This window comes from Ursus maritimus, unplaced genomic scaffold, assembly GCF_017311325.1.
Source record: "Ursus maritimus isolate PB19 unplaced genomic scaffold, ASM1731132v1 scaffold_25, whole genome shotgun sequence".
Lineage (NCBI taxonomy): Eukaryota > Metazoa > Chordata > Mammalia > Carnivora > Ursidae > Ursus > Ursus maritimus.
In genome coordinates, this window is record NW_024425008.1 from 11568077 (window position 1) to 11640165 (window position 72089).

The window sequence follows — 72089 nt, forward strand, 5'->3', positions numbered from 1 at the left end:
ATAGAGCTATTCAAATGATCTATTTCATACTGAGTAAGTTGTGGTAGTTTGTGTTTTTCACGGAATTGGTCTATTTCATCTAAGTTACCAGATTTATGTATATAGAGTTGTTCATAGTACTCCCTTCCTACCCTTCTGATGCCCACAAGGTCTGTAATGATATCCCATTTCATTCCCAATATTGATCATTTGTGTCTCCCCCCCCCGCCTTTGTCAGTCTTTTCAGAGGTTTGTCGACTTTATTGATCTTTTCAAAAAATCAGCTCATTTTTTCATTGATTTTTCTCTATTATTTTTGTTTTCAATTTCATTGATTTCTGCTCTAATCTCTATTCCTTCCTCTTTCCTACATGCTGTGGATTTTATTTTGTTCTTCTTTTACTGGGTCTTGAGGTGAGAGGTTAGATGATTGATCTGAGAATTTTCCGCTTTTCTAACCTATGTGTAACTATAAATTTCCCCTCCACTCTGCCTTAGGTGTGGCCTACGAATTGTAACATGCTATTAAAATTTGCATTTTAATTTTCATTCAGTTCCTTTTTATTGTTGCTAAAACTATGTATTTTTATTGTCCTTCAGTTCAATTTCTTAAATTTCCCTTGAGACTTCCTCTTTAATACATGAGTTATTTATAAATGTGTTGCCTAGTCTCTGTTTGCTGGAGACATACCTGTTCTCTTTTGCTATCAGTTTCTAGCTTGAGTCCATTGTCATTGCAGAACATGTCCTATGATTTATATCCTTTTACATTTACTGAGGTTTGTTTTAGGGCCTAGGATATGGTCTACGTAGGTATATTTTGTGGGCACTTGAAAAGAAAGTTTATTGTGCTTTATGGGGTGAAATTCTATAAATGTCAGTTGGATCCTGGCTGATGGTGTTGTTGAATCCTTCTACAGCCTTGCTGATCTCCTGTCCAGTTGTTCTATCAATTTCAAGAGGGGTGTTGAAGTCTCCAGCCCTAATCCGAGCGTTGTTTCTTTCTCCTTTCAGTTTTAGCCACACATTCAGAAGCGCTGTTGTTTGCATCAGACGCATTTAGGATTCCGACGTCTTGTTGATGGACTGACCCTTTAATTACGATATCAAGTCACTCTCTGCCTCTGGAAATTTTCTTTGATCTGAGTTGTCTCTTTCTGATCTGTAGCTACTGCAGCTTTCTTTTGATTGTTTGCACGATAAATGTTTTTTCTCTCCTTTTACTACTGAGCCGTCTACTTGGTTATACTTAAAGGGAGGTTCTTGGGCACCTGGGTGGCTCAGTTGGTTAAGATTAGTGTGGGAAAGGAGAGACCTGGTCTTCTGCTCAGGTCATGATCCTCAGGTCCTGGGATCAAGTGCCACATCGGGCTCCCTGCTCAGTGGGGAGCCTGCTTCTCCCTCCCCCCCCCCCCCCCCCCCGCTTGTGCTTGCTCTCTCACTCTCACAAAAATAAATAAATAAAATCTTCAAAAAAATAAAGGGAGATTCTTGTAAATACATATGGCGGGGCTGTGGTGGGGCTGTTTTTAGCCCACTCTGCCAATCTCTATCTTTTAATTGGTGTATTTAGACCATTTATATTTTATAATTTTTGATGTGCTGGGGCTTAAGTCTGCTATTTCATTTTTTGTGCTCAGTTCTCTTTTTCTTTTTCCTGCTATTCTGTGGGGTTTCTTGAGTATTTTTTATCAAGGTAAATCAAAATAGATTTCTCTGTAGTGGTTGAAGTGTGTCTCTTTGCATAGCTTTTTAAGTGGCTGACCTGTGTGTGTGTTTGCTGTCATTCAAATGTCATTCTTTTCCTTAAGGCGGTGTTTCTCTCTCCCTGCTTTCAAGACTTTGTGGTTTTTCAGAAACTTGACTATCATGTAAACGGTGTGATTTCTTTAGGTTTACCCTGTTTGGAGTGGACTCAGCCTCCTGAGTCTGTAGATTTACGTATTTTGTAGATTGGGGGCAGTTTTCAGTCACTGTTTCCCTGAGTACTTTTTCAGCCCTCTCTTCTTTTTACCCTCCTTTTGGGTCTCTAATAACATGAATGTTAGATCTTTGTGATAGAGACTGGATTCACACAGGTGTGACCTGATGGCCTCCCCACAGCTGTGCTTCTCCCTTCCCTCCCCAGGGCTTCTCCGGTGCTGGAGTGTGGGGTGCTGGGAGAAACTGCTCCATGTCCAATCATGCAGAACCCAGAAGTGCGGGAGTATAAGGCTGCCTGGGGAAAACTCTCTCTCTCTCTCTCTCTCTCTCTCTCTCTCTCTCTTTTTTTTTTTTTTAAGATTTTATTTATCACAAGCAGAGGGAGCGGCAGGCAGAGGCAGAGGGAGAAGCAGGCTCCCCACTGAGCAGGGAGCCCGAAGGGGGACTCAATCCCAGGACCCTGGGATCATGACCTGAGTCGAAGGCAGACGCTTAACTAACTGAGCCACCCAGGCGTCCCTGGGGCAAACTTTTGGCTGAGGGACACGGGAGCTAGGGATAAATGCTTCCCCCTTCTCCCTGCAGATTAATGGTTCTGTGGAACCAAAGACTCATTGAACCCCGGTGGCGCTGTTTGGGACCATCTCCCAGCATTGGTTCCTCCTTCTCTGCCTCGTACCCCTCTTGCTTGCTTTTCTCCAGGGGCTCACACTCCCCTTCTTAGGTCTTTGTCTCAGGCTCTGCTTTCTGGGATACGCCTCAGCTTCAGCTATGCTTCAGTTCTCTCCTTTCCCACACTAATCTGGCAAGCCCACGTTCTCAGTTTTAATCAGTCCTGCAGAAAGCCTGAGAAAGTAACACTGACCTTTAACTGCCTCTTAGAGAAAACACACTGTTCCTATCGTCACTGATAGAAAGAAGGTCCTGCCCCTACTTTTTATCATCATCTCCCCCCTTCATTTTTTTCTCCTTTGATCCAACTTTAGATAGAAATAAAATAAGTAAAAGTTCAGTTTAATAAAACAAAAATGTCAAGGTCACCTATGTTAAAAAAAAAAGAGAGAGAGAGCGAGAACACAAAAAACAAAAAGCAAAACTACAGAATTTCAGTATTGCAAAACATCCGTACAGTCCCTGTAAGGTTGATTTAACAAGATCTGATCTAGATTTCCCAAATTAAATTTTGGAACCAGAGTCAGCTGTTAGAGATCTAGACCGTGCTCAAAAATCCGTTCATCCGGTCATCGCATCTAGTTCAGAGTTCCATGAAAGGTCAGGAACATATCAGAAGAAAAGTTTTTTGAAATACAAAACTATTTAGATCCCATCTATTCCACCGTTGGAAAATGAATGACAGCATCTCTTTGAGGTTAGAACGAATTACCCACGCAAACATAGGTCCTGGCTACTATTGCTATGTAACAAATGACCTCAACAGTCTGTGGTTTTAAAGTAGCCATGTTATCTTGCGCTCATTTTTATAGGTCAGGAATTGGGGAAGGGTTTGGCTGGGCAGTTCTCATTTGCAGGTTGTCATGCGGTTGCAGTCAGAGAGGGTTGTGCCGCCGTGCTCCAAGAACTCAGCAGGGTCAGGGTTGTTTAAAATGAAGCATTCACCAGGCTGTGGGCCATGGATACTGCCTGTCACCTGGGAGCTCAGCCAAGACTGTCCACCGGAGCAGCCACATGTGGCCTAGCAGGGGAGTTGAACTTCTTACCTGGCGGCACAGAAAGCATCCCGAGAAAACCAAGGAGGGGCGCCTGGGTGGTTTAGTCAATTAAGTGTCCAACTCTTGGTTTTGGCTCAAGTCATGATCTCAGGGTCAGGAGATCGAGCCCAGCGTCAGGCTCTGTGCTCAGCACAGAGTCGGCTGAGATCCTCTCTCCCTCTCCCTCTCCCCCTCCTGCTTGTTGTTCTCTCTCTCTGTCTCTCTCTCAAATAAATAAATCTGAAAAAAAAAAAAGCACACACACACACACACACACAAAACAGGCAGATGTGGCCTAACTTCCAGTGTCGCAATGTCACTTCTGCTTTGTTTTATTGATTACAAACATGTCATCAAGGCCAGCCCAGATTTAAAAGGGAGAGACAGAGACTCCATTTTTAGTGGGGAAAAATGTCAAAGGACTCGAGAGCAAGTTTTTTTTTTTTTAAGATTTTATTTATTTATTCGACAGAGATAGAGACAGCCAGCAAGAGAGGAAACACAAGCAGGGGGAGTGGGAGAGGAAGAAGCAGGCTCATAGCGGAGGAGCCTGATGTGGGGCTCGATCCCACAACGCCGGGATCACGCCCTGAGCCGAAGGCAGACGCTTACCCACTGTGCCACCCAGGCGCCCCGAGAGCAAGTTTTTTAACTACTTTACTAACTATGTTTACTCATGGAACTCTAAGGAAAGAGATTGCATTTATGACCAATAATACAAGATAAGTTTCAGAGGCCAAGGTAGGGAGGGTATAGATGAAAGGACAAGTTCATCTCACTTTAAAATATATATATATATATATATATAATTATTTTTTATTTTCGAGAGAGAGCAAGAGAGCATGGGGGTGGGTCAGAGGGAGAGGGAGAGAGAGAATCTCCAGCAGACTCCCTGCTGAGCACGGAGCCTGACTCACGAGCCTGAGATCACCACCTGAGCTGAAATCAAGAGTCAGAGGCTTAACCGACTGAGCCACTCGGGCAACCCATATTCATCTCACTTCTTAACAACCTCAGAACAACAGACGTGGTCTGGCTTGGGAGATAACTGGACACCCAAAAGCATGTGCTGCTCTCTTCTCTCTGATGCAGACATATTTGCCCACACCGGGGTTGGGGTAGGGAGGCAGGGAACACCTGGGGATAGGCTGTCATGTTCGGGAGGTTAGAACATTTCTCACCCAGTGACAGTCTGAAAAATCCAGGCAACATCTTGATTATTCTGGCTTTTGTCAAGTACTAACCTAACCGCCGCGGTCAAGGGGCAAGGTACAGAATTGTTGCGTCACGTAAATATAACCATATAATTCTCAAATACAAAGTTAGGAAGAATATTTGGAGTGACAAAAACTAAGTCACAAACATTTGATTTCTGCTTAAATAGAGCTAAATAAATAATTTTCATGCTTTCATGTTGATACCACCATCCTTGTCCACCTATACTACCTTTCTGGTTATCAAAAGGTGGAAAAACAAATTAAGAATAAGGAATGTATGGATGCGTTTTTACATTCAGAATATACTTATACTATTTCTTCTGTGACAAATAATCTGAAAAAAATTATCCACCACAAAGCACTCCCTACAAATCAGGAGCCCTTGTGATCTGGTCACCAAAGATAGGACCCTAACATGACTCAGTCCTTTTGGGGATGAGTAAAGTGTCAGACATTTAAAAAAATAATAATCCAGATTTGACATGATCTAAGAGGAATCTGGTCTGCTCAGATGAGAGCAGGGACGATATGCATGATCTTTTCATCCTGAAGTCCTTCTCAAAACTCAAACAGATGTAAATTCAAAAAAAAAAGAGAATCTCTTTTTTGTTTTGCAAACCTTTTATATTAGAAAGAAATCAGAATTCTTAGGAAAAATCTGAGAAAGAACAAAGTGATAGTTGTATTAGAAACATTCTTCTCGTTCTGTAGAAGAACTTTAGCAAACGTTATAAAAATCAAATACGTCAAGAACATACATATTAACTCTCAGTATATAATCCAGCAGGCCTCAACATAAGGGTAGCTGTGAGTTAATTTTAATTTTCTCATTTCCAGTTAAAATCTTATATTGTGGATATAAATCAAGATTTATCTCTTTTTACATTTAAAGACTTACTGTGCCTAAGAGCTGAATTTAGCACTAGTCTGGGTCCTCCAAAAAGCACACACCAAGATGAGATTAACCATGTAAGGATTTTATTAGAGGAAACACTTATGTAAAAGGAAATCGAGAGCCAGAATGGCTGGGAGAGGATTGAGTCCAACCCTGAGTGAAGTAAGAGGGACAGAAGGTTGGGTGGAAGCATTCTAGAATGTAGTGCACCCTAAAGAATGTTCGACAAAGCTGCTGAAGGAGTCCTTGAGCCCAAGCCACCCTACAGATGTTTCCCAGGAATATCTGCCTTAGTATCCCGCTGCATACAGTCACTGGGGGGAGCAGCCGATGGGAGGTATGCTGTTTATAAGCACAGTGAGAACTTTCAGAGTGCAGCAGCTGGGGTCCTGGGTGAATTATGTTCCTTGTAAAAAGAGGTCTGCAAGGAGGGCACCCGAGTGGCTCAGTCAGTTAAGCGTCTGACTTCGGCTCAGGTCATGATCTGAGGGTCCGGGGATCGAGCCCTACATCAGTGGGGAGTCTGCTTGTCCCTCTGCCACTCCCCCTGCTTGTGCTCTCTCTCTCAAATAAATAAATAAAATCTTAAAAAAAATAAAAAGAGATCTGTAGGGCATGTTCTCATGACTGCCACCTTTGGCATCCCCTGAATAACATGCAGAGCTAGAGCTATTTGAACAACTAGCAAGAAGCAGAAAGGGGCTGAGGGAAATGTACAAAACTGAGAAAGCATGTGTACATTGAAATTCCCCATGGATAATTTCAATACCCAATCTCCTCTTTCTCTTTATTACTATAACTACTTCCCTTGGCCAGTCTTCAGGAATGCTTGCTTTTACTTCTGGATGCATGGAATGTCCTGCATGAGGGCTTGGGCGATAGGTGGGAGATGGTCTTGGTAGCAGGCCGACTGAAAGAAGTCTCTGGGTTCTTCATTGCCCAAACTAATATAAATGCTGATGCAAATGCTGCTATATTCTGCTAGTGCCTGGGAGTGTTCCTCACAGGACTCTGAGCCATTCCATTTCAGAGTAACAACAGTTTCTGGTCACCTTTTGTAACTGAGTTGGAGAATTTCAAGTACAACAAATCTTATGGTGATGACCAAAGAAATAAAACAGCAGAATCAAACCCAGGGGATATGAAAGAGAAGAAAGTTAGCAGGCCTTGGTGAGGGACTAAGTACAAAGGTGAGGGGGAAAAAGTGAAAATGACTCAAATTTTTATCTGAAGTATTAGAAAATGGCTTGGGACAAACTTGTTTTGCAGACACCTCATTTCGAATCTTCATGAACTCTGTGCATCTCCACCACATAAAGCACTCTTTGACACCAGTCTCGAAAAAGGGTGAGAGAGGAGACTTGTCAGCTATGGTAGAGAACAAGGAAAGGCTGTATTGGTATCAGTCACCTCTCTGCTCTCCCCGACCTGATTTCCCTCCCCTAGATCGAAAGCAGTCTTAGGAGCTGGGTCTTCTTTTTCAAGACAGATTTGTATGGTGAGTGACGGGACGTCAATGGCCCTTTTTAGACCATGATTTAGTTCATTCTAGACCTCTTTTTTTTTCAAGTGCTTGGCTTGTTCTTACCTGGGAAGTTGGCTTGGCTGTGAAAGAATCCACTCAAGGAGCACATTGTATATCATAGCAGCACCTGCCTCCTGAGTAGACACCAGTTTTATTTTTATTTTATTTTATTTTATTTATTTGAGAGAGAGCAGAGTGAGCGAGAGAGAACACGAGTGGGGGTGTAGAGTGGGAGAGGGAGAAGCAAACTCCCCGCTGAGCAGGAGCCCAACGTGGACCCCCATCCCAGGACCCTGGGATCATGACCTGAGCCCAAGGCAGATGCTTAACTGACGAAGCCACCCAGGCGCCCCTAGACACCAGTTTTATAGTGTTCCACTCCACGGGTGCTCTCCTACCAACACCTGCCACCATGGCAAGGGCTGATTTTCAGGAGAGGGGTTTTCTTTTTTTTTTTTTTTAAGATTTTATTTATTTTGACAGAGAGAAACAGCCAGCGAGAGAGGGAACACAAGCAGGGGTAGTGGGAGAGGAAGAAGCAGGCTCCTATCAAAGAAGCCTGATGTGGGGCTCGATCCCAGAATACCGGGATCACGCCCTGAGCCGAAGGCAGACGCTTAACGACTGTGCCACCCGGGTGCCCCAGGAGAGGGGTTTTCTTTCAGCGGCTCAAGTTCTTTCTTTTACTTAGAGTAGGGAAAAATGCAAATAGGAGAAATAAAAACATTTTGGCTGGCTAGATTGTACTTACTTGGACCACAGCACCACCAGCTATAATGTAGAGAGTTTTAGAAGGAAGGTAAGAGTGATGGCTGTGAATCCAGGTGATGTCTTTCCTCAAATTATTTCACATTTGGTTTGGGGATCAAGTAAGCAATGTAAATAAATTTAATGATGTCTTACTGCATCGAAAGTGGACAAAATTGCTGTCATGTCCTGTTGCTTGAAATTATTGCGTTTTACTTTTTAGAGACAACTTTTATTTTTATAGTTTTCCTTTTGTTTGGAAAAGATGAAAGTCTCTGACTGTTCTTTGTAAGCACCTCTTTGCATTTGGCAGTGAGGGAGGAAGGTCCCAACCTCTGATTTTAAAGAAAATCCCACATCCTGGGAAACCCCTCAGTATCGGTCATGCTGTCAGGTCCTCTTCCTGATAGATGGGTGTAACTCAAACTGCATTAGCAGGTTTGAGATGAGATTCCTGGTGATGTTAAGCACCTGAACTTGCCATAATGGTGGCCACTAGACACATGTGGCTACTGAACACTTGAAATGTAGCTACTGCAAATAAGGAACTGAATACTAAACTGTAATTTTAATTAAAATTTACACTTAAAAATCAATATTTTGGAAAAAAACTTAACTTGTATATGTGAATCTACTTTTTCAATTGTAAATTTAATAAACTCTAAATACAGATTAAGTATTTCTGCTTCCAAGTAGAAATTTACACCAGGGGTAAAGTACACATCGCATTTTGAACTTAGTACGAAAAAATGAATGTAAAAATCATTAATTTTATATTAATATTTTGAAGATACTGCATTCAATAAAATACATTAACACATATCAGTTTCTTTGTACTTTTTCAAAAATTGGCTACTGTGAAATTTTAAACTACATGTGGCTCATTTTATTTCTAGTGGACAGCAATGACTTCGACGGCCTGGCAAATAGAAGCCCCCAAGGCGGCTCTTAACTTTCGTGAGAATGAGAATTTGGAATGAGATTGATTCCTTTGTGAAGATTAGCAGTGCTTAACCTCCCACTTCGAGAATTACTCATCCCGATTATACAATATCGTATCCGTATCTGGTTTCATGAGCCCTTCAAATTCTTTTTTGCAACATGGAGGACTAGAAAAGAACAGCTCTGATAAAGAGTAAGGGAATGGCGGTAGCAGCTGGACTGTAAGGTGAGGTTTTAGACTTGTCACTTCGGGCCTGGTGCCAGCCGTCCCGTTTCTAGACTCGCCACACCACTGCGTGCCCCATGGCGGCTCCCAAGACCTGCGGCTGCCCTCGCCATGCAAACCTGTGGCCTTTCCCGGAAGCTTTTCAATGTCTCCCCAAAGGAAAAACGCCTTAAGTTCGCGAGGCTCCGGCGCCTCCCCAAGTGTGCGCTCCAGGCGCCCAGGAGAGGACACTCGTGGACGCGGAGGCGCCGCGGGAGAGTGCTAGGGCGACGCGGCCCGCCGCTTGTAAGGCAGGAAGGGGCAAGGGCTGCGGGACAGCGAGGAACCGAGAAGACCGCCGCCCCCGAAGCCCGAGACGCCAGGCGCGCGGCGGGTAGGCGCGCCGAGGCGGTAGGCGGGCTCCACGCCCCTTTCGAATCCCCGAACTGGGCTGATGACGAACACAGGGCGCGACGGCGCACACGCCGCCCCGCGCTCGCACGACGGTGCGTGCAGGCAGCGCGAGGGAGCCCCGGGCCGTCACCGGCGCGACCAGCGTTCCGCCTCCTCCGCTCCCTGCGCTCCCGCCACCTCGGCAACTCGGCGCCCGCCTACCGCCTCCGTCCGAGGCCTCCGCCGCAGCGAGGCTCCCGGCCTCGCTCCTGTCTCTTTAAATGGTGGGGCCAACGGGCCGCCCCTGCAGCTGCTGCCTGGGTGGCCCCGCGCGCTGCTATTGAGGGGCGAACCAAGATGGCGGCGGCTTTGGCTGTGTGAGGAAGACGGAAGAGGCGGTGGCAGAGGCGAAGGGAAAGGGACTTCCAGGAGGCAGGAGCGCTCGTGCGCCTGGGGGCTCTCGCAGTCTCCCGCGCAGTGGTAGCAGCTGCAGCAGGAGCAGGCGCCCCTCGGCTTGGGATATTTGAAGCAGGGGAGCGGAGCGGAGCCACTGGCTGCGGTGGCAGGGCCAGGTATAAGGAAGGAAAACATGGCGGCGGCGGCCTGAGGAGGCGGCGGCAGCGCGGGAAGCGGCTTCGCGGAGATCATGGCGGAGGCGGGAGCAGGGCAGTGACCGGCGCCCCGAGTTGCTACCGCTTGGGGCCGGGAGGCTGTAAAGCGCTGCGCGCCCCTCTTGGGGCGGCCGGCCTTGCCGAGCTTGGACAATAGCGCTGAGGAGTCGGAGGCGAGGAAAGACTGGGGCCCAGAGCTCGGGCCCGGGAGCGGGCCATGCGGGCGGCACCGCGGCCCCGCGGCGGCCAGCGGCGGCAGTGAGGCCCGGGAATCCTCCGCTTGCGGGTGTCCTCCCGCCTTGGCTCCCGCGTGTCCCGGCCCCCCTTCCTGGGCGACGCCAGCGGGGCCTCTGCCCCGGCCCCCGGGCGGCACGATGACCGACACCCGACGGCGGGTGAAGGTTTACACGCTCAACGAGGACCGGCAATGGGACGACCGGGGTACCGGGCATGTGTCGTCTGGCTACGTGGAGCGGCTGAAGGGCATGTCCCTGCTTGTCAGGGCTGAAAGCGATGGTAAGTGAAGCTCCTTGCGGCGGGACCCTTGCCTTCCCCCCGGCTCCGGGCCACATCCCTGGTTGTTGGGGGGGCGGGCAGTGGCCCTCTAAGAGAACGGAGGGGGCGACCGGGGCTGGGGGCGGCTGCCGCCCTGGAAGAGGGCGGGCCACCAGCACCCCAGTCCTCTCGGAATTAGCTGCACGGAGAGCGCTCGAAATGTCTTTTGCTTTCCAGCGCCTGGTAGCACTTGCGGGGACGAGGGGAGCCCAGCACGTTTGAGCTGTGCTGCCTGGGCGTGTGGAGAGGTCGGGGGCCTAGGATCGGGAGCCCGGACTGTGCTGTTCTTTTGCACTAGAGTGACCTTGAGAAAGGCACTGATTAATCCGATCTTCTGCCTTAGTTCACTCATCTGTAAAGCAGGCGTGAAACTTTCTCGGAGCGAAGAAAGTTCTTAGGTGTTTCACTCTTTGGAGAACGTTTTGCTGTGCTTCCCCCCCCCCCGCCCCTTTTAAACTATTTTTCTGCCACATCTTTTTGATCCTGTTGCAGGTTGGCTACACCGGTTCATGGATGCGGCAACTCTGCATTCGGCAGAGAAAACTCTTCTTTGCCTTGAGAAGATAGATTTGTGTTTCCCAGTATTGTCTTTTTCACTAATAATGCAGAATTTTGTGTACAGTTTGTGTAAACGTCTTACAAGTGTGAAACTTTTATGCGAGCTTTTTTGAGTCACAATTTGGTTCAGTTAACAGGTGGGGAGAAGTTGGCAGATTACTTTGGGAAGACCTTTCCTATCTGCCCTAGTGCCTATGCTTTGCGTATTTTGAAATAGCCCTCAAGGTTCAAAGACCTAGGTTGAAAATAACTGTTTAACATTTTTCAAAACTTTCTTTAGGGTTTGCCACTTCCCTCTGTGACATACCTTCAGTTTCACTTAACATGTTCACATCAGGTATTTCCAAATTGTTTTTTCTGAATTGGAAAATCTGGTTACATTAGTCTATAATTTCACTGTAGCTGTTTCAGTTTATTACGATTGTAGTTGTTCTGTAGCTGAATTATTACAAACTCGTGTCAAGGAATTTTAATTGGACTTTCAATCCAATACTCCCAATTCTATGAAAAACAAACAAGACTCACCCTTCTGTAATTAAAGACTGTAGGGACATTGATTTTCAATTGGAATTGAAAAATTGTAATTTAGAGTTCCATTGCCCACAGGTGATCTTTATAAGGCTACCCCAAATAACCTAATTGGAGAGAAGTTATTTCCCTTCAGAGGCATTTAAAGGATTTTGAATACATGAGTGTATTTTTCTGAGGTCTATTTATTTGCCTCTTAAAAATACAAGTTTGTGTCAGTGTACTTTTGTATGTTTCTATCACATAGTCATTGAGTACCCTCAAATGTCCTTCTTTGCATGTTTGGAAAGCTTTTTACATAATGAGTTGAAAAGTATGGGCTGTGTAGGTTCAGTTAACTGCCAGATGAAGGTGTGTGTAGATTTGAGATCAGTTCTTTGAAGTCTCGTAACTTACCAGGAATAATTGTCACATCACATATTTAATTGGACTCTGTTAATACAGAGCCCGTTGTTTAAAATATTTTTAAGCATTAAGTTTTAATGTCATACTATGCTAGGGAATCCTTCTCTACTAACCTACTAATGTAGGGGTCTGGTTTTTTTCCCATTTTTGTTTTTACCACTTTGGAAATAGCCCCTAAACTCTCATCCTTGGGAAAGTTTGGGACTCTGCAATGAAACAGGTTGAATGGCAAAAACAAAAAGGCCTTAATTTTTTATCCATTTTATTTATTTTTTTCTTATTGTTAGAGAAAGCTGAAATAAATGTAACTGGTGTGCTCTTATTAATTTAAGATGTAAGGAAAACTAAATCCAAAGAGTGGGCTTAGAAGATAGCAGCATACTTATGAAATACTGTCATAAATAATCTCTAGTTTGATGATTAATGTTTTTTTTTTTAAACAGGAAGACTCCAAATAGGAATGATAATCAAAATTTATCGAGTGCCTACTGTGTGCTAGAAACTCTTTACTTGTATCTGCTGATAGAAGTGCTATTATTAGCCATATTTTGCAGATGGGGAAACTGAGGCTCTGACAGCCTATGGCTTGAGACTGTTACTAATTATTCTCATTAACTGTTTATAGTGTGTTTTAAACTCCCCTACTGCTCGACTAGCCTCATATGTCCTCCTTTGCATGTTTGGAAAACTTTTTACATAATTAGTTGAAAAGTATGGGCTGTGTAGGTTCAGTTAACTGCCAGATGAAAGTGTGCGCAGATTTGAGATCAGTTCTTTGAAGTCGTGTAACTTACCAAGAATAATCGTCACATCACATATTTAATTGGACTCTGTTAATACAGAGGCCGTTGTTTAAAGTATTTTTAAGCACTAAGTCTTAATGTCATACTATGCTAGGGAATCCTACTCTACTAACCTAATGTAGGGGTCTGGTTTTTAGCAAACTTGCATTTGCTGCTAAATACTTAAAGGCTCAAAGTTTATTTCAAAGAACATGAAAAGAATTTTTAGCCTAAAGATACTTAAAATTGTTTATCTTCAAGGCACGGGGTGGGGGGTTATGTACAGACTGCTGTTTTCGGTCATCCATTATTGTATGCTTCTTCCGTTCTCCATTATAGGATAATTGAGAAGTTTCTTTTTATTGTGGTGAGCAAAGTGGAAAGTATTTCAGATTTTCCATAAAATGAGACATTTATCTTGTTAGAGGTGCTTATACACTAAACTGAAAATCAGGAAGGCAGTTCTGAATGGAAGTACTTGCGGCCTCCCTATTAACAGGGCGCATCTTTTCTAAGTGTGCCTTTCCCCTCTGAACTGGATGGTTTGGCAGATCTGTAGCCCACCTTGCCTTGGAGGAGAGAGATATCCTGCCAAGCTACTGAGCCCATTCCCTAGGTTGCATCCTTATTCGGTAGGTTCCTTTTGGCAAAGTGTATTGTAGGAACATGGCCCTTTCTTTAATGAAGATAAATTACCTCATTTCTCGGGTTTTTGTCATAGCCAGCTATCTGCAAAGTTCCATCTTCCAAAAAAAATTACTTGGTGTTGTTTTTTTTCTTCTTTCAGTTTATGCTGTACCTGTTAAGTTGCATGAAGGGTAATAATGTCGTCCCTTACTTGCTTGTCACTTTATGTTCAAATCATTCTATTATTGGGGCGCCTGGGTGGCGCAGTCGTTAAGTGTCTGCCTTCGGCTCAGGGCGTGATCCTGGCGTTCTGGGATGGAGCCCCACGTCCGGCTTCTCCGCTGGGAGCCTGCTTCTTCCTCTCCCACTCCCCCTGCTCGTGTTCCCTCTCTCACTGGCTGTGTCTCTGTGTCAAATAAATAAATAAAACCTTTAAAAAAAAATCATTCTATTATGGTTTTTACCACTTCCACCTTCCAATTTTAGAATTGATAAAGACTTTGGAATTTCTCCACACACTGAAGGATGTCTTTTTAACATAAAATCATATCCATGCTCTTTATTCTGGATTACTTGCCAGGCATCAAGAATAGTTTCATCTATTATCTGAGTTGCTTATTGCAAAGTTTAAAAGGTTAAATTTTCAGTGTTACTTGAGTCACAAAGAAAATGAGACATGGGGAAATGTTTTTGTTCAAGTTAGCACTGCTAGCTAGTGGTAAAAACTAGAATCCTGTACCTTTGCCTCTTGTAGATCTTGGCTGTAGGTAGTGCCTCACCCCCACTCTAAGTAGAAAAGGAGGTCAGAACACTTTGGGTGGAAAGCCTGTTTTGTTTTGTTTTGTTTTGTTTTGTTTTGTTTTGTTTTGTGTGGGCTGTTGTGAAAGAAACGAAGAGAGATAAGTATCAGCAAAAATTTTTTTTTCTCTTATAAATTAGTAAGCAGTATAGAATCTTGCCTGCAGTAAGCGTTCCAGATTTAGCTACTGAGAAGAGCTCAATGTCAGTACTGGGAGAAATGCTTCACTCTGAAAAGTTCATTTAAACCCTTTTTTTCCTTCTTATGTAGACCTACTTTGTAGAAAATTACTAGGCCTAGGGTAAGCAAACCCCTGTTTATCATCTTCTGTGTGTGGTAACTTCTGACAGTTTGAAGTCCATCAGCCACGCTGGGTATAGGTGATAGGGCCTGAGTGTAGTGAAGGCCTGACGCAGGCATGGGACCTTTTCATGTAAGGCTACTCCTCCCCCCCCCAGCCTTTGTTTCAGTTTTTAAATGCTGTGTGTAATGGTGAGCCACAAAATTAGGAGAGAGGGAACACAGACTAGGTTTAAAGCCTACACCAGTGTCCTGTCCAGATGACGTTTTGGACTGACATTAACTCATTTTTGATGGTGTTTTCTTCCCACTAATGAAACACGGTACTTAAGCTCCTGCTCTTGGTTTTGAGCATTGATAAGGACAAAATATACCAGCGATGCCTAGATGTTGAACTGTGGAGTGACAGAGCTGAACCTGGTCATTCTGAAATCCCTAAGTGTTTATCCAAATCAAAATTAAGACCAGGACCAATGTGTCTTTAACTACCTGAATCTGATTGGTTGGTAGGTTGATATTGAAAATAGAACCATAAAAGTTATAGAAACTCTATAATATATCATTTCTCCAGTGAAAGGAAGTGGTATCTTCTAAATAAGCAAAATTTCTAGCTAAAAGACACTGTATCGGAAAGATTACAAATCTGAACAGTTTTCTTGGAATGTTTCCTAAATATTATATACTAAAATGTTTTTCTTAAGCAGTATAATAAAACTGATGGTTAATCTTTCGTTCTAATGTGTTTCTGGGTTGTAGTTATTATCACTAGTTTTTCTGTTCAGCAGCACAGTGATGCTCGTGAAATGATACGTTGTCCATGCTCTAAGAAAAACAAGTATTGAGTGCTGGTTATGTAGTATATGCTAGTATATTCACTTTAATATGAATTTTTAGTTAATACAGCAACCTTATGAGGTATTATTTTTTCTAACCATAAGTCTCCCTGTATTGATTATTTGATTGGGTAGTTCTGTGGTCTTTGTTTCCTGCACTCAGCCAGACATCTACTTTTTTTTTTTAATGTACAGTTTTTCCGTTTTAAAATATTTGCTTGAATTCGGTGTATGAGTATGTGTGTCAGACTGAAACTCAAATAAGCTGTCTGCTGGCTGGATCCAGGCTGCAGGCACTGGTTGTAGTTCTCTGATTTAAACACTTCTGGAATGATATTTCACTCTGCACTACCAGCTCCTTACCACCCCACTCCCTGGAGGTGTTGTTTTCATAGAGGTGTGTTGGGGATTGGCAAAAGAATACAAGAAAAGCTCTCACATTTCGTTTTGCGGGGAGGGAACATTTGTAATGCCTAAAATTGTGCATACTCGTAATTGTACTAAATGTTTTGTCCATCTTTCTTGCTTATTTGTGTTTGACAGCTTCTACTTGCAGTTGTCTTGGTAATGTTCTGAGTGGCATTTTCCCTCTTGTACCATTGTTCCCCTATTTTCTGAGAGTACAGACCTCCTTGTTTATTTGGGGCATCTATTTATGTCAGGATACACAGATCTGTCATCTAAGAGTAGCACAGTATTTCACTGTATATATTTAATTCACACAGTCCTCTGTTGGTGGCATTAGAGTAGCATTTCTGAAACCCTCCTTAGGATACCTTTATACTCTTAAAATAGGGGATTGTCAAAAGCTTTTGTTTATGTGCGTTGTATCTACTGATACTTGCCACATTAGAATTTAAAACTAATTCTTTAAAAAGCTTTTAAGTCAGAAGAGTGTCACTCTTTTACAGTTTTACAGATCTCTTTAATGTCTGGTTTAATTTTTAAAAAAAGATTCTTTTTTTTTTTTTAAAGATTGTATTTATTCGACAGAGATAGAGACAGCCAGCGAGAGAGGGAACACAAGCAGGGGGAGAGTGGGAGAGGAAGAAGCAGGCTCCTAGCGGAGGAGCCTGATGTGGGGCTCGATCCCATAACGCTGGGATCACGCCCTGAGCCGAAGGCAGACGCTTAACCGCTGTGCCACCCAGGCGCCCCTTAAAAAAGGATTCCTAACCTGCTTCTGCATTCAGTCTTCTGCAATACCAGTATAGACACTGAGAAAAATAAGGGTGAAAAAGGCAAATAACTTCTTAGTAGTAATACTATGAAAATAGTTTTGATTTTCCAGACTCGCTGAGGTCCCACACGTTGAGAACAGCTGGCATAGAGATTGTTTCTAGATTTTTACCGTTACGAACACTGCTAGTGACTTGCTTGTTCATATACTTGGCACTGTGTGAAGATGTAGGCTAATTTCCTAGAACTGTTGGGCCAAAGAGGACTGTGTTTCAGAAGCTTGGTAGAGAAAGATAAAATGACCCTTTCAAAAAGTTGTGCTGATTGTAGTTTTGGTAATGGTAAACAAGAATTAAGGACCCTCTTTATTTTTTGAAGAAGTATGTGTATAAATATGGACTTGTAGGCCTATCAGAGCTTCTATGGAACAGACTCTTTTAACAAGCACTCGCTGTGCAGGAATACTCTTTAGTTCACCTGAAGATGGTTGATTTTGCTAGTGGTCTGAAGGAATAGATTTTGCAATGACAAGTGAATTACATGTATTGATGCATTCCCCTTAGTTTGATCACTGTCTTGTTGTTTCTTTGTGTCTCCATATTTCCTTTATGTTGAAAGTGGGAAGGCCTTTCTCAAGTCTTGATATTGGGATTTGCTGTGTAGGCTTGTCTTTCACTCCGTGTGACGGAGTGTCTTTGTCAGATGGTGAGGAGGAGGTGTCATGGAGAGGGTGAGAGTGAATTCTTCTTGGGGGATAAGGGCATTTATTGGAGAGGATGGGTATGTTTCTCAAATAAGTTGGGTGGGGGCCGTTGTGCATATGTGCTTCAGTTATTAAGATAAACTGAACCTACCCTGTATCAAAAGCACGTGTTTCTCCCTTTAACAAGAACCATCTCTGCCTCCCCTTGATGTTGCTTAAGGTCTGCTGCTATGGATCATCTTCCTCATTTTCTCCCCTGTTGTTTCTGTTACCATGATAAATGCCTCTCACCTACAGTTGAACTCCACATCCCCAGCCGTACCCATTTATTACTAGGATGGAATTGCTGTTCCCAGTGCTGTAGCTATAGCAACTGATACGACTGATCTTGTTGGGAGAAAGGATTGTGTTAATGCATATTAACACTCATCTGGATCTTTTTCTATTGATTGGAAAAGCGCTGATAACTTGATCCAGTAGAAACTAAGAGATGGGGGAAGGGAATGTATGACCTAGAAATCAAACTGTGAAGTTTTTGATAGATGACCTAGAAATAAAACTAGAAATATATCTTTGTTATTATCCTAGCCCCCAAACTAAAAGGCAGTTTCACATGCTCCAGCCTCTACAGCCTACTGATTTTCTAGGGAGCATGGTATTTGGGGACCAGAGCTGGGCTTCCTAAGGTGGTGCCTTAGACCAAAGCCATGGGATATGGCTGGGATGTGTTTCAGGAGAGATACTTCCCCTTAACATCTTGAATGGCCCAGTAAAGAAAAACTTGCCAACACCAGAAGCTTCCAGTTATCTACTTACTCTTGTTTTAGCTAGGGCTTTGGGAGGGTACACTTCAAGCTTTCGGTTTGGGATTTTTCCTTTCTAATTATCTTGACCCTGTAATTTTATGTAGTTTTGAAGCAAATGCAAAAGGGATTGGTACTTGAAAAATAATAGTTACACCCCTGCTGGTTTTGTTTTAGTAGCAGCCCAGTCAGGTGTGTGTTTTTCTTTCTTTCCTTTTTTAAGTACACTGCACACCCACCATGGAGCCCAAAGTGGGGCTTGAACTCATGACCCTGAGACCAAGACCTGACCTGAGATCAAGGGTCAGATGCTTAACAGACTGAGCCACCCAGGCGCTCTCTCCTTTTTTTTAATTGAAGTGTAGTTGATGTACAATGTTTCAGGTGTGTTTCTTGAAAGCACAGTTTGAAATGATAACTTTACCCCACTGTGCCATATGTTGTTTACCCCTACTCTTAAACCTTAAAAAAAAAAAGTTTTGAATTGTAATAGATCAAAAAGTTACACAAATGCTAAGTATTCAGCTTGGTGAATTTTCACAAAATAACCAGCACTCTGGAAGCTTGCTTCATGTCCCTTCACAGTTACTATCTCCCCCTGCCTGCTAGTACCATAGATTAATTTTTGCTACTCTTTGAACTTTATGTAAATAGAATTATATGGTATATATTTTTCTCTGAGGTTTCTTTCATTCATGTTTGTAAGATTCATGTATGTTGCATTCACGTATTTGGTTCATTCATTAACGTTACAATGAGGTGTTTCACTGTATGAATATTTACATCTTTTTTTTAATTGACATTGTTCACATGCTGTATAATTCATTGTTTTTTAGTATATTCACAGGGTCATGTAACTATCACCACAGTCTTTTTAATTTTTTAAGTAACCTCTACACCCAGCGTGGGGCTCAAACTTACAACCCCGAGATAAAGAGTTGCATGTTCTACCGACTGAGCCAGCCAGGCTCCCCACCACAATCTAATTTTAGAATATTTTGTTCTCTCTGAAAGAAATCATGTACCCATTAGCGGTCACTCCCCATTCACTCCCCCTTTCCTCCCTAAACCACTAATCTACACATCTTTCTCTGATTTGCATACTCTGTACATTTTATGTAAAAACAGTCATACAATATATAGTCGTTTGTGATTGGCTTCTTTCACTTGTAATATTTTCAAGGTTCATCCAGCATGTATTTTTTTGTGTGTAGCTGAAAAGTATTCATTAGGTTTTGGACATTTGGATTGTTTGCACTTTTTTTTGCTGTTATGAGAAATGCTAAGAACATGTACACATATTTGTGTGAGCATATGTTTTCATTTCTCTCGGGTATACACCTAGGAGTGGAATTGCTGGTAACTAGCAATTGAGTAATTGCCAAACCGTTTTCCAAAGTGGATGCCTTTTTGCATACCCACAAGCAAAATGTATGAGGGTTCCAATTTCTCCACGTGGTTGCCAACACTTGTTATTGGCAGCGCTGTCTTTGATTATAGGCATCCTGGCAGATGTTAAATGGTATCTTATTTGTGGTTTTGATTTGTATTTCCTTAAGGACTAATGATGTGTTGAGCATCTTTTCGTATGTTCATTGTCCATTTATGTATCTTCTTTGAAGAAATATCTATTCATATCTATTGCCCATTTTTAAATTTGGTTGTCTTTTTATTATTAAGTTGTCAGAGTTCTGTATACAAATTCCTTATCAGATATAGGATTTACAGATATTTTATCCCATATTGTGGGTTGTCTTTTCACATGCGTAATGGTATTATTTGTAGCACAGATTCTGATTTTGATCATAATCCAATTATCATTCATCAGTGATGTCCAGTATTTTCTTTTGGGTAGGTGTGCTTTTGTGTGGTTTAACTTTTAAAGAGGCTAACTTAGTTTGGTTCTAGGATACTAAACCTTTTGGATCTTCTGAATGTTACAAAGTAATCCGGTTGTTTCATTCTATTATTTATTTAGTTTTCTAGAAATGGATTGTTTTTCAGGACATGATATATTTCAAAGTGGTTTTTTTTGGAATTATTTTCTCCTAGAAACCACATTTTGAGTATATGCCACAAAAAGTAAGTTTGATCTGTAATGTACCTGACATACTCTGATTTCACTGGGAAATGATAGATGGCAATTTTTGTTCTTGTATTTACGAAAAACAATGGAAGAATATTTACAATGAAAGTTGGAGTCTTACTACTTTTGAGAGACTCTAGACATTGAGTTCATTTGCTTGCTGCTTTTTCTTGTTTTGAGTACATCACTAGACAACTCTTGGTAATTACCAAAATAAAAAAATCCAGTAATTGTGCATAAAGAAAATTGAAGCACTGGGAATTTAATTAATATGGCAAAGATTAGGAGAAGAGGAGGAAGATTAAACCAAATTTCCCTTAGAATGTGAGGATACTTGTCTGAACCTCAGTAAGCCAGAAATAGTAATTTTAAAAAGCCTAAAGAAATGGGGTATTGGGGGTACAGGGGGTAGAGGTGGGAAAAATATGGAGACTGTTTAGTTACCTTAAGTATAGAAAGAATTAGAGACACATTTAGAGTTAAGTTTACCTGTGTTAGACACAGTGGGAGGATTCGAGTGAAGTGGGAGGCTGTGTGCACAGGGTGTTCACAAATTAAGTCCTTACATCTTGGTAAATGCTGGTATTTTACTGTATTTGGTATCACTTAACACTGTTCTGAGCACAGAGGAGTGAACGGTCAGTAAATCACTAAATGGGACAGTATCATAAGATTAGTAAATGAATTTTAACATTAAAAGCCAACTAATTAAATTTGGGAATGTTAAGAATCACCGTTTTCCTCAGCTCCCTAGCCACTATTTGGAAAGGAAAGTTAATGGTGATGTGTAATAGGAGAAGAAATGAAAGATTTGGATGAAGGACAGCTACAGAGAAAACTGCTGCTTCTTAAGCATTTTGGGCCAGTATTTGTCTTTAGATAGTACTTTGGGGATAAACTGGAACTAGAGTGAGGGGAGAGGCATAAAGCTGGTCTTAAAATTTGCTCTTTGTTATAAAGCAATAGTTATTTTCTGAATAGCACAAGTCCTATGATATGGCCAGGGAAAAGATAAAAATGTGCAAATTAAAATTAGTTTACTATGAAAAAATTGATCATTTGAAGACGAAGTGTGATAATTCTGGAACAGAAGTAAGAGACTTTCTGAAAGTGAACTGTAATGTGGGGATGTACTGGGGCAGTGGATTGTATCCAAGTCACAATGTACGTCACAGATTTAAACTCAGGCCACCTGGCTTTATGCTGCGCTGTTTCGCTACCCTGTGCTGCCCGTACGTTGTTAGATTTCTGTTACCATCCAGTCCTTACTCTTCAGATAATCGTGTCCTTGTTAAAAGTAAGCATGCATAAAGCAGGCATTTCTTGGGTTATAAGTTTTATTATATTTAAATTTGTTTTTAAAATACTATTTCCTTAACTAAAGTTACATGTGTATCAAGTGTTCAGGAAAGGAAGTATGTGTGTATGTGATGGAATGTAATTATGCTGCTTTGCAATGACATAATGGAATGTTTTGTTTTGTTTTTCTGTTTCCTAGGTTCTCTACTTTTAGAGTCCAAAATAAATCCTAACACTGCATATCAGAAACAACAGGTAAAATTTTGAAGATGTTGTGTTTTACCTTGTATGCTATCCTCTCAGTTGGGTGATTAAATGAAAATTTACCATAGATTCCTTACAGTTAAAAATTCAAAACAGGTTACAGCATACTTTCCCAGCCTAATTCTAAAATGTGATTTCAGCCAATCTCTGTGGTGTATAAAGCAGTCATTTTATTTTAAACTTAAAAAAATTGTTTCAAGTTAAGCTAAGTTTTTGCTCCAGATATTCTTGCAACTTAGTTTTCAAAAGTTAAAACTAAAACAATACAGTTTTCCTATTTCTACCTAAAGAATAAAAAGTGACCACTGATGTAATAATCAGCTGTTAACACCACGAAAAGGTAGAAATTGCTTCCTTTGCTCTTGTAGATGCTAGTGCAGAAGGGACATTTCTGTCCCTACACAGCAACCCAGTGTAGATAAAAATCTGATTTCTTACATAGCCTGAATAGGACCTTAGAATAATACGGTAATAGAATAATGCAGTTTGTTAAGGCATCTTTCAGTTTTAGTACACTCTTTCTTGTATCCTTCGGATGAATAAGCAATATCTGAAAGTAAATCTTTCTCTACTTGGTAGACCTACTAGCACTGTCATCAAAAGGATAAGAGCACGTGTGTGCGCACGTACACACACACACACACACACAGATGTACTGAATACTGTACAAAGCCAACGAAAGCAATATCAGTCCCCTCAGTGCTCTGAAGGTACAGAAATAAAATTTAGAGTAAAGAATATTATTAGCACATTCATATGTATATATTATTTTATAAATATATTACTCTATAAATAAATTATGAAGTGCTTTGCTTCATCATTGACCATTAAAATACTACTAGAAGGAAGTTAGTGTTGGCTTTATTTTGCGTGTTAGATGATCTCTAAAGATTGTGACTTGCTTGAGCTTACACAGATAGCATATAGGAAAGCTGTTATTAATTCCTGTGTCTGCATGATGGTGTTTTATTTGTCCAGAAAACATTTGGTACAATATGAAATATTTTCTTGATAGTCTAATGGTCTAATACTTTGTTGCTTTTAGTGTTCTTAAGAAAACTGGTTTGATTGGAGTGGCTGGAAACTAGAGTATTTTGTCTTTGATATTCTATACTTAAATACATAAATTCGTGTTTTGAGGCTTCAGTCAGTTGAAGAGTAAAAACACATCCAAAGAAAAAGAAAAGATGAAGTCTGTTTTGAGGATGAATGAAGAAATCCTTATGTTGTAAGCTGTAGGTTGTTGGATGATAAATAAGATGATTTGGTGAAAATTAGACTCTTCAAGGAAAACAAGAAGAGCAATTCCTAAAAATTCTCAAACTTTTAAATTTGTCAAATGGGCACTTGAGAGCGTATGTCTAGTTGTGCCCTGTTTTAAGCCTACAGATGATTCTGAATTTACATTGCTTATGGTCCTATTCAATCTACCTTATTACCAATGTGATACTGGTTTTAGGCTTGTTTGGATCTTTATCACTGGTTTTCATAACTGTATGTATTATACCCATTTTAAAGATGAAGAAACAGACTCGGAGACTACACAGCCGACTAATATCTGGCGTGTTGATCTTACAATGTTTTGTGTGGTTTTTTTTTTTTTTTTTAAGATTTTATTTATTTGTCAGTGGGTGCCTGTGAACACAAGCAGGAGTAGGGACACAGGCAGAGGGAGAAGCAGACTCCCTGCTGAGCAAGGAGCCTGATGTGAGACTGATCCCAGGACCCTGCAATCATGACCTGAGCCGAAGGCAGATGCTTAACTGACTGAGCCACCCAGGCATCCCTTGATCTTACAATGTTAATGTGAAGTGTTTTGAGTTTGAACAGCTACTTAGTCACTATGGAACAGATGCCTACCTGGTATCCATGCCATGATCTCTAGAAGTTCATGAAGATAGTAAAAAGGGGTCTTTGACCTCTTGTTCAAAATTCTGAATAAAAATTGTGGATTTGTTCTATTAGTAATGCTGTACAGCCCAATCAAATTATCTATTATTTACTTATGGCCAGTGTCCCTTTAGTTCAGTGACAGACTACTGGTTCTCATCATTGACAGTTACATAATTGACTGAAAAGACTTAATATGCAGTTTAGCAGACAAAATCAGGGGATCCATTTGTGTACAATAGGAGGTATCTTTGATAGTGAAAAGTATTAAAAACTGCCTCCATGTAAACATATTTTTTAAGGTACCTTAAAGATGGTCTATCGTGTTTCCTTCTTAATGTAGGAACTTTTACCCTCCCTATAGATGCTCACCTAGCCTTTGCTTGGCTCCTTTCAGTTACTTATTAGATTGAATTATTTTTTTCTTTATATTGTACTCATATCTTTCTAACTCTGACTTCTCCTAATTTTTCTCTTTGGACCAGCCTGAAAAACTGCTACATGATCGCTGTTATGTTTAGGCTTCTTTTAATTTTTTTAATTAATTAATTAATTAATTAATTAGAGCACGAGCAAGCATGTGCGCTTATGAGCAGGAGGGGCAGAGGCAGAGGAAAAGGAATCTCAGGCAGATTCTGCACTGAGTGCAGAGCCTGATGAGGGGCTTGATCTCACGACCCTGAGATCATGACGAGCTGAAACCAAGAGTCAGTCGTCTAACCGACTGCACCACCCAGGCGTGCCCCAGGCTTCTTTTTTTTAAATGTAACTCTCCCTGGTACCATTCAGTATTTCATACATAAGAGGATTCACAAACCTCTCTCAACGAGCGGGCTCTTTTTTGAAATGGTTGATGGTTTGGAAACAGTGTATGTGTTTATTTTACTGTCTGTAAGTTTGAAAAGATACCTTAGACCCTGTAAATATTTTTATTATGCTATGCATATTGTAGAAGACAGACTGTACTACAGGGAATATAAAATGGTGTCAGTACTGTAAGTATAGTGTCTTGCAGAGATTACATCTTAATAAAAACTGTTGAACTGTTCATTAAACTTAACTATCATTAAATAAAAGTCTCTCTGAACAGGAGTAAAGGGACTGTGGGTGGTAGGAGCATCTTGCTTCTTGAACCATAGCACTTTGGTGAAAGCTAAAAAAAAAACCTATCCAGATAAAATCTCATATATTACAGATTTAGTGAATAATTTCATGGGCCTTGTGTGTCTCAGGTAAAGAACATGCAGAGCTGGTAATAGATGAGAGAAAGGGTTTTGTTATTAATCCCACCCTCCTGACATGTCCTAGTTACTGAATGCTCAGACTTCCTCTCTGGGCAATTTGGAGCATAAAATGAAACCTAGTATGCAAGCAAAGAATTAATACAATGTTTAGTTTGTATCTTTTAGTACATTTAGATTGGTCACTTTGTGGTGCTTCATATTCTGGTTAACTTCTTAAGGAAAACATTGTTTTCATTTTATAGACTGAACAGAGCTAGGTGTGAAAAGGCATTGTCAATCACAGTATCAGAGTTGCTCAGTACTGTCCTCAACTTGTTGCTTTTTTCATTTGTCTTATACTTTGACGTAGTTTGTGATAATTAAGGGATGTTAATTACACTTTTTTTCTCTCAAGGACACTTTGATTGTGTGGTCTGAAGCAGAAAATTATGACTTGGCCCTTAGCTTTCAAGAAAAAGCTGGATGTGATGAAATTTGGGAGAAAATATGTCAGGTAATTTTAAAAACTAGAAAATCAACATGCTAAGTATTTTGGTTTTTTGCTGAGCTTTTAGCTAATACCCAAGATTTTAAATAAATAGCATTTCATATTGATCTATTAAATTCATATTGTCTGTGAAAAGCTTGATTTATAGGAAAGCACAGTTTATTGACACCAAACTGTCCAGCCACGACCTTTGCTGAACTCCGCACTCTATATCCAGCTGCCTTTGAGAGCTCCTCCATCAGCGCTCACTGGTATTTCAGATCTAGTAGTCTAGAACCAAACCTAATCTCCACTAGATCTGTTCATTCTCCCATCTCTCTCATCTCAGTCAGTGTCATCCAGTTGCTGAAACCAGAAACTTGGCTGTTTTATTTATCCTTCCTTCATCACTTACATCCATTCAGTCCTTCAGCTATAAATCTTAAATCCATTCATTTATCCTTGTTTTCACTACTATCACAGTTTACCAAGCCACTATCATTTCTTGCCTGGATTATTGCTTTCATCTTGATTGGTCTTCCCAAATCCATACCACAGATAGAGTGATCTTTTAAAAAATGCCGATCTGATCATATCACTTTATTCAGTAACTTCTTGTGACTCTTGACTGTCTCTTCAGCTTCATCTTGCTTGTTCTCGGTTGATTCTGGAATTTTCTAGTGACTCTAGTACCTTGGTCTGGTGACATAATCTCCACAGTCTTGTTGGGTGTACATTTATTATGCATTCTATTTTGCATTTATTATATGCTAAAGCCATTGGCTCTTGTTATAGACTCATTTGAACCATTGCATCCTAAGGACAGTTTCTCTATTTCCACATTTATTCTAGAGTATAATCTTCAGCAGATTCTTTGCTTTTTTTTTTTTTTTTTAAAGATTTATTTATTTGAAAGAGTGAATATGCACATGAGAGAGGGAGGAGGGACAAGGGGAGAGAATCTCAAGCAGACTTCCCCCCTGAGTGTGGAGCCTGACACCGGGCCGATCCCACAACTTGCCACCCAGGCGCCCCCTTAAGCAGATTCTTTAATTCATTGGTTCTCACAGCAGCATGACCTGGGAACTGACAGAAATGTAAATTCTGGGACCCCCCCATCCTGGATCTACTGAATCAGATATTCTGTGAGTACTTCCCAGTAATTGTATTTGAATTATATTTGAACAAGTCCGCTAGGTCAGATTTTCTCCATAAAGGGTGAGATAGTAAATAATTTAGGCCTGTGGGCCATACAGTTTAACAACTGTTCAACTCTGCTGTTGTTATATGAAAGTAGCCATACATAACCCATAAATAAACAGCCATGGTTCTCTTCTAGTAAAATTTTATTTATGAAAATTGTTGGTTGGCCACATTTGGCTCTAGTTTGTCAATTCCTGCTTAAGCTGATTCTCATGTACCCTTGAGAGCCACTACCTTAATAACTACTTGTCCTTGAGGCACAGTGTTTCCTTACCTCGTAGAATTTACTTCTGCTAGGTAGTCTGCTCAGCTCTGTTTTTCATATAATAACCTGTCAAACTTCCCTTTCCTTCTGCTGTGAAGGGCTTACATTTATAGCTGAATGCCTCTTCATACTTGCTGTTTGCTTTCTTTCCCGTACAGCTTTCATAGCCTGCCTTTAGATTGTGTCCTGTGGAGTTCTCCCACAGAAAGAGAGATGAGATTGAAGAGCTTGGGTATTATAAAAGCACCCATTGCTCAGACAGATGTTGTTCTTCACTTTTCTGAGTCGAACAATCCCACCCTGGACACAGTCTTCTATTAAACCAATATTTAACTCACACCTGGACTCAGTGCTTTGCTCTCAGGCCTGGCTCTCCTTTAGTAAATTGTCGGATCTTTACTTTTCCTTGGTCTGTAGTTCTTCACTTACACTTGGGGTAATAGTACTTCTGTACTTCTCTAGAGTAACTTTCCTAGGAATCACTGGCTATTTTTTTATTTTCTATCTAATCTTCCCCTTTAACTTGTGCATACTTTATGATCAAGATATAGTTTTCTACCAGTGTTTTGTGATCCTGTCTGTACTTACCAATTTCTAGATCCTGGCTTGTTCTAGAGAATTCATTACATTTTGCTCTTTGAGATCTTACATGTCTTCTGTTTCTTGAACCCTGCTCATTTTTTGATCTAGAAACAGCAAAAAGTCTCTCCATTTTCTAGTATCTTCCTTGATAGTAGTTATTAAGTCTAGGTGTATCTCTTTTTTTTTTTTTTATAGACCTTTCATGGCCTTCACATTCTCATTTTCTTCATATCTGTCCAGACTGCTAAGACTTATCCTTTCTCTTAAGGAAGATTCTCTCTTCTAACTTATTCTACCTTTCTTTTGTTTTCATTCTTCCATTGCTCCGTTCAGTAAGACTGAAACATATTTGTCAAATCATTACAATTCCACCTTAATTCCCTGAGCAGATCAGATTCCAGGAAAATTCTAACCACAGACCTTTTTGATGACCTTTTAGCCTTCATATTTGCAGATAAACTAAAAATGATAGCATTTTCATCCATAGTAAGAGCTCTTGTCCCTTTACATTTGGCTTTTTAATCAAACACTACTAAATTGCTTTAGGTAGAGCCGTAGTTTGAGTTCCAGGAATCTAAAGCTATATTGAGAATTTATGTTGTTAACAAATTGGAGCCAACTCGAGACCATGCCGGGTACAGTCTGTGAATGTGCTTAGCTGCCTTTCAGTGGTACTGCCCACTGGGTTAAGGTCAAGACAATATCAACTTGCAACATATTTCAAGACCTGTTCCAGGCCTTCTTCCCTTCCGGTATCCATTTACAGTCTCTCTTAATCATGATAAGCAATTTAAGTTTCTTGGCCATTTCATATAAGGTCTAATTTTTCCATTTCTTTACTGTTCAACTTGGCCTGTTTTAGTGATGGTGTCTCAAATTATAGGGCCAAGATAGCAAAGCTCATTTTATTTCAAAATAAGTCCTTGACTTTGGGTAAAAATATTCTTTTATCTCAGAATGTATTTGTGAAAACTTCTAAGTTATGTTTTTATCATTAGAGCCCCTATACTGACATAAAGTTGGGGTTTATGACAAACTTTCAGGGCTTCTGGGGGTGATCATGAAAGCTACAGGTTTGGGTGACTAGAAAGGAAAACTTCTATGGTTTGGTTACTTTTAGTAGATATTCTTGGGTGATCTACTGTATTACACTCTGCTACATGTATGCTGCAGTTACTTTTTATATGGTTTCATTTTTGTGTGAGTATACTTGTTTACCACAGTGTTCTTACTCATATTTTCGGGCCACCAACGAGCATTCACAGCGCATCGGTGACCCAGTTTGGTCCAGAACCAGTTTGCACATATTCTTTGGCCCTTGCTTTCTGGAATTGAGGTTACAGTTTTCCTCATTGCTTACAATTACATGTATTTTCTGTGATCACAACATTATGATGTTTGATATTTATTTGAATTTTACTTAAAACTTCGAAGGGTTTGGTGGTGGCTATTCTGGAATATGATGCTAGGATTCTTACAACATCTCTTGTATTCATCTAAGAATATTTAGATTTGTTTGGTTATATTTTATTAGCTCTCATAAATCTTATTTAATAGGTTCAAGGAAAGGACCCTTCAGTGGACATCACTCAGGACCTTGTCGATGAATCTGAAGAGGAGCGTTTTGATGATATGTCATCACCAGGTTTAGAATTGCCGTCTTGTGAATTAAGTCGCCTTGAGGAAATTGCAGAACTTGTGGCATCATCTTTACCTTCCCCCCTGCGTCGTGAAAAACTTGCACTAGCACTGGAAAATGAGGGTTATATTAAAAAGCTCTTAGAGCTTTTTCATGTGTGTGAGGATTTGGAAAATATTGAAGGACTGCACCACTTGTATGAAATTATCAAAGGCATCTTCCTCTTGAATCGAACTGCTCTTTTCGAAGTTATGTTCTCTGAGGAATGTATAATGGACGTCATTGGATGCTTAGAATATGATCCTGCTTTATCACAACCACGAAAACACAGGGAATTTCTAACAAAAACAGCCAAGTTTAAAGAAGTGATTCCCATATCAGATCCTGAGCTGAAACAAAAAATTCATCAGACATACAGAGTTCAGTATATCCAAGATATGGTTCTACCTACCCCTTCAGTCTTTGAAGAAAATATGTTATCGACACTTCACTCCTTTATCTTTTTCAATAAGGTAGAAATTGTTGGTATGTTACAGGTGAGTTAGATCATTTTTTTCCCTACTTACAAAGATACCTTCTTGATTGATACCATCTAAACTGTTAATTGATTCAGCAGAAGTAATTTCCTGTCCCTTTTAAATACCAATTTTGATTTTTGTCTAAAGGTATATATTTGGGTGGTACTAGAAAAGATTATAGTATTTAATACTATGGGACCAGAAGGTTGTTTTGTTTACATCAGGAACATAAATGTGATGAAGTCTAGCTTGAAAAAATTACAGGGGAATGAATGGTCTTAACAAAACGATTAAATGTAGAATTTTCAGTTATGCATAGAACAGAATCAGAGAGAAAGATAAAAAAGATAAAATGAAGAGGCCAAGAAGTATGTCATTAAATATAGAATATAAATAAATAAATTCTGTGGAATTGGTAGCACTGTCAGATCATTATATATTAAAAGCCTAGTATTAGGGTCAAGAGAATATAGCAGATATTGGCAAATTATAGTTGCAGGTATCCTTACCAAAAGGCATGCTTTTGTAACAGATGAAAGTATGGGGAAGTTGGATGTGAATATGAGTTACAGCTCAACCTGTCACTTAATAGCTATGGGCTACTTGGCAACTTTCTTACCTTCTTAAAGCTTCAGTTCCCTGATTTGAAGGATGGTGGTATTAGTATCAACCCTATAAAGTCATCTGAAGATTAAAGAAGATCATGCATGAACATGATCCAAGACTCTTGAGTATTTTCTTTTTTTTTTTTTTAAGAGCATGTAGGTGTGTGAGTGGAGGTGTGGGGCGAAGGGCAGAGGGAGAGAATCTTGAGCAGGCTCCATGTCCAGCACAGAGCCCGACACGGGGCTCAATGCAGGCTTGATTTCACAACCCAGAGATCATGACCTGAGCCAAAATCAAGAGTTGGACGCTTAACAGACTGAGCCACCCAGGCACCGGAGCATTGTTTAAAAATATCTATTAGTAATTACTGTATTAAACTCCAGATTTTCTTTCTACAGTATGCCCAGTCTCTCAGGTCTGGGTTTTAGGGTGCTTGCATCAGAATTGCCTAGAGTGTAACGTTTCCTGGATTCTGCACAAAACACAGAAATCAAAATTATGAGAGCTGACAATCTACATTTGTAACACCCCCAAAGTCAGAGAACCTCTCAGTATATTACCCCATAGTGTAGGAATTAGTCTGTTCTAACTGAAATAGAACTTTAAAGTTTGTGTGGTGTAAAGATTTGTGAGTTGCACAGTGCCCATGATTTTTATTTCTTTGATGCCCATGATATTGGAAGAATAACGGATAAATGGTATGACTTGGAAGACTTAAGACCTTTCCTCAGATCTACAAATAAAAATTATTTGAAACCTGGATTTGTTAAGGAGGCAGAAAAAACATCAGAGCTCTTTGTAGCACATTAGGATTAAAGCAGTAAGTTTAATCTGTATGGCTATTCCTTTTTAGAAAATTGCTGTATTTTAGAGTCCCTGTCTTTGACATCTTCCCAAAAAAACCCAAAAAACAAAACATGAATTCGAACAGAAAAATCAGTTTTACCAACGCTGCTGTCCTGGAGCTAGGAATAATTCTGGTTCATGTTGACCAATTTGATGTGCTTCCCGTTCATTTAAGACAGACATGTAAACAATACAGGCAATACAGTCTGGTAAGGACAATAGTAATCTCTATACAGTATATTGTGTTGATAATGGAGGAGGGAGAAGGTTTTGGTACCAATTTTTATTCTTTGATAAGAATCTCGTTTTTACTGGCTACCTAGTAGATACAGCCTCTGTTCTGGTCCACTTTTGATTCCTGGTTTCCTGGGATAGTCCTGAGTGCGTCTGGTCCTTTAGCTCCACACGATTCTCATTTTGTTATGCAAGGATTTGTCACTTGGGTGTTTTCTTGGTCTTCATACCTGTGAAATGCCAGTTTTATTCATTAAGTATGAATAATTTCAAGTTGTTAAGTCTTTGTTTCGCTACATTATGCTGCTTTGTAAAATCCTGGCTGCCATTGCTGTAGTTCTGTTTCTCTTGATACAGGTACTTACATCCGAAGTGCTGCTATGAAGGAAAGAGAATTTTATACATTTTGTGACAGTGGGTGATTGAGATATAATTTAAAGCAGGTTCTTACCCCCCTTGTGTATACAATCGTATCCTCCCTTTACTATTAACTGCTCTGTATGTAATACTGTTAAACATTCTTGTTTTTTTTTTTAAACATTCTTAATTCTCTCAACTTCTGTACCCCCCCCAGTGCAGCAGTTCAGAGACTCTTTTTCAATCATTTGATTTCCAGTTGGTGGGATATATTAGATCTGGGATGTATCTTGAAATTGCATGCCATTTGAGGTACAGCCTGTTTGTACATTTTAGAAAAAAGTAGGAATAACCAATTTAATATCACAGAAAAGATTTCCTAAGAATGTGCCACAGTGAATATGGAGTTTATAATCTAGTGGGAGATGACATACACACATACACATACATTTATACATATGTAGATATATTTAGACTTAGGGATGTCTGTAGGGCTGAAGTAGTGCTGAATCTAGTACTAGCTGAGACAGTATGGAATTAAAGTATAACACTGTCTTAGTTAAAAAATAGTGATGGGAAAAATTTGAACAGATTATCAGGAAGGTCTGTGCCACTTGCTGTGGTTGGTCTTTGGGTAAGTTTCTTAATCTGTCTCAATTATAAAATGAGGTAAGATAACATCTGAGGTTCTTTCCAAGTTCTGTATTGATTTACCCACATTAGCAATTTTCTCCAAAATACGTATTAAATTTTGTGTGTCTGGATGGGATATCAGTCAGATAATAGGTGTATCTTTTAAAGCTCTGCATTTAGCTTTTTGAATAACTGAATCATTTTCTGCATCTTTACAACGTGAAAGCTTTATCTTAATTTTTACCTTCATTTGAGAGGTGGTAGAACTTTAACCTCTAAAGGTAAGATTTTAAGATTCTCTAAATGAGGGGTTTGCAAACTATGGCCCATATCTGTTTTTATAAATAAAGTTTTATTTGAACATAGACATACTTACCTGCATATTGTCTGTGGATGTTTCCTACTGTAATAACAGAGTTGAATAGTTGTGGTAGAGACCTTATGGTCTATAAAGCATAATGGACACAGTGTGGCCCTTAAATAAACTTAGGAAATAAGGCCTTTCCAAAATGTAAAGAAAAATCTTCTGTATAAATCTCCAGTTTATTCTTTAATAGTTTCGTTTTTCCTTCTCTTAAAAAATACTGTTGCCAATACCATCTTTCCTTTTTCCAGTTAGTGCAGTTTATATTTTACAGTATCTGAAAACTATGTTTTAATATACTCTTACCATTAGCATCAATTTATCCTTTGATTTAACAGGAGGATGAAAAATTTCTGACAGATTTGTTTGCACAACTAACAGATGAAGCAACAGATGAGGAAAAAAGACAGGAATTGGTAAGAAATTTGGTACTTATGAAGGGCACAAAGCTAAAACAACAGATCTTTTTATATTCACTTGTCCTTTTCCTTATTTTAGGTTAACTTTTTAAAAGAATTTTGTGCGTTTTCCCAAACGCTACAACCTCAAAACAGAGATGCTTTTTTCAAGACTTTGTCAAATATGGGCATATTACCAGCTTTAGAAGTCATCCTTGTAAGTTTTTCTCCTTACATTTAATTACAATTATATATTTTTATTTTTTAAGATTGATTTTATTTGAGAGAGAAAGCACAAGTGGGGGGAGGGGCAGAGAGGGAAAGGCAGGTTCCCCACTGAGCAGGACCCTGGGATCGTGACCTGAGCCAAAGGCAGCTGCTTAACTGTATGAGCCACGCAGGTGCCCCTATTACCATTATATTTTTAATCCACAAAAATATGTTTTTATGTAATATGCAAGTGTTTGACTATAGCCAATATTTAATATTAGCTGTGTATTACATAAAGTAAAAAAGCTGTAAAATTCTAGTATTACAGAGTCCTTACATGATACTGAAAGAATATTCAGAGGAATTTTCTGTATTTTTAATAATAGTTAATTTTGCCGCCTGTTGGGATGTTAAGGAAAGTAACTTTATCCATAGAACAAGCTTTACATGCCAGATTTCCCTGACCTCTCTTATTTCGGTGTTTTCTTTTAATTGGGTAGATTTTGGATTTTATATAGCTATAAGCTGTATTTTTATAAGTATAGGAGAAATAAGTGCTTTTTATCTGCAGGGCATGGATGATACACAGGTGCGAAGTGCTGCTACTGATATATTCTCATACTTGGTTGAATATAATCCATCCATGGTACGAGAGTTTGTCATGCAGGAGGCACAACAGAATGATGATGTAAGTAAGAAGTTAACAGAGCAAAAAATAACCAACAAGGTAAATATTATTTGCACTAACAGTAAGTATTTGTACATGGGGAGCTAGAACTGTATTTATTATTTATTTTTAAAGATTTAAATAGCTGATATTTGGGGAAAGTGTAGCCAGAATGTCAAATGGCTTATTTTTCCCGAAATTGGCTCCTGTCTCCGTTTATGAATTGTGTGTTACACAGGTGTTTGTTTGTTAATGCTCCACTGAAACGTGTTCTTAAGTTTCTGCGATCACGTTTCTTAATTCTGTCGTTCACGTGCTACGTTGTCGTTTTAATCATTTAATCAATAAATTGTTCTTCTGTATGTGGAATTATAAGTAACTTCCCTAGGAAAACATTGACTTTGCTAGGGATAGGTTCTAAAAATCGCCAAGAATGAAGAAATGAAGCACAGTCCCTTGGAAAAGTATTTAGGGCACTTTCTTTACCGACTAACCCTAAGGAGCAAGCTGTTGTCTTGCTCCCTCACACACATCAGTTTTAAAGTAAGGGAGGGAGTCTGTCCCGATCATGTGAAGGGTGCTCCTGGAGTATGTGGCACATGGCATATGCAGCGCCCACATGTGTGTGCTCTTCGGTTTTAGTTTTAGATCATTAAACCAATGATCCTGATTTTTTTTCCCTCCTTTCCCCAAAATCTTACAAGTAACTTTTAAGAATAGACTGACATATTTTGCCCTCAACTGCATCTTAAAAGGGGAGGGGGGCATCCTCTTAGGAAAAAAAAACCTATGCACCATTCCCATTGTATTTTTACAAAATGAGAAAATAGACTTCTACCTTTGGAAAAAATCTTAATGCGTTATGTCAAAGGGAAGTGGAACGCCTAGTAACTTCTGTATTTAAGGTGCTTTTTGTTTTTGTTTTTTTGTTTTTTGTGTTTTTTTTGCCAGGGTAAGTGTAGAGAAGTACCAGTTTGAACTGTTCAATATTATGTCACATTTTTCTTTAATAAAAGTCTTATCCAGAAAACCAAAATACCTGTATTAATTTAAAATAAAGGCTGTTCTTGGCCCTGAAACCTGCTAGTTGCACATACAGTGATCTACTTCTCTCACACACAGTAGGCTTCTTGATTCCTAATCTCGATCTTTAGGTCCATCCTACTACTGCATACACAGACAAGAGCAGAGGTTTCCTCACTGCATCCCCTTCTGTTTGTAGTTACTCCTTGGGCCAGGAACACCAGTCATAGAGCCTCAGGAAAACTAGTTATCAATTTTCAGTGACATTTGGGATCTGTGTAACAGATTTGTTCTCTGTGCTATCTAAATACCATAATCTTGTTTCCCCTAATTTCACACATTTGGGTACCAACTAGATTTACTTTAAATGGAAACTTTGTATCATTTCCATAAATGGGGAATAGATACAGATCTCATTTGCCAAAAATAGAAGGAATCTATAGAAATGCAGTGAAAGTGGAACAGTGGTGTAAATTCTAGCTAAATATTTTATTAAACTGAAGGTCTATTACCTTTCTTCAGAAGGGAAATTTTGTTATCAAGAAGTATAAAGTTCTATTAGCACCAAACAAAGTTGATTTTTGCTTTAATCAAAGGGACTTAAAAATAGAGAAAGAAAGAAACTTTCTTTTCTGCATTACCTAGTGTAAATGTGCCTGTGCCACACTTGAGGGAAACACTGCCGTATATCCTGTTAAAGCAGTTAGTCGTTTCATTTTGGGTGCAGTTAACGAGACAGCTAGAGCTAGGTGTAATGCTGTAACATGTCATAGTATGTGCTTTTCCATTCTCATAATAAGTGATCCTTATTGTGTGTACTTTCTCACCAGGATATTTTGCTCATCAACCTCATTATAGAACATATGATTTGTGATACAGACCCTGAACTTGGAGGAGCAGTCCAACTTATGGGCCTGCTTCGAACTTTAGTTGACCCAGAAAACATGTTAGCTACTGCCAATGTAAGCCACAGGCATTTTTCTCTTTCTCATACTAGTATGTTGTTTATTATTGGTAGGAGCCAGTGCAGTTAAAATTCATGTAAATGTTTTTGATTCCTTAGAAAACAGAGAAGACTGAGTTTCTGGGTTTCTTTTACAAGCACTGTATGCATGTCCTCACTGCTCCCTTACTGGCAAATACAACAGAAGATAAACCTAGCAAAGGTAAGATAATGCAGGTTGGTAGTAAGGTTCTTTGTTCTTGAGTTCTGAAACTCAGAGTTGATGTAGAGTAATAGTCTTCAAAAGTTCAAGCCATTTGGTTAACACAGAGGCGTAATAATATATCTTCAAAAGTGTTCAAGGTAGACTTTCTTTAAAGTGCTATAACTGGTGATAATAAGATGTAAAAGAGGAGATGATTGTTGCTTTCAGAATTTAAAAACACTTCTGTTAAAGCAATATTGATATTTACATAGGTTAAATAAATAGAAGGAAGTAATTGTGAAAAAATCATTTTAGGTTAATTGGCACTTCAGATCTGTAGCGCAGAGCTGCTTACTATTAAGCCTCTTATTTGCATTGAGCATTATTCATAGGTAAGGGATTACTCTTATTTCTGCATTTTATTCCTTTAGCTTGCATAGTGTGTTTAATTCAGAAAGTAGTTTTAGGGTCTTCGATGGGAAATCCCTTATTGACATTTCAAGAATATTTTGTTGTATAAATTACCAGTATAGTATAACTTAAAATACAACTTAGTAAATGTTAAATTTACCCTTTTTTTATGATTCTAGAATCACGTCTTAGACACGTGATATTCATTTTTCCTGTCTACTTCATTCATATTAGGTAAAGCTTGAGGCTTCTTTCCAAAGGCATATATTTAGTCTTCAAACATTTATTTAAAAAAACCCATTGTGTGGAAGGCACTGTGCTGTAATCTTTAGGGGCTAAATGGGGGAAATGAAAAAGTGAGTAAAATACTTTCAGAGGCTTGCTGCGAGGAAGAAAGGTAAGCCAGTAATTATAATCCATTGTGGATTCATTCTATGTAATAAAGGACCCATAAAACACATTGGAATCATAGGAGCAGGGAGAGTAATTCCACCAAAGACGAGATGGGATCTTTCTGGATCTCCTATGCTGTGTGTACATCTTATGAGGGCCGTGTTAAGACATGGTAGAGCATTCTTGCACTTGGGAATAAAGCAGAGCTAATAGATTTGTGTCCCAGCTCTTGCCGTATTCAGACTTGGGTTTTGTGAAAATAATTCATCAGAGTTAAGAAAATGTAAAGCATAGTTCTCGGGGCACATGGTAGGGATTCAGTGTTCGTTCCCTTTTCCTTAACTTTAAAATTTTGGGTCAACAGAAAGGATTTTACTTGGTTGGAACTTGGATACTTACAGTTAGAAAGGAAAAGAATATTAGTCCTTAAATATAATTGTGTTTTGTTTTTAGATGATTTTCAGACTGCGCAGTTGCTGGCACTTGTACTGGAATTGTTAACATTCTGTGTGGAGCACCACACCTACCACATAAAGAACTACATTATTAACAAGGACATCCTCCGCAGAGTGCTGGTTCTCATGGCCTCAAAGCATGCTTTCTTGGCATTATGTAAGTGTTGCTTCCGGTAGAATTATTTATTATCTATATATTATCGTGTTGCCGGAGAAGAAGAGATCACAGACTTCAGGACACCTAGATTCTAACAGGAAACTACACCAATTCTGTAGTTTCACCACAATTGGAGATAATTTTCCTCATTCGCATCTTTCTTTCATATACAGCAAAGGGCTTAGTGTGTATCCACAAAATATGTTAAAGTATTCTTCTCCACTAATATGGCACCTAAGATCATTTTACCTCAGTTATTTTTTTAGTACTGCCTTCCTCATTACAAGTTAGGCATTCTTGTGAAACTTACATTAAATCATGAAGAACATTTTTGTAATTTGGAAAATCTTTAGCTAATAGCACTGAGTTGCTAAAACACATTCAGAGTTACAGAAGGCCCAGCACAAGTGTCTGTAGATGGTCAATTCGTTAATTGCACAAATATTTTTTCTCGGCGTTACTGAGAAATATTTGACATAAAACATATTGTTACCTCAGGTACTTTAGAGCAAGGGTGCCAAACCTCAGAAGTGACCAGATCCAGCCTGTGCTCTACTTTTGCATGACCTGCAAGCTGAAAAGTGGTTTTTAGGTTTCTTAAAGGGTTGTTTAAAAACAGCAACTGCAGAGGCCATATGCGGCCTATGAAGCCTAAAATGTGTACTTGTAAACAATATTTATGGGGAAAGTTTGTCAGCTCCTAAAGCAACAACTAGGTTGTTCTTGGTTATGTTATTTTTCAAAAATTAACTTTAACTGTGTTCTTAAGGCCCTAGTTTGTGAAGTAAAGCATGTTTCAGAATTGGAAGTAGGTTATTTAAGACTATTCTTGATCCCAGCAGCCAGCCTTTCTTGGTAAGTTGACCAAGACTTAGAGGCTCAGTAAAATATGTCTGCTGGTAACTTCTGTCTTTTGGTTTCTGTAGGTAAGTTTGGTTGTTTGGTGGTGGTTTGACGGCATCACAGTCATTCACTAATTAGAGGCCTGAACATACATACCCAGTTTTGCTATTTTTTTTAACCTCATTTACAAATTTTTTACTTCATGGATTTTTAAAAATATCCTAAAATTATAAAAACGTGGTTTATAAGGATGTTTCTGATGTTGATTTGCTCTAAAATATTTTATCTTTAAAATAGTATTAGAAATAAGTATCCTTCTAAAAACATGAAACAGTTTCTATCAGGGTAACAGTTACAGTTGCCTTAGTTTTTCTGGCTAATGTACACACTGGAGGAATGACAGAGTACATGTATTCACGGTATGAATTCACGGTTTTCCAACTTTTCAGGTGTTTAGTGCAGTTACTTTCTGTTGATTGTCCAGGAACTTTGATGTTACCTTAGTAATCTTTTTCAGCCAAAAGTAACAGGTAGCATTTTGTGGCATTAACCTAGACTGCTAAGGATAGCAAAAATAAATTATTTTGGTTCTACCGTACTAATATCCATGAGCTTAGCATTTGCAAAAGAAGAGCTTTTAAACTCATAGTCATTTTCCTTATGTACCTACGACAGCAAAACAGAGCCCCACGACCAAGTTGAGAGGGAGTTTGTACAGACCTTTCTTTCTTGTTACCGTAGAAAGTTTTGTTTGAGTGTGGGAAAGGGAGGTTAGGACAGAATGGAAAAACTAAATGAATAAGTTAATCAGTTTTATTTTGATAAATGTATTAAACACCTACCATATTTTATCAGTTTTAAGCTCTGCATTTTAGACATTTATCATCTCTCAAATCAAGGTGAGTCTTAAAATTAATGGCATGTCATCGTGATTGATAGTTCTGTCTGTTTGATTTTCTTAGTAGTAGAGAAAGTTTTTTGCAATCAGGGGCATCTCAGATTTGATGAAGATGCTGGATACCTGGAAATTACAAGGAAAACGCGGACCATTAAGACCTGGACTCCGCTGTCAAGGGGTTTTGAGTTCAGTTAGGAGGAGATAGTCATTTAAAAACCAAAATGTCAAAAGTACTATATTGAGGTGTGTTTGAAAGCATAGTGGAAAAATTTTATTCTACATGAATGAGTCAAATCAGGAAAATTTCGCAGGGGAGGTAAATTGGGTTGTGTCTTGGTCCTGGGAGAATGTGACATTCTTGGTCGAAGGCACAGCTGATGTACATCTGTGGGAAAAGTGTAGCGTGAGAATGGTTTGGTGCAAGGGGACCACACAGTCCAGTGGGGGAGTGCAGGAAAGGAAAAGGCTTTCTCGGTTCAGGTCGTCTCATTGTTTTGCTTGCAGTATTACAAAGAAAGTTTCAGTTTAATGAGAACTATGAAGAGATACGTTACAAGGAAGGTTTATATTGTAGGAAACTAAGCATGTTAGCAAAATTTTAGTTATGTTTTATTGTTTAACAATAACTCAGTTCGAAAAATGCTGACTCTTAAATGAATCTATGTGGCTGTCTTCCCAGATTCAGAACATAAGTAGTTTCTGGAAGAAGACGCCAGTCATTAGGAATGAGCATTTTAGGACTGGCTTTAAGAGTATACAGTAGGAGTTTTTGATCAAGGATTTCTAAAAGAGCTAAGTGGGAGGTTTAGGATATTTTCAGTCTTCTAAGATTATACACTGAGGGGCGCCTGGGTGGCACAGCGGTTAAGCGTCTGCCTTCGGCTCAGGGCGTGATCCCGGCGTTGTGGGATCGAGCCCCACATCAGGCTCCTCCACTATGAGCCTGCTTCTTCCTCTCCCACTCCCCCTGCTTGTGTGCCCTCTCTCGCTGGCTGTCTCTATCTCTGTCGAATAAATAAATAAAATCTTAAAAAAAAAAAAAAAGATTATACACTGAAAGTATTAGGTAGAGTGTTTAAGGGAGGGTTTCATAAGTTTAGATGCCCTCTTGTAAAGATAAAAGATAATGAGTGGTTAAATGTAAACAGTTTGGGGACTTACGGAACTTCTCCTTTTTTATATCTGCTGCTTATTAGAATGCTTTTATCCTATTTAAAGACAACGAATCAGGTGTGTAGGTGAGACAAGCAGTCCTTTCAAAATTTAGGTCTTCGTAAGGTTAGATTCTGTACATACGCCACTTTTACCAGTCTCATTTCTTTGGCCTTTCAGGATTCATGTTGTCTAGTCTTTTGTTAAAAGTATGGAAATCTGTGACAGGAATAAAACACAATTTTATTGTAGATGCTTTTATTCAGCCATCACAAGTTACGTAGGAGGCAAAAAGTCTCAACTTTGTGACATGAAATCTCATGTTGTGTTAACATAAAGATGAATTACTTGTTTTAGAGATGACTGAAACGAAGCACCAGAGATTCCTGGCATGTTAATGAAGGTTAGAGATAAGGGAAGCAGAGTGCACTTTACTTTGGAAGCCCAGCAGTTCTGCCAATGTGACCTATTCCAAAAGCTTTCTCTAATTTCCTTTGAGCGATTCGACTTCATAGAGCTCGCTGGTAAATTTTTGAAAGCAGCTTTTGTTCAGCAGCAAGTAGTGGTTGGCTATTCTTGATGCAGTTTTCTTTTGGGGGAGGGGTTTGAATGGAAATAACCCAGTTCTGGATATAAATAAATCAGGGCAAATTGAAATGAGGAGCAAAACAAAGACCGTTAGAACCCCACCTCTGTCTACACCAGCAGTTTTTGGACAGAACTACTCTTGAGGGAATGGTGGCACTGCATACCTTGGTCTTAGTGAATTCTAGGAAGGGAGTTTCTTTTCACTTACCTGGGAACTGCATGCAGCCCACGGGGTTCAGCTAGTGTGTGTTATGGTAGGACACAAGTCTCCACGAAGCCTGCAGAGTTGGAGTACCAACTCAAAATAATCGCTCTTGCCCTAATGAATTACTAAAAACTTCACATTTGGCCTGAGCTCTAAAGTACTGATTTTTATTCTAACAAATGGAACTGCCTCACTAGTTCCTTTGTCAAGTGACATTACAAAACACCAAACTCTGAAATCATTGTTTGGGGAAGATAAACCCTTGTTAGGCTTTGACTTAACACACAGGTGCCTCTTACTGTTTAAAATGTCTTATTTCACCATGCTTATGTATTTGGAAATAATTCAGTAGTTAAAAAAAAAAATGCAATTACTATTCTATAAATTATTTTGAAACTCCCTGCCCAGAGTGTCACATTAGAAAGAGACACTCTTAAAGAAGTTGCATTGTTAAGGCAGTTTATAGCCAACTGTACCTAACTGGGCATTCACTTGTGGACCTCTTTTCTGCCAACTAAAGAAACATTGAGCTGCTTTACTCCTCTGCCTTCCCACCCAGAAACCGTGTCAGCATGGTTGCCTGGCTACCTGCTCATGAAGGACTTGATTAATAACAAATTGGCAATTTAACGAGCCACTTCCATGATCTCCAAAGAAACCAAAATACAAACACAATATTTAATCTTGCCAACCGAAGACGATGTGACTGCATGAAGTGAGTATGCTTTTTTGAACTGTTTACAATAAGTGGGGCATTAACTTACTGACAAACTCCATGTAGGTAAAGAGGGCTTTGTCTAGCTGTCTGAGTATATTTGGATCTTGACGAATGGTGACTTAAGTAACTCCCCATACCTCAAGATGTAAATATACCTTTTAATCTGTAAGTTAAAGCCTAATTAATTGTAAAAAGGAAAATTAGGAAAAAAATTAAAAAGCATACTCGCTGCAATAAGCATAGAGGACCACATTTTAAACACAACATCCTCTAAATTTATCTCTAAACTATGGGAAGGCAAGTTTTGGGTCATGCAGAGTTCTGTGGGTTTAGAGTAGTTCTCCTGACACATCCAGAAACCAGCCAACGTAAAGTGAACTCAGAACTCTAAAGCCAAATAGTAAAGAGTGTCCAAAAGTGATGATCAAATTATACAGTGGATTGCCCTAAGAAAACAATGGTTTTTCTGTTGTTTTTAAGGTGTACGTAAAACGATATATTCAGAGTTTTCTCATCTTAAGTAGTATGAAGTTAATTCATTTGTTAGCCCTATTTTAGCTTTTATTTTAGATGTAGAGTACATTTTGGTCGTTAGTAAATTCCAGAATTTTTCTGGCTGTCCAAGACTTGTGTTCTATAATGACATACACTACTTTTAGGGTACATTTTTCTGATAACCCTTTTGCAGTCCTTGTCTTTAGGTTCATGCTTCTGGAAGCAGTAACATATCACTGCACGAAGAACTATATTTATTAAGCAGGTCTTTTTTAATAAGTCTAAAATATGGAAGTGTGGTATGTAATTTGAACAATAATGCCTCTGTGTTTCAGGTGCTCTTCGTTTTAAGAGAAAAATTATTGGATTAAAAGATGAGTTTTACAACCGCTACATAATGAAAAGTTTTTTGTTTGAACCAGTAGTCAAAGCCTTTCTCAACAATGGATCCCGCTACAATCTGATGAACTCTGCCATTATAGAGATGTTTGAATTTATTAGAGTGGTAGGTTCTGTATTAGAATGTTGGTTTTAATTGTTTGAGAATATTGAATATGCATTATTAGTATTTTGTCTTATTCGAGATTATATTTGAAGAAAAATTTTAAAAACTTGTAGAAATTCCGTTCAAAGTAATGAAAACCAAAATGATCTTCCCTCAGCAGCTGTGAATCCTTCATAGGATGGCTTCAAAGAAAACTGATCTAACACTGTCATGGCACTCAGCTCATTTTAGGACAGAATGACAGATAATAGAAAGTATTTGATGTGGTTTTATTTTGTTTTTAACACTGAGGTTTTCTGACTTTGGACTTTGCCCTCTATTTTTAAAGAACAATTTTGTAACCAGTTCGATTCTTTACTAAAATTAAATAGTAGTCGGCTTGTGGTTTTCCCTCAAGTGTATGTCAGAATTATCTGTGGCATGCTTTTTTAAAAAAATTATGGTTAAATGTTTATCACATAAAATTTGGCGTTTTAAGTGTACCGTTCCTTGGAGTTCAGTACACTAACACTGTTGCACAGCTCTCCCCACTGTCCATCTCTAGCACTTTCCTGATGTGCTGATTTCACTCCCACATTCAACTTGAGTAAGAGTTATCTGGGGCGCGACCTGGGCATTTACTTGAGGAAGACCCGTAGTTAATTCTGAGACACAACAAAAATTGGAGACTACAGAGTAGCCATTTATGCCCTTTTTCATTGTTTTGTTATCTCTGAGATTGGCTAATAATTTAACAAAGTTAAACTGTTTTGGGCAGGTTTATGAATTACCTAAAGCCTATTTTGCTAAAATAACTTCTGTATTTTTCATTGTAATTCTTGTCTATAGGAAGATATAAAATCATTAACTGCTCATGTCATTGAAAATTACTGGAAAGCACTGGAAGATGTAGATTATGTACAGACATTTAAAGGATTGAAACTGAGATTTGAACAACAAAGAGAAAGGCAAGATAATCCCAAACTTGACAGGTAAATTACCACATTTTTTCGCCTATTCATTCAAGTTGTATGGTGGTTCCCTCTCTTTGCTTGTTTCATATTTGGCTTGGCTGGGGGAGGGGATGCACAGTGGTTGTAGCTTTTCTGTAACGGGTACTGTGCATGTTTTCCCGAAGGTGTATGTGGTGTTTGAAGCTAGATAATGAGAAAGAAAACCCAACCAGTACGTGGTAGTGGGGCTTCATGTGTCCAGATTAAAATCAAAATAGGATGTTTTAAAGTCCACGAATTAGGACTTGTTAGTTTCTGAGGTTAACAAGTTTAATAACTGATCTGTAATAGTACAGTTTCCATAATAGTTTGATTCCCCTGGTAACACTAGGTAGGGCGGGGTGCCTAGTTCTATGGACACTGGTTCTTCATTAGCCTCTCTGTATAAAAGGATCTGATTTGGAGCACCACTTGAAGACTATCTGAAAGAGTCTTTGGATGAGTCCCTTTACTTTTTTATTTTTTTCTTTTTTAAGATTTTATCTATTAGAGTATGGGGAGGGGGTGAGGGAGAAGCAGGCTCCCTGCTGAGCTGGGAGCCTGATGTGGGACTCAGTCCCAGCACCCTGAGATCATGACCTGAGCCGAAGGCAGACCCTTAACTGACTGAGCCACCCAGGCGCCTGGAGTCTATTTACTTCCTTTTCTTTACTCCTAGTATGCGTTCCATTTTGAGGAATCATAGATACCGAAGAGATGCCAGAACACTAGAAGATGAAGAGGAGATGTGGTTTAACACAGACGAAGATGACATGGAAGATGGAGAAGCTGTCGTGTCTCCATCTGACAAAACTAAAAATGATGATGATATTATGGATCCAATAAGTAAATTCATGGAAAGGAAGAAATGTATGTTGAAAAGCTGGACAAGGAGAAATGGTGGCTTTCCCGCTCTAGGCTTACTCTGTATAACTTGTCAAAAGGAGGAGTATCTACTTTGTTATGACATAGATTTTTAGAGACTTTGTTGCTTTCTAGAATGTGAATTAATAGCTGTGGGTGAAAGTATGGACCAAATTTTCTTAATCTGACTTGACCCAGGAGAAATAACATTATTTCAGGAAGGGGAGGGACACTGAATACTGAAGGTCTCATTCCTTCTCAGTAGTGAACTGAACTTGTGTTTTTCCCTAGCAAGGGAGTGAGCTAGTTAAGTGTGGTTTAGTGCCACCTCATTTGGGGGGATTAAAAAAAGAGGAGGATGGGTGACAACTATTGACACTATTCTTATTTTTAGTAAAAGAAAGTGAGGAAAAAGAGGTGCTTCTGAAAACGAATCTTTCTGGTCGGCAGAGCCCAAGTTTCAAGCTTTCCCTCTCTAGTGGAACCAAGACTTCTCTCACCAGCCAGTCACCTGCAACCAATCTGCCTGGTTCGCCAGGCTCCCCGGGATCCCCAGGATCTCCAGGCTCTCCTGGCTCTGTCCCTAAAAGTACATCTCAGACGGCAGCTATTACTACCAAGGTACATTCGGACTTGCAGGCCTGTCTCAACAGTAATTGTGACTAAGATTTCATTTGGTTACTGTCTTTTGGAAGTGATCTAACGTTTCTGAATGAGAGAGAGAAATTCTCCACTACCTGAATGTATGGAAAACCTGAGCAATTTCCCAAAGGTTTTTATGACCAACACAAAAGGCTGAATGAATTATTTTCGTTATCTACATTTTAGAACTCAGGTTCAGATTTGTGTCAGAACATTTACAGAAATTTTAAAGTTACTCTATCAGCTTTCCCAGTTAATACCCAGCTAAAGGCTGGTGTGGAGCAAAGGTCAGTATCTGGACACTCTGCTTTGTCAAGCAATATTTATAAAAAAGAATTAACCATCATCATTAACATTTCATAAGAAAGGATGACAATTTTAACACCAAAAATGTGGACAAGACAATCTCAGAATAAAAACCAATTCTTTTCACTACCTCCTCCTGTCCCGGACTAGCAGTTAACAGACTGGCGTTTGGGACGCGTCGATCTAAGCCAGGAATGTCATGCCCCATGCACAGTTCCTTTTACTCTGACATGAGCGTGAGACCCCTGAGGGCTAAGAAATGAATCAGTGTTCAAATGAAGGGGCAGGCTGAGGGCACCGCAGGGTGAGTTTCTCCACAGCGCCCCACAGAGGAGCTACAGCGGTGCCTGGAGACGGCAGGGGTCTGAAAAGAGGCGAGAGGAAAGGCAGGATCGCCTTCCTAACTTCTGGTAGTTGGTCTGCCCTCATTTCTGTTAGTCATTAGTCTGTTTATCTTTTGCAGTTTTCAAGATTTTGCTAATGCATTGTTAAGTCTTAGAAACCGTAATTATTAAATTGAAAAGGTTTTATCTCCTGGCTCACTTAATTTATATAAACTAAAAGTTTTGTTACGGAAAATATAGGAAAAACACCGTGACTTTCAGTTGCATATAATCTCACCGTCCAGAAATAACCACACTTAGTATAATGGGGGCGGGGGTGGTGGTGGAAATCTGTGTCCTTTATCTAGTATTTATGTGTTAAGGTTTGTTTTTTAAAAGCTACGTGTTCTTTCTGAACAGGGAGGCCTCGTGGGTCTGGTAGATTACCCCGATGACGATGAAGATGATGATGAGGATGAAGACAAGGACGACGCGCTACCATTGGCGAAGAAAGCAAAGTTCGAGTCGTAATAACGGCAACTGCCTGTGATCAGTACCTGTTGAGAAAACTGGTTCTCCACCCCTCCCCCCTACAAAATCCACAACAGAGCAGCGGTCTCTCGTGAATGACTGGTCCGGATCAGCCTCGCACACTTGACTCTGCTCTTCAAGTGCCAATTCAATGGAGCAGGAGGAGGGGATACTCTACATTTAGGGGAAAGACTTAAGCCTTTGAGCTCTCCAGCTTGGACCACACATTGCCCTTTTCTCAGGGAAGGAAATGGAAACAAAAAGCCAACAGGGCAGGGGTTTTGTAAGTGGAACTCTGGATTGGCTGGTCAGTTGCTACAATCAGAGTATGCTTTCTCGGACCATGTTTGAGACTCAGAAGAATAGGCTTTTGTGCCGTAATTCTTCAGTAGTTAAGAATGCCAGCAGTTTCTTTGTATAAAGAGACCTGCCTTTAAAATCATACATTCTGAACATTTTAGTCAAGCTACAACAGGTTTGGAAAACCTCTTTGGGGGAGGGGCGAATATAAAGTTTCCTCTTTTTTATCTGTTCCCTTTGCCCTTCAAACTGCAGATTTTTTTTTAAAGTGGGGATTTGTCCCTACTTGATTAAAGATTGAGTGGAATTCTAGATGTGGTCATTTGTGTCATAATTTTTTTTGTTTCATTTTGTTTTTGATTTTTTCTCCCCTGAGTGTATGCTTAGTTGTTGAGTATATATATTTGGGACCATTAAAACTTTTTTTGATGTAATATAACCTAACGTCGTGCTGGTACCTGTTTTACCATGTGTAATTTTTGTTCACATCACAGTTCTTAATTTGTTTAGAGTTTTATGAAAGATGGTATAGTTTTTATTGACAAAAACAAAGTAATCTTACAACTATGTGCATACAAAAGCAATACTATTTTGTGACTAAATATTTTATATTAAAATTTACATCAGCAGCTGTCTCGAGAATTCAGGGAAATAGAGTGGAATTTAAAATTTCAACAGTTTTGTTAAACCTAGAAACGTGAAATTAGTATTCCAAAGAGATTCTGAAATTTCGTATCTTGGGAAAATGACGGTACATTAAATCAAAATTGAGGCTGGATGATTTAAAAATAACATTTGACTTTTGAATAATAAAAAGAAAAGTGAAGAGTAAGAGAAACTGTATTAGTTGTATGTTTCTTTTTTTTTTTCTTTTTCTTTCACCACTCCCTTTGGAATACCAGCTGGAGTTGTACGTGGTGGTTCCTAAATAAATACTTGGCCAGAGGACCACCAGCCAGTCCCTTGTTACAGCAGTGTTTTTAAATAGGTTCTTTTTATTGTCTTAGGTGTGCTAAAAATTCTAAGGAAATGAAAAATACTTTAATGTCACATTCCCTCACTTTTTTTATAACCTTTTAGAACTTACTGAAGAATGTGTTTGCAAATGTGAATAAAAATCCATACCCAGGAAAGGATACTATTTTAAGTATCATCTATTTTAACTGAGTGTCTAACAAGCACTGTGTGCTTCTAGTCTTCTCTTTTGCTTAGTCCTCCGTACATTTTAACGTGTGGTACCAAGAACAAGGTTATACTGAATAGCGGATAGAAAACCAGAAAGTGATAACTTGCTGTAGTCATAAAACAAGTTTTATTGTTGGCTGATTATTTTTTTAACAGAAATTTTAGGTGCATAATTAACTATAAGAGTTTAAGTGTATCTACTACAGTATAGAGCTGCTTGTGAGCCCCAAGTTCTGGCTATTAATAATTGAAGTTAATCAAGTTATCTTGAAAATAAAGAGAAGAAAGATCTTAAGTTTAATTATATTACGTCTTCCTTTGTGCCTTAACCATACTGACTTTCCTGGCTGGGCTCTCGGAGCACTTGGCCTGGTGTGCTGAAGGTTCTTGAGGGGAGGGGCATCCCTTGCTTTCATAAATTCTGATCCAATATTTTTAAAAAGGTACTGACTATTGGCCTTCAACAAGAGATGCCCCTTCACTGATAGACGGTTGCATTTTCTTAGCTATTAGTGATTACAGTGACTGAAGCAGAAAATTGACACAAGTTGCTTTAACAGAAATTAGGTCTACAACAGCTTGTCATTTCATAGAACTTAGCAACAAATTGCTAGAAAGACGACACTGGAATTGACAATCCACCTGATTCAGAAGTCTGAATCTCGAACAGATACTGTCTGATTTGGTAACGGATGTAAACATCATGGTGTGAACAGTTATAAATCGTTATTTTCCATTTTAATGATATGTATTGGTTCTTTTGCATTTTGCAATGTTGAAAATGAAAATAATTCACTTCCCATTTGATTACCCAACAACTTCTGACAAAGACTTGTAATTAACTACAGGAAACACCTTGATGTCCTGTCTTATCCAGAAATGCTACCCTGGCTTTTTGTTGTTGTTGTTGTTGTTTGGATAGAATTGAAGCCTGACTAAAGTTTTTCCCCCTGACTGTACTCAAATCCTGCACATAATTTTCTCTGGGAGTCAATTTTTGTGAATTTGGACATGAAGGAGAGGCATGGAATGGGGGAACATTCCTTTTGTTCTTGACTGATTTAAAGCAGTAATCTTTATATAAAGTGTGCAAGATTAGAACAGCAAGCAGTTTAAACTGGAAGATATTTTTAAGTGGAAAACGAAAACTTAAGTCAACAGAGTTCTAGTATTTACCATAAATAACTGTTTAAACTGCACGGTCAAAATCACTTTTGAAGGAAAGATCAGGACCTTCAGAATTCTTAATATATATAAGGTTATATTAACTTTTTCTGCCCTAACATCCATTTTGAGCACAAGGGGATTATAAAAACGTTTTTACGGGACGGACTGTTGTCTGCCATGACACTGAGGAAACATGAAGAAGTGGGGCAGTGTCTGCTCTGCTACCTGTGGTACTGATTCCTCTCTTTGGCTTTAATGTTTCCTCTTGGCTCTTGGGAATGATAACTAAAGGAAACTGCGTGTAGAACGCCTCTCTTCAGATAGATAAATGTCTACTGGAGTTGGAGGTCTTGGTCCTTAAAATAGCCCTGGTTGGAGAGACCAATTTCCTTGACCTTTTCGCTGTCCTAGGTAAGTTCTGTGGACTCGGGAAATACAGATTTCTCCAACATGATGCTAAATGGGTTTTGGTTTAACTTACATTCCCACTGTTTTAAAGAAAATACTCTGGTGTATCACATTCTACCTACCCATTGAATGGACCCTTTTCTGTCCTTGTGTTTCCTGACTCTTAGGTAAGAAATCCTAAAGCACATGGCGTTACAGAGGCCAAGGTATGGAGAAGACCGCGGATAGCAGCAAATACTGCCTTTCCATCCCCTGATAGCTCCCTTCTTCACCCCTTAAATGCTGGGAATCTCTACTGCCTCCCCATGGGTGCCCGTCTTCCCAAACTCCAGCTAGGGCACCTTCCTTTGCTGTCCCTGACCCAGTCATGCACGCTGTGCCCTAAAGACTGCCTCACCCCGTCATGTGCCCTTCTGAGTGCTCTTCCTGCCTCGCCAGCTGATAAACGTACATTCATCTTTCAGCGTTTGGAAGCGTGCCCCTGACCCTGTTTCTTCCTTGAGGAAGAGGTTTATGCCCTTTTCAGCTTTGTTGCCATAGTAGCTAGTGTGACACCCAGCCCACAGATGGCCCTCCAAAATGTTTACTGGGTGAATGAAGAAAAGACTGAGTAACGTGCACACAGAATATACAGACTGGGATAGTTTTGGCTGATGCCCTTATGGTCAAGAATGAGTCAAACTCTTGACTCTCTAAGATTCCCTCTTTGTGGATGTAAAGGGAGAGCTTGAGGACCTTTGTCCTGTCCTTTGTACCTTTGGGCCTTAGGTTAGTAATACCAACAAGGGGCAACTTTAGTTTACAGAATTACCCCCATATAGAGCCATTTCAGCAACTCCTAAAATTCTATTTAAGCTTTCCTGGTCTGTTCCCTGGCTCCAGCACCTTTACCTCATTAACTATGCCGCTTACTGGGCCTTTGGATCATAGATCGTCTGTGTAGCCTCATAGCGCTGGACCCCGCCAGGAGCTACCGATTCCACAGAACACTCAGCTGCTGGGATCAGACGTTCATTAAATCTCACTCTCTTACTAAACGTTCGCATCTCAGTTTATCTCCTGGAATGTGAGATCCGAGAAGCGGGCCCAGATGCATGTGATTCTCTTCGTGCGGCTAGCGGTATCACAATACAGATGACAGGCAGGTAGACACGGAGATAGTAAATAGGTCAGAGGGATTTCCTGTGTAGAATCAATTGATACTTGCCAGGCATGATAAAGAGCCTGGAAAATGTAATCACTCAAAACTAAAGCACTTCACTTCAGCATTAAGTATCTTTTCACAGAATCTGTTTTTGTTGCCTTGCAGAAAACAGATTGACCTGACTTTAATGTTACTGTAATTCATAAAGAAATTGCTACTTCGGGTTTTCTTATCCTAAACCGTAAAGCACAACTCAAGAGGAAGAGAAGGAAATAATGAGACGGTTCATTAAATACCCTCCAAGATGGTTCTGTCGGGTTTGTGCTGTGAGGTGGGAGTCCCATCAAAAACACTAAGAGCCCGGAAAAATTTAGCTTTTAGGATTGTAGGGTGGCTTTCAAAACGTTTAGGTGAAGAATGTGAGGAACAGCTGTGAGTGAAAACGTTTCACCCAAATCCACCCTGCCCCCACTGAAGCCTTTCTGAGAGCCTATTCTGCAAAGGTAATAGGGGTTGGGTGGGATGGGTGAAATAAACCAAAGAGGCTGAGGGAGTACTCAGGAAATTTCATAATCTGTGCTCCATGCATGCTGACTGATCGATGGAGTCGAAGAGCAGATTTCTTGGTAGAAATTGGTGAAAAGTTGAGAATATAGACCAAGTATTATAGAAACAGCATAGTCAGAAAGGCCTGGGTTTGAATTCTCACTCTGCTACTAAGACCTTAGGCAAGTTCCTTGAGCCTTGGTTTCCCCATCTCTCATGGAAGTAACATCACAACACAAGTGTAAGGACTTCAGAATAGATGTGTGTGTAGAGAGAGAGAGAGAAAGAGAGACAGCAACTCTCCCAGTGGCAGCTACTCAATGGATGGTAGCTAATGTGTTATATTAACATGGTCCACACCCAGAAGGAGATGGCTATGGTGTGAACCCTTCACAACCCAAAACTGCCTGTTTTTAGAAGTCACTCATAATCTCTGCAGTGCAGGGCTCGGTATACAATATACTGGTTAAGATTATACATCCAAGAATGGCACAGTAAGGGGCTTGGCAAATCCTCCCTCAAAAAGCAATTTAAAAACTGGGCAAAACTGTCAGAATGAACCATTTCAGGACTTTGGAAGTTAGTCAAAGACATATAACAAACTGAAAAAAGTTGATTCAAGAATCTCAGTAAGAGGGGGCACCTGGGTGGCTCAGTTGGTTGAGCGTCTGACTCTTGATTTCAGCTCAGGTCGTGATCTCATGGGTCATGGGTTTGAGCCCCATGCCAGGCTCTGCGCTCCGTGGGGAGCCTGCTTCAGATTCTTCCTCAACCTTCTCCCTCTGCCACCTCCCCCTTCAAATAAATAAATCTTTTTAAAAAAAAATCTCGGCACAGTGAACAGTCTGTGGCATTTTGGTCTGGGGTTCCTCCCGTCTCCACCCTCCCCCACTCCCTCAGCTCAACCTGCTGGTAGTCCTACCAGCACAGGACAGCTGTGAACTCACTGTCACAGCTGGGAGTGGCTCACTCGGACTGCAGGAAAACACACATACTCGCCTGTTCACAGAAACAGTAGCTTGACCAAGAAAAAAAAAAGAGGATTCAAATTATTAAATTCAGAAATGAAAGCCATTTGGTTGGGGCCGTTGTTACCAACTTTATAGAAATAAAAATAATTATACAGGAATTTTTTTTTTTTTTAATTTTAGATGTGTGGGCATGCAAGTAGGGAGGGGCCGAGGAAGAAAGAATCTGAAGCAGACTCTGCACTGAGCGGAGCACGGAGCCTGATGCGGGGCTTGATTCCACGATCGTGAGATCATGACCTGAGCCAAAAACCAAGACTTGGACGCCCAACCAAATGAGCCACCCAGGTGCCCCAACTATAAAGGAATATTATGATTAACTGTATACCAATAAATTAACTTATATAAAATGGACAGATTCCTGAAAGACACGAACTACTGAAATTAACTCAAGAAGAAACAGACAAAAATCTGAACAGACCAGTAATCAAAAACTTCCCAACAAAAGTCCAAGACCAGATGGCCTCACTGGTGAATTCTACCAAATATTTAAAGAATAATTAATACCAATTACCAGACTCTTTCACAAATCAGAAGAGGAGGGAACACTTCCAAACTCATTTTACAAGGCCAGCATTGCCCTGATACCAAAATCAGACAAGGACACCACAAGAAAATGACAAGCTCATACCCCTGATGAGCACAGACACAAAGATGATCAACAAAATACATTATCAAACCAAGTTCAACAATACGTTAGAAGGATCGTACACCATGATCACCTGGGATTTTTTCCAGGTATATAGGGATGGTTCCGCATCCACAAATCAATGTGAATGTGACACATCAATAAAATGAAAGATAAAAATCCATGGGTGCTCTAGAAAAAGCATTTGGCGAAATTCATCTAATTATGATTAAAACTCTCAAAAAAACAGGTAGATCTAGAGAGAAGACACCTCAGCATAATAAAGGCCGCATATAACAAGCCCGCAGTGGACATCGTGCCCGATGGTGAAAAGCTAAAAGCTTTCCCTCTAAGATCAGAGACAAGACCAGGATGCCCACTCTTGCCACCGTTGTTCAGTATAGCATGGGAAGTCCTAGCCAAAAATATTAGGCGAAAAGAAAAATAAATGACATCCACTTAGGAAGTAAAACTGTCAGTATTTGCAGAGGACAGGATATCACAGAGAGGACGCTAAAGGCTCCACTAAAAACCTGTTAGAAGTGGTAAATTCAGTGAAGACGCAGGGCACAAAAATCAACAGATGAAATCCTGTTGCATTTCTGCACACTGACGACCAACTCAGAAAGGGAAGTTAGGGCTCAGGATCAAGGTAGCGCAGGAAGATCCTGAGAGCTCACCTCTTCCCGCAGAGCCCGAACTGTAGCTGCACACAGAACTGCCGCTGGGGAGGAGCTAAGAGCAGCGGACAGACCACTCCCAAGTAAGGAGATCAGAGAGTCACGACAGGATGCAGGGTGGAGACGTGTCTGGCCAGGACCCACAACCCCACAAACACAGAGGTTCTTCCTGAAGAACACGGGGTCCAGGCTCCATATTGGGCTCCACGGCCTGGGGACCTGCCCTGGGAAGATGAGCCCCCACAGCACCTGGCTTTGAAAATGGGGGGCTTAATGCCTGGGAAGAGCCTGGAAAACCAAGCCTCTGCCTGCAAAGGGCGCCCCCACGTCTCACTCTCCAAGTCCCAGTGCAGAGGGAGCGGTCTGAAAAGTGCCTGGGTTACATGGGAAGGAAATCTACTAACTGAGGGCACTGCCAGAGGGGCAGGGATCCGTTAGAACATTCCCTGGTGAGGTAAGAACTGGTGGGCACCCTTTTTGGGGGACGGTGGGGGCGGGGCACTGACCTTCCACCTGGAAGCCCAGCGCCGGCAGCCACCGTTTCTGATGGTCTCCAGCCGCTCTGCTAGCACTGCCCGCCCCTCCCTGCTGTTCCCCTGAGGACGTGTTCCCCCAACACACCTGATGGACCTGGAGCCCCTCCCAAGTGGCTCTCTGCCACCTCACGAGGTGGGTGGGCTCAGCCAGCACCGGAGCTCTTCGAAGTGCCCTTAACCCACACAGCAGCATGCCGGCAGCAGTGGTGGCCAGGCCGCGCAGGCAGGCAAGCCACGGCCACGCTTGCACCCGAGCCCGCCCGGGCCAGACCAGTGGCAGCTGGACCTCACAGGCAATCGCTCTGTGGGACAGTCCCGCATGCCCGTGAGCCTGCACCAACTGTGACCCACCCCTAAGAGGATGGTGTTCACAGCCCACACAGTGGACACTCCGAGGGCACCTGGCTCGGGGGACCAGGGAGGTTTGTGTTACTGGGTCCTAAAGGACACCTGCGTAAAGCCACTCCTTCAAAACCGGGGGACTACCTGGCCTAATTAACACATAATAATAAGAGAGTTGGGCAAGATGAGGAGACAAAGGAATATGCTCAAAATTAAAGAATAAGACAAAACCTCAGGAAAAAAGGAAACAGATCAGCAACTGACCTCATAAGGAGTTAAAAGTAATAGTCATAAGGATGCTCAATGAACTTCAGTGAAGAGATGAGCACAGTGAGAACTTCAACAAACTATGAAAGGGAACCAACCAGAGCTGAAAAATAGATTAACAAATTAAAAAATACTCTAGATAGACTCAATAGCATATAAGACAATACAGAACAGATCAGTGATCTGGAGACAGGGTAGTGAAAATCATCCCAGATGAACAGCGAAAAGAAAGGACATTAAAAAACGAGGCCAGGGTAAGGAACCTCTAAGCAACATCAAGCACGCTAACATTAACATTACAGAGGTCCCAGAGAAAGAAGAGGAAGGGGCAGAAAACTTATTTGAAGAAATACTAGTTGGAAACTTCCTAACCTGGGGAAGAAAAGACATCAGGCCTAGGAAACAGAGAGACCCAAACGAGATGAGCCCAAGGAGGTCTGCACCAAAAGAGATAATAATCAAAATGTCCAGAATTAAAGATGAGAGAATCTTAAAAACAGTAAGAGAAAAAGCAACTAGTTACATATAAGGGAAACCCCATAAATCTACCAGCTGATTTTTTAGCAGAAACTCTGCAGGCCAGAAGGGAGTGGTATGATATATTCAAAGAGGAAAAAGGGAAAAACCAACAACCAAGCATACTGTACCTGGCAAGCTTATCATTCGGAACTGAAGGAGAAACAAGAGTTTCCCAGACAAACAAAAGTTAAAGAAGTTCATCACTCCTAAGTCAGCCTTACCAGTACTGTTCAAGGGACTTCTTTAAATGGAGAAGAAAAGGCCATAATAGAAGAATATTATAAAAGGGAAAAGATCGCACAAAAGCAAACATGAAGTAAAGGCAAGAGGTCGATCACTTATAAAGCCAGTATAAAGGTTACAAAGACAAAGGTAGTAAAATCAGTTATACCCACAGAAATTAGGTGAGGATCTACACAATAAAAAAAGGACAATATGACATTATACACATAAAACATGGAGGCAAGAGGAGGAAAAATAAATGTGGTGCTTTCAGAATATGCTCGAACATAAGTGACCGTCAGCTTAAAATAAGCGACTATATACGCAGGATGTTCTGAATGAGCCTCACGGTAACCACAAACCACAAAACTCAGATACACAAAAGAGATAAAGGAATCCAAGCATAACGCTAAAGAAAGTCATTAAATCATAAAAGAAAAGAGCAAGATAAGAAGGAACAGAGAAGCATGGAAAAAACGGCCAGAAAACAACAAAATGTCAACCAATAATCTATACCTATGAATAATTACTTTAAAGGTGACTGAACGGATAAAACAAACACACAAACAGGACCCATCTACATCCTGCCTACAACAGACTCACTTCAGACCTAAAGACAAATACAGACTGAAAGTGAAGGGATGGAAAAAGATATTCCATGCAAATACAAGTGGGGGGAAAAAAAGCTAGGTTAGCAGTACTTACTCAGAAAAAAAATAAACTTTAAAATAAAGACCATACCAAGAGACAATAAAGTCATTCTGCAACGATAAATGGATCAATGCGACAATAATACAGTAAATGTAAAGATGTACGCACCCAACATAGGAGCACCTAAATAAATAAAGCCAACATTAACACACACAGTAAGGGAAACTGAGAGTAATGCAGTAATAGCGGGGGACTTTAACACCCCATTTACATCAATGGATAAAACATCCAACAGAAAAATCAATGAGGTAACAGTGGCTTAGACCAAATAGAGTTAACAGATATTTACAGAACATCCCATCCAAAATACAGCAGAATAGATACCTTTTCAAGTGCACACGGAAAATTCTCTAGGATAGATCACATGGTAGGCCACGTAACAAGTCTCAATAAATGTAAAAAGACCGAAGTTATATCAAGCATCATTTCTGACCATGATGGCATGAAACCAGAAACCAATTCAAGGAAAAAAACTGGGAAAACACAAACATGTGAGGCTAAACAACATGCTATTAAACAACCAATGAGCCAGTAAAGAAAACAAAGATGAAATTAAAAAATAACTTCAGACAAATGAAAATGGAAACACAGTTGTCCAAAATCTATGAGGTGCAGCAAAAACAGTTCTAAGAGGGCAGTTTACAGTGATACAGACCCACCTCAAGAAAAAAGAAAAATCTCAATCTAATTTGACACCTAATGAAATACAAAAAGAAGAATAAACAAAGTCCTGGGGCACTGGGTGGCTCAGTCAGTCAGGCATCTGCCTTTGGCTCAGGTCATGATCCTGGGGGGTCCAGGAACGCGGCCCCGTGTCAGGCTCCCTGCTCAGCAGAGAGTCTGCTTTTCCCTTTCCCTCTGCCCCCACCCCGCTTATGCCCTCCCTCTCTCTCTCAAATGAATAAAATATTTAAAAAAAAATAAGCAAAGTCCAAACTTAGAAGGAAATAATAAATAATAAAGGACAGAGTGGAAATAAATGAAATAAAGACTAAGAAACAATAGAAATGATCAGTGAAACTAAGAGCTAGTTCTTTGAAAAGATAAGCATTTAGACAGAGTCATCAAGAAAAAAGAGGACTCAAAATCAGAAATTAAAACAGCAGTAACAACAACCAATACCCCAGAAACACAAAGGACAAGAGACCACTAGAAACAATCATATGCCAACAAATGGGATTAGCTTTAAGAAATGGATAAATTCCTAGAAACATACAACCTTCCAGGACTGAAACAAGAAACAATCTGAATAAATTACTAGTAATGAAGTTGAATCAGTAATCAAAACTTCACAACGAACAGAGGCCCAGGACCAGACAGCTACATAGGTGAATTCTACTAAACATTTAAAGAGGAGTTAATACCTATCCTCAGACTATTCCAAAAAACTGAAGAGAAATGAACACTTCCAAACTTTTATGAGGCCAGAATTACACTGATACCAAAACCAAAGACACCACAAAAAGAGATGAGCAAACCAAATGAACAATACATTAAAAGGATCATTCACTACAGTCAAGTGGGATTTAATCCAGGGATGCAAGGATGGCTCAATATTCCTAAATCTCCCATGCAATACATTAACCAAAAGACAAAAATCATATGATCATCTCAATAGACGCAGAGAAAGCATTTGATAAAATTCAATATCCAGTCAAGATTAAAAAAAAATGCTCAGAAAAGTGAGTATAGAGGGAACATACCTCAACATAATAAAGGTCATATATGATAAACCATATTCAATGGTAAGGTCATACTCAATCGTAGAAAGCTGAAAGATCTCCTTCCAAGATCAGAAATAAGACAAGGATGCCTACTCTTGCTACTTTTATTCAACAAAGTATTGGAAGTCTAAGCCACAGCAACCAGACAAGAAATAAAAAACCATCCAAATTGGAAAAGAAGTAAAACTGTCATTATTTGCAGATGACATGATACTTTAGATAGAAAATCCTAAGGACTCCATTAAACAGTACTAGAATAAATGAATTCAGTGAAGTTGAAGGATACAAAATTAATATACAGAAATCTGTTTCATTCCTATACATTAATAAACTGCCCAAATGAGAAATTAAGAAAACAATACCATTCACAACTGCATCAAACAAAAAACAGAAACAAACAAACCTAGGAATAAATTTAACCATGGTCAAAGACCTGTAGTCTGAAAACTATAAGATATTAATGAAAGAAACTGAAGAGGACACAAATAAATGGAAAGACATACCATGCTCATGGATTGGGACAATGAATATTGTTTAAAATGTCTACACTACCCAAAGCAATCTCTAAAGATTCAATGCAATCTCCATCAAAATAATCATTGTAGAAATGCAAATCAAAACCTCAATGAGATACCAACTCACACCTGTCAGAATGGCTAGTATCAAAAACACAAACAACAAGTGTTGGCAAAGACGTGGAGAAAAGGGAGCCCTTGTATATTGTTGGTGGGACTGCAAACTGGTACATTCATGATGGAAAACAGTATGTGGGTTCCTCAAAACATTAAACAGAACTAGCATATGAACTAACAGTTCCACTACCAGATATTATCTGAAGAAAACAAAAACACTAATTTGAAAAGATACACACACCCCTATGCTTGTAGCAGCATTATTTATAATAGCCAAAATATGGAAGCAGCCTAAGAGTCCTTCCATCAATAGATGAATGAAAAAGATACAATATAATGAATACACACACACACACACACACACACACACACACACACACACACACAGTGAAATATTACTTGGCCTTAAAAAGAATGAAATCTCCCATTTGCAGTAACATGGATTGACCCAGAGGGTATTATGCTCAGTGAAATAAGTCAGTCAGAGAAGACAAATTATGCAAAAAAAAGTTATGAATATGATTTTACTTATATGTGGAACCAAAAAAACCAAAGCAAATTAACAAAAACAAAAGAGAAACAGACTCACTGATGCAGGGAACAATCTGGTGGTTGCCAGACAGGAATAGGGTGGGTGATGGTCAAAATACAGGAAAGAGATTAAAAGGTACAAACTTCCAGTTATAAAATAACGAAGACACTGAGATACAAGGTACAGCACAGGAAACAGAGTGAAGAATATGTAACAGCTTTGCATGGTGACAGATGGTGGCAAGATTTATCATGGTCGTCACTCTGTTATATATATATGTGTGTGTGTGTGTGTGTGTTGTACACCTACAGCTAATATTCTATGTCAACTAGAATAAAAAAAGAAATTAAGAAAACCATCCCATTCACAATTGCTCCAAAAAGAAAATACCTAGAAATAAATTTAAACAAGAAGGTGAAAAACCTATACACTGAAAACTATGTAAGACATTGATGAAAGTAATTGAAGACACACAGGAGACGTGTTCTGTACTCGTAAATTGGAAGAAATAGCTGTTAATATGCCCATACTACCAAACACAATCCACAGATTCAATGCAATTCTATCAAAATGCCAGTGGCACTTTTTGCAGAAATAGAAAAAAACGATGCTAAAATACGTATGGGACTACTAAAGACCCCGGACACCCACAGGAATCCTGGGACAGAAGAGCATAGGGGAAGGCATCACACTTCTGTTTCGAACTATATTACAAAGCTGTAAATATCAAAAGAGTAGGATATTGGCCCAACAACAGAAACTAGATCAATGGAACACAACAGAGAGCCCATAAATAAACCCACACATATATGCTCAATTAATTTACAACAGAGAGCAAAAATATACAATGGGAAAAAGTCTTTTCAATAAGAGGTGCTGGGAAAACTGGACAGTCACATGCAAAAGAACGAAACTGGACCACTAACTTACAGCATACACAAAAATTAACTCAAAATGGATTAAAGACTTGAACATAATACCTGAAACCATAAAAAACTCCTAGAAGAAAGCATAGGCAATAAGCTCCTTGAGATGAGTTTTGATGATTTTTTGGGTCTGACACCAAAAGGAAAGGCAACGAAAGCAAAAATAAACAAGTGGGACTATATCGCATTGAAATGCTTCCGCACAGCAAAGGAAACCATCAACAAAATAAAAAGGCAACCTACACTAAAACTAGAAAATATGGGCACATTATATCCAATCAAGGATTAATATGCAAAATATACAATGAACTCATACAACTCAATACCAAACAAAGCCCCAAACAATCCAGTTACAAAGTAGGCAGAGGGGCGCCTGGGTGGCTCAGTCGTTAAGCGTCTGCCTTCGGCTCAGGGCGTGATCCCGGCGTTCTGGGATCCAGCCCCACATCGGGCTCCTCCGCTGGGAGCCTGCTTCTTCCTCTCCTACTCCCCCTGCTTGTGTTCCCTCTCTCGCTGGCTTTCTCTGTCAAATAAATAAATAAAATCTTAAAAAAAAAAAGTAGGCAGAGTACCTGAATAGACATTTTTCCAAAAAAGAAATACTGATTGTCACAAGCACTTGAAAAAAATGCTCAACATCACTAATCACCTGGAAATGCAAATAAAAACCAAAAGATCTCACTTCATGCCTGTTAGAATAGTTATTATCAAAGAGAGATAATTAGGTTGATGAGAAGAGTGCAGAAGAGGGAACCCCTGTACACTGATGGTGTGAATATAAGATTATGCCACCACCAAAAACAGTATGGAGATTCCTCAAAAAATTACAAATAGAATTCTCATATGATCTAATAATTCCACTTCTGTGTATCCAAAAGAAATGAAAACACCATACACTCCCCATATCACTGCAGCCTTACTTAGCCAAGACGGAGAAGCAAGCCACGGGCCCATCAGTGCAAGAACAGAGAAAGGAAAAGTGGTACACATACACGATGGAATATTCGGCCGTAAAAAAAGGGAAATCTTGCCATTTGCAACAACATAGATGGCTCCTAAGGGCTTTAGAGTAAGTGAAATAAGTCAGAAAAAGACAACCACCATCTGGTCTCACATGTGGAACCTTGGAAACAAACTGACAGAGAACATGGGGGTTGCCAGAGGTGGGGAGTGGAGGGTGACGAGCGGCTAAAATGTACCCGCTCCCAGTTACGGAATCAGTCACTTATGGGGATGTAAGGTCCAGTGCGGTGACTACAGTTACAAATACTGTAGTATGGAATATCTGAAAGTTGCTGAGAGTAGATCCTAAACGTTCTGGTCACAAAATAAAAAACCGGGGGAGGAGGAGTCCAAGACGGCAGAGGGGAAGGAGACCTTAATTTCGGGGGGTCGCAGGGATTCCGCCAGGTCGCTGTCAAACCATTCTGAACACCTGCGAACTCAACCGGGGATCGAAGAACAGAACAGCAGCAACTCTATGAACAGAAAAGCGACCACTTTCTGGAAGGTAGGACGTGGGGAGAAGTGAACCCGAGGTGTTATAGGGGAAGACAGATCGCAGGGGGAGGGAGCCGCTGCCAGCCGCTCCGGGGAAGCGCTAGAGCCTCGAGCCCAAAATCGGAGTTTTGAGGGGTCTGCTCCACTGAGGGACGTGCTCAGGCTGCAAAGCGGGGACGGGACACTCGCTGGGACAGTGTGGTCTCGGGAAGGTCACGGGAAGACCGGGGGAGCCTGAGTGCGGCAGAGCTCCCAGGTATCGGAGCGGGGAAGCCGGCTGCAGAGTGAGCCGAGGAGGGGGCTCTCAGCTCGGGGTGGCCATAAACCGTGATCCCGGCAGTCGGGCCACTGCTTTTCCAGCTGGGGCCCAACAGGCGGCAGATCCGGGGAGACCTGCCTTCCTGCTCTGGGAGGAGCAGCACGGGAGCAGCCGCAGGAGCCTGCTGACTCCAAACGGGGCGTGTGCCTAGGGCAGAAACGCTCGGTCACAGGCCTGGTGAGCACGGAGTGTGGACAGAGATCAGGGAGACAGGAGTGAGTGACTAGCTTTCTCTGAGGGCGCACTGAGGAGGGGGGGCCGAGCTCTTAGCTCCTCCGGGCCCAGAGATTGGGAGACTGCAATTTTGATTCTTGTCCTCTAAAGCTGCCTGGAAAGCCTTCAGGGAACCAAAGCCACAGAGACCAACCGGAGCTGAGGACTTAGCCTGATCCCCGGCAAGGGCGGTGCAATCCCGCCTGGGGCAAAGACACTGGAGGATCACTGCAACGGGCCCCTCCCCCAGAAGATCAGCCAGACCATCCAGCCAAGATCCAGTGTCCCGATCCATGAGATCTACCAAACTCCAGCGCTAGGGGAACGCAGCACACAGAATTCATGGCTTTCCCCCCACGATTCTTTAGTTTTCAACTTTAATTTTTAAAATGTTTTTCTCTTTCCTTTTTCAACTAATTTATCTTACCAACTCTCTTTTAAAAAATCTTTTATTTTTACAGTTACATTCTATCTCTTCATTGTATTTAATTTTATTTATTTTTGTATATACATAAGTTTTTCTTTCTTTACAATTTTGGGATGTAGTTTCTTCTAAGACTGACCAAAATACAGTTAGGAGATAGTGTACTGCTCTGTTCTGTTCACCTGTTTACATCCCTTCCTTTTTTTTTTTTGTTAGTTTTTTTCTCTTTTGTTTTTTTCTTGTCTTTTAATTTCCATTTTTACAGTTACATTCTATCCTCCCATTGTATCTAATTTTACTTTTGTATATATGTTTTTCTTTCTTTATAATTTTGAGATCTAGTTTTCTAAAAAACAGACCAAAATACACACAGAATCTAGTGTATTGCTCTATTCTTCTCACCTGTCTGATTATATTCTTTTTTTTTTTCTTTACCCCAGTGTTGGGTCTCTTCTGATTTGTTTAGTGTATATTTCTCCAGGGTCATTGTTGCCATTTTAGTATTTTGTTCTCTAATCCATCTATTATTCTCTGAATAGAATGACAAGATGGAAAAAACTCAAAAAAGAGAACAAGAGGCAGTACTGATTGCCAGGCACCTAATCAGTATGGACATAAGTAAGATGTTGGAACTAGAGTTCAGAATAACGATTATAAAGATACTAGCTGGGCTTGAAAAACGCATAGAAGACACTAGAGAATCACAAGTGTGATAAATAAAAGAACTGAAATCTAACCAAGTTGAAATAAAAAAAGGTTATTAATGAGATGCAATAAAAATTGGAGGCTCGAACTGCTCGGATAAATGAGGCAGAAGGAAGAATGAGTCATATGGAAGACCAAATGATGGAGAATAAAGAAGCTGAGAAAAAGAGAGATAAACTACTGGATCATGAGGGAGAATTTGAGAGATAAGTGATACCATAAAGTGAAATAATATTAGAATAACTGGGATCCTGGAAGAAGAGGAAAGAGAGAGGGGGACAGAAGGTATACTGGAGAAAATTGTATTAGAGAACTTCCCTAATCTGGGGAAGGAAACAGGCATCAAAATCCCCCTTCAAAATCAATAAAAACAGGTAAACATGCCGATATATAATAGTGAAACTTACAAATCTCAGAGACAAAGAGAAAATCCTGAAAGCAGCTTGGGACAAGAGGTCTGTACCCTACAAAGGTAGAAACATTAGATTGGCAGCAGACCTATCCACAGAGACCTGGCAGGCCAGAAAGGACTGGCATGATATATTCAGAGTGCTAAATGAGAAAAATATGCAGCCAAGAATACTGTATCCAGCTAGGATATCATTCAAAATAGAAGGAGTGATAAAAAGCTTCCAGGACAAACAAACTAAAAGAATTTCTAATCACCAAACCAGCCCTACAATATTGAATGGGGTCCTCTAAGCAAAGGCAGAGCCCCAAAGTACCATACACCAGAAAGCAACAGAGATAATATATAGTAACAGTCACCTTCCAGGTAATACAATGGAACTAAATTCATACCTTTCAATAGTTACTCTGAATGTAAATGGGCTAAATGCCCCAATCAAAAGACAGAGGTTATCAGATTGGATAAAAAAGCAAGACCCATCAATATGCTGTCTGCAAGAGACTCATTTTAGACCCAAAGGCACCTCCAGATTTAAAGTGAGGGGGTGGAAAAACCATTTATCATGCTAATGGACATCAAAAGGTAGTTGGAGTGGCAATTCTTAACATCAGACAAATTATATTTTAAACCAAAGACTGTAATAAGAGATGAAGAAGGGCACTATATCATAATTAAAGGGTCTATCCAACAAAAGATCTAACAGTTGTAAATATTTATGTACCTAACATGGGGGAAGCCAAATATATAAGCCAGTTAATAACAAAATAAAAAAAAACACATTAATAATAATACAATAATAATAGGGGACTTTAGCACCCCCCTCACTGCAACAGACAGATCATCTAAGCAGAAGATCAACAAGGAAATAAGGGCTTTGAATGACACGATGGACTTCACAGATATATTCAGAACATTCCATCCTAAAGCAACAGAATACACATTCTTCTCAAGTGCACATGGAACATTCTCCAGAACAGATCACGTACTGGGTCACAAATCAGGTCTGAACCAGTACCAAAAGACTGGGATCATTCTCTGCATATTTTAGGAACACAATGCTTTGAAACTGAAACTCAATCACAAAAGGAAATTTGGAAAGAACTCAACTACACGGAGGCTAAAGAGCATCCTACTAAAGAATTAATGGGTCAATCAGGAAATTAAAGAATTTTTTAAAAATCATGGAAACACTACACCAAAAGCTAATGATGTACTGTATAGTGACTAACATAATAATAAGAAAAAAGAAAAAAATTTCATGGAAACAAATGAAAATGAAAACACAACTATTCAAAATCTTTGGCATGCAGCAAAGGTGGTTCCTAAGAGGGAAGTATATAGCAATACAAGCCTTTCTCAAGAAACAAGAAAGGTCTCAAATATACAACCTAATCTTACACCTAAAGGTGGAGAAAGAACAGCAAATAAGGCCTAAACCCAGCAGGAGAAGAGAAATTATAAAGATTAGAGCAGAAATCAATGAAATAGAAACCAAAAGAACAGTAGAATGGATCGAAGAAACTAGGAGCTGCTTCTTTGAAAGAATAAGACGGATAAAGCCCTGGCCAGACTTATCAAAAAGAAGAGAAAGAACCTACATAAATGAAATCACGAATGAAAGACGAGAGATCACAACCAACACCACAGAAACACAAACAATTATAAAAACATATTATGAGCAACTATATGGCAACAAATCAGACAATCTGGAAGAAATGGATGCATTCCTAGGGATGTATAAACAACCAAAACTGAAACAGGAAGAAATAGAAAACCTGAACAGACCCATAATCAGCAAGGACATTGAAGAAGTAATCAAAAATCTCCCAACAAGAGCCCAGGGCTGGCTGGCTTCCCAGGGGAATTCTACCAAACATTTAAAGAAGAACTAACATCTATTCTTCTGAAGCTGTTTCAAAAAATCAAAATGGAAGGAAAACTTGCAAACTCTTTCTATGAGGCCAGCATTCCCTTGATCCCAGAACCAGACAAAGACCCACACCAAAAAAGAGAATTACAGACCAATATCCCTGATGAACATGGATGCAGAAATTCTCAACAAAATACTAGCCAATAAGATTCAACAGTCCATTAAAAGGATTATTCACCACGACCACATGGGATTTATTCCTAGGCTGCAAAGGTGGTTCCACATCCACAAATCAATCAATGGGATACACTATATAAATAGAAGAAAGGGCAAGAACCATATGATCCTCTCAATAGATACAGAAAAAGCATTTGACAAAGTACAGCATCCTTTCTTTTTTTTTTTGCAGGGCAAACAGACAGAATTTTTATTAGCAACTAAATGATTTATGGCACACACACCCTGCCATCACTATTACGGCGTCTTGGAGCATCCAGGGGTGAAAACATTAAACATTTATAAAAATAGGCTTTTTTTCCCCCCCAACCCTCAAGTCCTTTGTATTCCCCACCTCAACTTTCTCAAGATACGTATGTTTTGCTTAAGCTATACGAAAATTAAATACCCCCCCCAACAAAAAACCCATTCCAGATCCAGGGCGGGGATATTGGGGTGGGGGGTTCAGGGTCTGGGCTCCGAATACTGGAGGGCAACCAGGGGGGTGGGGAAACGACGGGGGCTCAGGCATGGGAGGGCTTATTAGGAACCCACAAAGGCCTTTGGATAAGGCTCAAGGATGCTCGGCGCCTACCAGAGCTGCGCCCCCACGCACAGCCCCTTCCCCTGCCTCGGCTTCCAGCAGCCCCGCGCACTGCATTTACTTTATTTCTGCAGTCAACCCCCTCCCCCAAGGCACACAAGACACAATACCTCCTTTCTCTAAACCCCCTCTCCTCTCCGTCTTTGCTCCTGGCCTTCCCGGGGCCGCACCGGGAACCTCCCGCCGCCCCAGCCGCCACTGAGACCTGCGCGCCATGCTCCAAGCGCGGACACCGCTGCTGTTCCCCTCGGCTCCGGCTATATCAGCATCCTTTCTTGACTGAAACTCTTCACAATGTAGGGATAGAGGGAACATATCATAAAAGCCATTTATGAAAAGCCCACAGCATATATCATTCTCAATGGCAAAAACTTAGAGGTTTTCTCCAAAGGTCAGGAACACAGCTGGGATGTCCACTACTGCCACTGTTGTCCAACACAGAAGTCCTAGCCTCAGTAATCAGACAACAAAAAGAAATAAAAGGCATCCAAATTAGCAAAGAAGTCAAACTTTCACTCTTTGCAGATGACATGATACTCTATGTGGAAAACCCAAAAGATTCCACCCCAAGTCATACAGGAATTCAGCAAAGTGGCAGGATATAAAATTAATGCACAGAAATCAACTGCATTTCTCTACACTAACAATGAGACAGAAGAAAGATAAATTAAGGAGTCAATCCCATTTACAACTGCACCAAAACCCACAAGATATCTAGGAATAAACCTAACCAAAGAGGTAAAGGATCTATACTCAGAAAACTATAGAATGCTCAAGAAAGAAATTGAGGAAGACACATAGAAATGGAAAAAATGTTCCATGCTCATGGATTGGAAGAACAAATAATGTTAAAATGTCTATGCTACCTAGAGCAATTTACACATTCAGTGCAACCCCTATCAAAATACCATCAACTTTTTTTTCACAGAGCTGGAACAAATAATCCCAAAATTTGTATGGAACCAGAAAAGACCCCCAACAGCCAAAGGAATGTTGAAAAAGAAAACCAAAGCTGGTGGCATCATAATTCCAGACTTCAAGCTCTATTATAAAGCAGTAATCATCAAGATAGTTTGGTACTGGCACAAAAACAGACACATAGATAAATGGAACAGAATAAAGAACCCAGAAATGGACCCTCAACTCTATGGTCAACTAATCTTCGAGAAAATAGGAAAGAATACCCAGTGGAAAAAAGACAGCATCTTCAACAAATGGTGTTGGGAAAACTGGAGAGCCACATGCAGGAGAATGAAACTGGACAATTTCCTTACACATACACAAAAATAGACTCAAAAGGGATGAAAGACCCTCCTACACTGTTGGTGGGAATGCAAGCTGGTGCAGCCACTCTGGAAAACAGTATGGAGGTTCCTCAACAAGTTGGAAATAGCGATACCCTATGACTCAGCAATTGCACTACTGAGTATTTACCCCAAAGATACAAGTGTAGTGATCTGAAGGGGCACCTGCACCCCAATGTTTATAGCAGCAATGTCCACAATAGCCAAACAATGGAAAGGGTCCAGATGTCCATCGACAGATGAATGGATAAAGATGATGTGGTATATATACAATGGAATATTATGCAGCCATCAAAAAATGAAATCTTGCCATTTGCAATGATGTAGATGGAACTAGAGGGTATTATACTAAGTGAAATAAGTCAATCAGAGAAAGACAAATATTATATGATCTCACTGATATGTGGAATTTAAGAAACAAAACACAGGATCATAGGGGAAGAGAGGAAAAAAATAAAACAAGAGGAAACCAGAGAGGGAGATAAACCGTAAGAGAGTCTTAATCATAGGAAACAAACTGAGGGTTGCTAGAGGGGAAGGGATGGGGTAACTGGGTGACGGACATTAAGGAGGGCATGTGATATAATGAGTACTGGGTATTATATAAGACTGATGAATCATAGACCTGTACCTCTGAAACCAATAATATGTTATATGTTAATTAATTGAATTTAAATAAAAAAGTTTAAAAAAATTTGGAACTGTTTTGTGGTGATAGATGTTAACTAGACTTGTGGTGATCATTCTGCAGTATAGACAAATATATCCTTATGTTGTACACCTGTAACTAATATGTTATATGTCATTGTATTGCAATAAAAAAGAATAGACAATTTGAACAGATTCATATAACTAGTGTAGAGATTGAATTAGTGATCAAAAAACTACCCACAAGGAAAAGACCAGATGAAATGGTTTCAGCAGTGAATTCTCTAATTTTCACAAATTCTTTCAAAACATAGAAGAGGGGTCACTTCCCAACTCATTCTGGGAGGTCAGTATTCCTTGATACCAATTCCAGACAAAGTCATCACAAGAAAACCACAAAATGCTATCTCACACATATGGTCAAAACACTCTCAACAAAATACTAAGAAATGAATCCAGCAACAAATGAAAAGAATTATACATCATGACCAAGTGGGATTTCTCCTAGGAAGATATGGTTGGTTTAATAGCTGAAAATCAGTCTAAGTAATGGTGTAATGCACCATTATTGCGAATAATAATGTAATGCATAATAGGTAATAGACCATGTTTAAATAACAAAATACAAGACTACACGATCATCTTAATGCATGCAGAAAAAGCACTGACAAAATTCAACTCTCTTTCATGTTAAAAACACTCAAACAGTGGAAAGAAGAAACTTCCTCAACCTGATACAGGGCATCTACAAAAAACCTACAGCTAACATTATAGTTATTGATGATAGAATTGATGTTTCCACCTACGAGCTGATACAAGACAAAACTATCCGCTTTTGTTACTTCTATTCAAGTGTAGTGAAGGGCAATTAGGCAAGAAAAAACAAAGGCATGTAGACTGGAAAGAAAAAAAGGAAAACTATTTTGTAGAGGACATGATCCCGCATATAGAAAATATTAAGGAATCTATTGTAAAACTCTTAGAACCAATACACGGGTCCAGCAAAGTTTCAGGATGTAAGATCAATATACAAAAATCACTTGTATTTCTATACATTTGTAATGAATAGTCCAAAAATGAAATAGAGAAAACAATTTATAATAACATGTAGAATTAGAAAGAAATTTAACAAAAGCAGTGCCTGGAAACTGTAAAACACTGTTCAAAGAAAGAAGATCTAAGCAAATGGAGAAATATCTCACACTTGTGGATTAGAAGGCAAGATTAAGATGGCAATACTCTTCAAACTGATTCACAGAGTTAATGCAATCTCTATCATAATCCCCAGCTAACTTCCTTGTAGAAGTTGAAAAGCTACTTCTAAAATTTATATAGAATTTCAAGGCATCCAAAACATCTTAATCTTCAGAAAGAAAAATAAAGTAGGGGGCGCCTGGGTGGCTCAGTCGTTAAGCGTCTGCCTTCGGCTCAGGGCATGATCCCAGGGTCCTGGGATGGAGCCCTGCATCAGGCTCTCTGCTCCGCTGGGAGCCTGCTTCTTCCTCTCCCACTCCCCCTGCTTGTGTTCCCTCTCTCGCTGGCTGTCTCTCTGTCAAATAAATAAATAAAATCTTTAAAAGAAAAAAAAAAAGAAAGTAGGATGAGATAGCCTTCCAAATCTCAAAACTTACTAGAAAGCAACAATAATCAAGACAGTATTGTACTGGTATACAGAAATACACAGATCAATGAATTGAAAGTTCAGAAGTAAAACCATGTATCTATGGTCAAGTGATTTTTTAAAAAAGATTTTATTTATTTGAGAGAGAGGGAGAGAGTGTGTTTGAGTGAGAGAGTGTATGAGAGAGAGAGAGTGTGTACAAGCAGGGGGAGGGGCAGAGGGAGAAGCAGACTCCCTGCTGAACAGGGAGCCAGATGTGGGGCTCGATCCCAGGACCCCAAGATCACGCCTTGAGCCAAAGGCAGGTTGCTTAACCAACTGAGCCACCCGGGCGTCCCTAACTAGAGTTCTTATAAGAAGAACTTAGATGTTAACTAACTGGAATTTAAATAAAAACTTAAAACAAAAAAAGAAAAAGAAAGAGGAAATGAGGACAGAGAAACACACAGAGGCAAGATATAGGAGGACAACCCTTTTTGAGCCGAGAGAGAGGCCTGAGAAGAAACCAACCCCACTGGGTTGGACTTCTGGCCTCCAGAACTATGAGAATATAAATGTGTTGTTTCAGCCATGCAGTCTGTGGTATTTCAATATGGCAGCCTTGGCAGACAAATACAATTGGAAAGGAAGACGATCTTGAAAATTGGAATGGGGGCATATGTGAAGATCTTGATGAAGCTGGAGGCATCGAACTCAATTCTTGTTTTAAAAAGCAGACTCCGTGGAGCCCAACGTGGGGCTCAAACTCCTGACCATGAAGATCAAGACCTGAGCTGAGATCAAGAGTTAGCACACTCTAACCTCCTGAGCCACCCAGGGTCCTGGGTGAGTCTTACCTCTGAGAGTCTTGCCAGTGGAAGCGCTGCTTTACCTCTAAGGAGATGAACCCCACTGTGCCTCGTGCGCCCTAGCGGTCTCCCTGGAGGCAGTGGCCTTGCAAAACGCTGCTGCCTCACCTCAGCGTCTCCTCCCGCTGCCCCTGAGCTTCTGGAGCTATACAACTAGACTCGAGTCCCTACAGGCACCTAGAGGGGAGGTACGGAGTGTGACCCGGGAGGAGGTGTGCCACGCTCCAGAAGAACCACATGATTTTCCCAGTTAATACAGACAGAAGTCCAGGGAGTCAACGTGGGAGTGGATACAACACGATGCAATGATGGTGGAAGGAGCATAAAGCTGGATCAAGCTGAAGTTATTGACAAGGGTCTAGGAAACATTCTGCATTTAATAAGTTGTACCTTATGGGGTAGAAGGGGTTCTAACAGTTCGGTTGGTTGGTTGAAATATGGACCAAAAGCTGGCTACAGTGAATTGAGCTGAAATGCCAGACGTGCCTTGGTAGACTGTAGCAGAATGGACTTGAAGGCTTGGGGATGCTGGAGTGTTAGAGATGTTTGTCATTTAAGATCTGCTCACCCGCCCTGGGTGGATAACACCTGTCACTGTAACTGTTAGGAATCTGTGCGTGGAGCCCCTGCATCCTTGAAGTGCTGTGTGGTCACTCTTCTCTGTAGGTGAGGAATTTCAGTGAACTGCCGCTAGGGCCCTGGCAAACCTAAATGCACCAGGAGTGACTGGATCCTGGGATGGTGGGGGTGGGTGGGTGAGTGACAGCACACGGAGGGAAATCCTTACAGCAATCAGAACCCTTAGCACTGAACCTAGGTGCTCACTTTGCTGGAAAGGAGTAATGGCCAGGTGTCCAATTATATCAATTCATTAGCTGTAACCAATAAACTGGCTGGATGGTCAGAAACCGGGGAGGAATGTGATTGGAAAACTGGTGACAACGAAGTCTGAGGAAGAGGTATGTGGGCAGACATCTCCAGGCAAAAACACAAAGATATTTATTTCCCATGTAAATGCTCACCAAAGGGTGACCTCAGCAGAGGAAGATTTTCATCAAGTGGATATAATGGCTCGTTCTGTGGATATTAGCTTCTTTCCCCAATCACCCGTTATCACCCCGTGAGCTCGAGAACAAAGTAGCCAGGGTAGCAAAGATGGAGGCTAGGCAGGGGCTCCAGCAACATGGACGTCGACTCACCAAAGCCAACATGGCTACAACCATGGTTGAGTGTCCAACATGGCAGCAGCAGAGACCAACGCTGAGTTCTCCATGTGGGACTGCTCCTTGGACTG

The 72089-nt window shown here is 40.1% G+C and overlaps 1 protein-coding gene across 2 annotated transcripts; it reads left to right on the plus strand.

Annotated features, from left to right (window-relative positions):
* Positions 1 to 10484: 10484 nt before the first annotated feature.
* On the plus strand, positions 10485 to 47760 carry PPP4R3A (protein phosphatase 4 regulatory subunit 3A). 2 transcript variants are annotated; one of them, XM_040641520.1, is made up of 15 exons: positions 10485 to 10662; positions 21803 to 21858; positions 25396 to 25494; positions 29075 to 29692; positions 33053 to 33130; positions 33213 to 33329; positions 33894 to 34049; positions 35843 to 35974; positions 36076 to 36178; positions 37418 to 37576; positions 42811 to 42980; positions 43809 to 43951; positions 44631 to 44821; positions 45210 to 45436; positions 46507 to 47760. In XM_040641520.1, the coding sequence occupies exons 1-15, from the start codon at positions 10521 to 10523 to the stop codon at positions 46615 to 46617; spliced, it is 2502 nt and encodes an 833-aa protein (XP_040497454.1). In that variant the 5' UTR covers positions 10485 to 10520; the 3' UTR covers positions 46618 to 47760. The 2 variants fall into 2 exon arrangements, with proteins under 2 accessions (XP_040497454.1, XP_008700886.2); XM_008702664.2 differs by having other exon boundaries at positions 33894 to 34010.
* The last annotated feature ends 24329 nt before the right edge of the window (positions 47761 to 72089 follow it).

Excerpts from the sequence above, each read along its gene's own strand:
- PPP4R3A (XM_040641520.1), top strand. The coding sequence starts at position 10,521 with ATGACCGACACCCGACGGCGGGTGAAGGTTTACACGCTCAACGAGGAC. Across the intron at positions 35,975-36,075 it reads ACATGTTAGCTACTGCCAAT|AAAACAGAGAAGACTGAGTT; the intron begins GTAAGCCACAGG and ends TTGATTCCTTAG. Across the intron at positions 42,981-43,808 it reads TGTTTGAATTTATTAGAGTG|GAAGATATAAAATCATTAAC; the intron begins GTAGGTTCTGTA and ends TCTTGTCTATAG.